Source organism: Apium graveolens, chromosome 9, assembly GCF_009905375.1.
Source record: "Apium graveolens cultivar Ventura chromosome 9, ASM990537v1, whole genome shotgun sequence".
In the NCBI taxonomy this organism is placed as follows: Eukaryota; Viridiplantae; Streptophyta; class Magnoliopsida; order Apiales; family Apiaceae; genus Apium; species Apium graveolens.
In genome coordinates this window covers 31,662,820-31,734,908 of record NC_133655.1, presented here as the reverse complement: position 1 = coordinate 31,734,908, position 72,089 = coordinate 31,662,820, and the positions used below count along the sequence as shown (strand labels likewise).

Here is a 72,089-nt window from a genome sequence, read left to right as displayed (position 1 = left end):
AACAGCGGCCCCAAAAACTTGTTAGTCGCTAAACACGCGCTGATAATACACGCAAGTATACGCGTTCGCAAGTAATATAGAATTTTTTCTAGTTCGTTCCCACAGAGACTGGCTTGGTTAACTATTAATTTATGCACTTAAGCAACAATGTATGGTTATTATTCAATGCTAAGACGATAACAAATTGAGGTTGTTTATAACTAAGAATTAAACTAATAATTATAACTAAGAGAGTAAAGATGATTGAATTAATATATATGACAAACATGAGATTCTAACTTCATTAAATACTTCATTCACTAGCATTATTGTTCTTAACCTTAGCATGTAATAGTGATGATAATAATCAGATAACACGAAACTGATAAACGCCAACTTTTGTTGCACGAGTACCATACTACCAAACATCCACACAAGAGATAGAAGCTGAATAAACACCAATCATATTGAGACCCTATATGTCTATAGAATTTGACAACATAACGGTTTAAGCACAAGTTATCTATCTTGATTACATAGGGCATGTAAGATGGATAAAATTACCTACGAATCATGCATAACAATACATGAACCTATGCTAGTATGGCAAGTTCTAAATCCTTAAATTCACTTTCACTTCATTAAAGATTAACACATTATCTTATAAGTTCGCGACGCTCATAAGACGAATACGTACAACCAATACTAGGTTATCATATAATCACCACACACTAAGGCATCGAAACAAATTAACTAAAGAAATCCATAAATAAATCCGTTAGAACCCCACGATAACGATTAGCCCATAATCGGACTCATCATCAACGTGGGTTCCGATGAAATCCTGGTATAACAAACATAGTCTTTATAACGAATAAACAAAACCAAGTTAACACAAGAGTATAGGTTCAACAAAACAAGAAACGAGCATCCAAGATTACAACTCAAAACAAAGATTCACAAGAATAAACTAGATCGTCATCGCCTTTGTTGAATTATGCTATAGGTCTCTTGTCATCTTCTCCTTGCGCTCTGATATGTCTCGGACTTGATTAAATATGAAAAATGACCTAAAGTTGTTTATATAGTAGCCCCATGCAATCCAGAAGTCCTCCAATTGTAATTATAATGGAATCAATATTCTCTTATTTCGCACCGGCGCGACGCACAATTATAACACGGGCGCGCTGCCTTTCTGACATCCTGGCGCGGCCGCGCGCTTGACCAGCGCGGGCGCGCCGTAATTCTGGAAAAACTTCAGATTTTCTTCTTTTCCTTGCTACTTCGAGTCGGCTTTCCACGAGTTTTTATTCCAACACCACCTTGACACCAAATTAGCACCAAAACAATGCTAATTCACCTGATTATCTAGATAATGCCTGAAATGCAAAAACACTACAAAACACGTCAAAACACTTAACAACTTGAGTACAAATGCATCAATTCAAAGTTTATTAGAGCATTATAAAATGTCATAAATGCCACTCAACAATGCATGTATGTATGCATGTATGTATGTATGTATGCATGTATTAATTTATATATATGTATATATATTCATAGTATGTATGTATGCATGTATGTATGTATTTATTAATGTATGTATGCACGTATTAATTATACAACAATTAATAATTTTTCATAAGTGAATGATTAATTGAAATAAATATTATATAGATATTAATGCAAAGGTATAATCATCATATCTCCTTCTATATATTAAAGGGCAACCAAGGGCAAATTGAGCCCTTTTAATGGCTGTAAAATTACCAGTTTACCCTTTTATTTTCAAAAATTACAAAAATGACACTCTTATAGAATTTAAGCTAAAATTAAGATACAAGGAGATTAGAACCCATCACCTTTTGTTGTCAAGGTACATGTCACTACCATTATGCTACATGTCTCATCGAGTCCTTTTTAAAAATCTTATTAGATAAACCACATCGTCTCTTTCAATTATAATCTTTTTTCATTATTTTAACTTAAGAGTAAATAAAATATTGCTTTACATTATTTATTTAATGCTGTTTTTTTTTAATTTTCGTAGTTTAACTTATATTATATCATCTTCTATATATTAAAAGAGGATTAGGGATAAATTAAGACATTTTAATGGCGGTAAAATTACAATATTACCCTTTATGTTGGAAAATTATAAAAATGTCATTCCTTACATAATTTTTGTTAAAAATAGGTATATTTTTGTCTCTACTAAACCCCAAATCTCCTACTCAAAGATTTTATGTCACTACCATTGTGATACATATATTCTTGAGTTTACATTAAGTTTTTTATTAGAAGAGCTACATCCTTTTTTAACAATTTTTTATTACTTTAATTTTCGATTAAATAAAATATTAGTTTATATTATTTACGTGTCTTCTTTTTATTTAGTTTTTGTAGTTTTATTATAAAATTTTAAAAATATCACCACTTCATATTTTTTTCACTCATTTCACATTTAAAAATTCTCTTATTCAACCCCGATAACTTTTTATATATATTTATATATATATATATATTATTAAATAGTTTTTTATAAAAGCAGTATTTAAAAAATTATAATAATTTTATAATAACCTATAATTTTATTGATCAACTCTTTTACATTATGATAATATATATTTTTAATTTGTCATTCATTTACATTACAAATAAATTTTAATATGATTTGATATTAAAAATATGAGATATAATCAATGTTTTTATATATAACGAATTAGTAGACTGCTATTATTTAAAAAAATAATAAAAAAATAAAATTGTTTTTTTAATTATTCCCTGCATCTCCTGCATCCTCGCATAATTCCCCGTTCCGGCGGGGATCGTCGATAAAAAAAAATTTGTTTAGGATTCAAAGAAAAGGAAGTAATACAATTCAATGAAAAGTTAAAATAATCATTTATCGTATTCAAAAATTATTTTTGTATACATACAAATTCATTTGAAATAATATTTTAATATATATATACAGGCCCGTGCCTCGTACGGGCTATTACGCTAGTTAATTAAATTACTCATCAAACCCCTTGTTGTTATATTATATATATAATAGATGATTATACATGTGAAAGCCTAATAAAGCAAATCATGAACTATAGCTCCTTTACATTAGCTAACGACTTTGACATATTTATTTACCAAATTACCACTCATGCATGTGAATTCCTGACATTAATATATGGGCATGGAGTAGAGCTGGCCAAATGTGCGGGTTTGAACCGCACATTCGGGACCGGTTCGTACGGAAACCGTAAAAAATTCGGACCGTACCGGGCCGGTTCAAACCCGCCCAACTCGCTAAATTACATGAACCGAATACGAATTGGAAAATCATGAACCCGGAACCGCACGAGCGCACGAGCCCGCACGAGCCAAGCCCGCACGAGCCGCACGAGCCACTCAACCCGCACAGCCCGCACGAGCCCGCACGGCCCGCACGCAACTGTGCTCACGCGCCAGCACTTCTCCTCCCTCCCTGCTGCTTCTTCCGTGCCTGACTCCCTGCTGCTTCTGCCGTGCCTGACTGTCTGTAACGTTAACCTGCAGTCTGCAGATTCCAGTTAACGTTAACCTGCAAGTTAACGGGTTCCACCTCCAACGGCAACTTTTATCTCCTTATAAATATATACATATAAACAGCAATTTATTCACAATTTCTTCGAACTCAATTTCTGGTTCTCTCTCTCAATCTCAATTTCTCCGACCTCCAACTTCTTTCTCCGACCTCCAACTTCTGTTTCTCCGACTTCTTTCTCCGACTTCTTATAATAAGCCATTCGCAATTTTCAATTCAACAACAAAGAGGGAGCATTTATAAATTATAAATTCTATTCACGTTTATAACATAAAATAGAACAGGGAAGAGGGAGCATTTCTTCTCAAGGTTCAACCCCGTCCGCTTCGATGCTCCCGCCTCGACCCGGATCAACGTTTAATACCGAAGAAGGTATGTTATTTTCCATGTTTTTGTGTGTTTTTGATGTTTGATTTTCCGAAAAACTATGAACTTGAGGATTTGAGGTTGAGGTTTGAGGATGAGGACGGAGTTGTTATTGTTGGTGTTTGAGGATGAGGACGGATTTGTGTGTTATATATATATAATATATTGTTTATTCGTTTTGTAAAATATTTTTTTTAATTGATGGTTGTAAATTGTAATTTCGTTTTCTATTCGTTTTTATTCGTTTAATTCATGATTGTAATTTTTTTAATTGGTTATTGTAATTTTATTAATAGATTATAATATTTTTATTCGTTTTTAATTTTATTCGTTTTTTAATTTCTGTAGGTGCTACGAGTTCGAGACAATCATCGCACGTGTGGACATATTTTTCGAAAGAAGCTATGCCGGATAATCCGAATAGATTTAAAGTACATTGTTTGATTTGTGTACAAAATGGTAGACCACAGCCACCATTTAGTTATGCTCGAGGGACCGGCACGGGAACACTAAGCCGACATTTGGAGAATATTCACTCTATTACGAAGGCGAGTCACGAAAGCGGAGAAGCACGAAGAGGTCCACAACAATCACAACTCGGTGGTTTTATGACATCAACGGGAGGTGGAGGTATGCCTTTTTTCTATAGTAGAGATAGAATGATAGAAAGTTTTGCTACTTATGTTACACTAGATGAGTTAATTGATTACAACTATAATATTTTGAATAAATTATGTGACATAATAGAAAATAATGTTACATTTTGTTATTTATTTTTTATTAATTGATTACTAATTTCGAGTTATTATTGCTCGAGTTTTCAGGAATTATTGTTGTCAGGATCTCAATTATGCAGCCCGCACACGGCTCGCCCAGCCCGCACACACGGCTCGCCCAACTCACGAATTCAACCCGCACAGCTCGCACACACGGCTCGCCCGCGAATTTGTTCGGTTCGTTCGGTTCGGTTACGAGTCCTGTTTTAACGGTTCAAACCCGGCCCGAGCCCGGTTCGTAATTCAGCGGTCCGGTTCAGTGTTTAATTACCGAGTGTTTAACCCGTGTGCGGCCCGGCCCGGCACGCACGGACCGCACACTTGTCCAGCACTAGCATGGAGTAAATATATCAATTGTTCTAGTTCAACGAAACAAAATACCATATATCTATTTCATATTAAAAACTTGAAACTTGGGTTCCTTATCGTGTCAATAAAGTATAGCATCGGTGTAAAATTATGGGACAAAGTAGATAACCATGAACAAAATTGTGTAGTGTATATTAATTAACTATTTGGACCGGAATAGTAGTATCAAACGGAGATAACAATTTGCTTTATTCATGTCTCTGTCTCTAGTGCGGTTCTCCTGCTCCTCGGAACTTATTATTATGTTAGGGTTATTGTATTAGGGTCCTTTGATTAGATGTTTTGTTTATATAGACTTAGAATTAATATTTAATAATACGACTATGATTACAATACTTATAAGTTTTACTCCTCTAATTAATAAATATATAATAATTATAAATTTATATCAAATTATTATTATTATTATTATTATTATTATTATTATTATTATTATATTATTACTATTAATGCTACTACTATAATTATTATATTTTTTAAAAATAATACGGATATTACAGCGTCCCTACTCTCGCCGAAAAAACCCACACTCAACTTCTCCCTCTCCCGTGTCATCTTCAAGCCATAATATATGGCCTAAAGCTTAGCCGTCTCGGGTTCAGCCAAGTCAATCATCCCCCCAATCTCTCGAACCCACCTCTCATGTTTCTTCAACACACCTCTGATGCTTGCTTTGAACTGACTCCTGTCAAAAACACCCGTCACACATAGTTTGTAAGACACTTTGAAACTGCTCTTGCTATTAGTTTTTTTTTGTTTATGCAAGATGAACAAAGTTACCTTGTTTAAATTGGCACTACAAGTGGTTGGGTGAATGTAATGTGGTCAAGAGATAGTAAAAGGTTTAGAGTTATAAGATTCAAAGTATTGACCTTTGAATGGAGTAGACAATGCATGCAACTGCAATCTTTGATCAATGCGAAGAACCAATGCATGCATCTGTTAGCTTAGGAAGAGGCACACAACCTATGATTGTGTAACACATTAAAAACAATTAATTCAAAAAAAATGTATACATTGCAAAATATCCTGTCATTCATAAATAATAGTGTCACATAGTAGTAAATGGTTTAGTACATCAAAAATTATAACTGGTTTAATCGAATGCTGAGGTTACAATTGAATAACTACTAATAAATACCAAAACTAATTCTATAATAACCTCTTAAGATAATTAATTCATGTAGTAACCAAAAAGTGTTAACCATCATATTTGGTAGTAATATAGAATTATTTTAGATCATATTTTCCATGGTGGCCTTGATGTAAGAGTTATTTTTCTTGCACTGGCCTATGCTTCCAACTGCTTCAAAGTAGTCACTTGATTACCCTCTCTCAAACCTCCAACTGGTTGAACCACAAGTGGTGTATTAGTCACCCTAGGTGGTTGGCTAGCAGAACTGAAGATGCCACCTTGGCTACCTTCATGAACATGTGGTAGGGTGATTGACTGCATAGGATCACAAGCCACATTGGAGCCTTTTTTGAAGAATATTTCTTCTTTGATGGTGCCTTCTGATTTGCTTGATATTTAGGATTAACAACCTTCCTTAGTGGTGCCTTATGTTCAGAAGTGTCGTTGGAAATGTCTGCTTTCTACAAGGCACAACAACAAATTATGAAATTCAACAAAAAATTAAACATGTATGCATACTACATTTAAGGCACAACAAATAAATTAAGGCACAACAACTTTCAAGTAGTTACCTTTCCTTAGCTTGGTTGGATCAACTGGCACATCATTCTTTGCATTCCTTTTTTTTGGGGGGGGGTCTACCAGGTTGCACTTTCATTAAAGGAGGCAATGGAGGTGGTAGTCCTATTAACTCCCAATATTGCTCACTATTAATTGGCTCAACTGTGTGCTCATAACAACTCAAATATATATTTTTTGTATATGTTCCATAAATGAAGTCAGGCATGTTCAAATTCCTCCATTGGATGCAAGCACAAGCGTGGTAACATGGAAGACCTGTTAGGTCATACTTCTTGCATGCACATGACTTTTCCTCTAGGTCAACCATAATCTCATGTCCATCATTAGTCATGGTAACTAGATATTTGGCTCCCCCCTGACCATCGTACCACACAACCATTGATAATACTCATAGCCCTACATTATAACATATGATTAAACAACTATAGATGAATTTAAACAGCTCTAACATGAAACAACAATGACCCACTTGTGGACTTTTCTCATTGCAGCTAGACAAATGTGATTAAGAGCATAACTTCTTGACATCTTATCTCTTCTGGATTGGATTCTCTTCATCACACTCTTATGTAACCCCTGCAACAATCCAACTATTGGTAGATCCCTGTACTCTCTGATACTATTGTTGAATACTTCGCAGTGATTATTGACAAACATGTCTGAAATGCATGTTGTTCTAAATGAACTTCTTGACCACTGTGTTGTTGGATTAGCACAACTGTGCTCTCAATCCAATGTCTTTGTGAGCCTTGTACATGTTTTTATACAAATGCATAACACAAAATCTATGTTCTTCATTTGGAACAACACTGAGTAGAGCATTTATTAATCCCTACAAATTTGGAACACAATTGGAGGAGTTATTACTAACAATGTGTAAAAATTATAATGATAAAAGTAGAATTCTTATCTTTTCTGTCTGTGTGAAATGAAGGTCCATCTCCCACTGTTGATAATGTTGATATCTACAGTTAGAAAAGTTAAGAATCAGTTCCAAGTCTCATTATTTTCAGCTTCAACTACAACTGAAGCAATAGGGTACATACCATTACTTGTATTACAACCAATAATAGTTAGTAGTTATCCAAGGGACCTTTTAAGTGATAGCCATTCAATCCAATTATAGGTCTACATCATGTCCTAATTACTTTCTTCACAGGCCCTAAACAAATATACATTCTCTTAAATCTTCTCCCCTCAACACATGCCTCCTGGTCATCCAGAACCAGCTCCACAGTAGATTCAGGCATTACCTTCTTCAAAGTAGCACCATAGTCCCATAATAAAGCATATTGTGCAACATGGTTCCATTTAATGACCTCTAAAGCCTTTAATTTTGCTCTCCCAATAGTGTGAACACTAACATCACATCCTCAATCATTCACAGCCTTCTCATGAAAACAAAAAATTGGCCAACTTGGATTCATTCTGATCTCATTTTCATAATGTTGAGCAATCCACGATGCATTTATCATTTTCTATGTGAAAGTTGATGGACATTTATGAGTTCTTATCAAAGTTTTCACTTGATATGTAGTTATGTTTGGCTTGGCTGATACATAAATTTTCCATGAACATCCCTCACTCTTGCAGCAAAACTGATTTTTTCTACCAAAATTTCTTTACTGCATTACAGCTTTCCTGTTTACTGTGGCATGTTGTCTTACTACTGCTCTAAAAATTCTTGCACTACCAAACATCAAACCTAGCTCAAATTGTGGATTAGCTATATCAATCCTCTCATTAAAAATGAGATAACAAGGATTGTCATCCTCACCAGTGCTATTCGGTGCCATTCTTTCCTCTTCACTATTGTATCATCATCACTTATGTTTGATTCCTCCCCTCCAGCAGTGTAGTCTTTTATTAAGGTGTCTTGCATGAACTGAGTGTAATTAAATGGAGTGAAGGATGCAGGGTTGTTGGCACTTTGTTGTGTTAGATTATGTTTCAACTTTGAGTTTAATTCCCTAAGAGTATTTAACTCATTATCTGTGTTGTCCACATTAGAACTATCCTAATGAAAACTAAAATTATCATTGTCAACATCTTCTATATCACTAACTACTACAACCTCTTCTACTACCATTTACTTCATTTTAACCCTTACCACCCTATGACCATAGTCACCAATTTCATCAACTTTATCAACATCACACTTATCGACATACCTAAACCCCCTACATATGATCCATTTTCACCATTATACTCACCTTTATAAAATAATTTAAATGAAAATAAATCAGCATCTATAACAAATACATGACATACCATTTGCATCAAGTACATGGCAAACAAAATTGGGATACAAACACCTAAATTTAAGAGAATATAAAACAGAGAAGTATAACAGAATGAAGCATAATGCAAAATCGAACAAATAAACCCTAAAACACCATGACAAAACACCACAAACAACATCAAACACTAGATGGGTAATCCAGATCGGATGGATGACATACCTGTGTACACGGGAGCTTGGGCTGGAAAGTAATCAAGATTGTCACAACCATCGCGCAGTAACCAAGGCATGAGCTCAGCTGTCTCACTTTCAAGAACAGGATCAATTATGTACAAATAAAGTCACCAAACTTGTTTAGTAGCCATGTATGTGTATGTGCTTTGTCTACTTTGCCCCTAGCCAAAATTAACGGTGTTAGAAGTTAACAGCACATCCCCCATTCTGCATCAAATCGAATAGTTTAACCACACAATTTATATTTTCAGTAATACAGGCACATAATCTGTAATTTTTTTATAGTTGAGGTACACATTCTCTACTTTAGTCTAAAATTTTTAGGATCTCTAAAATTACTAATGTATACCATAACGTGACATGTGAAATGATACGGGTCATGAAATATGAAATAAATATATTTAGATCTTATTATTATTTATAACTAAATAAATGTATACTTATCAATATATATATTAGATTCATTGAAGTCCCCTATTTTATTGGGGTCCTTGGAGTCCATATATGTTCTGCAAGTAAAATATAGTTTAAATTGTTGCAAAACATATTATTTTTCGAATGATATTATACAAATATCACAATTTTATCGAAAATCTTGTAGATTGCATAAATTTTACAAGTAGAACGTTGCAAAATATATTATTTTACAAAACATGCTTGGTCTGCAGAACATAAATGTTCATGTTGCAGAACACACATATTTTACTTGTAAATATATGAGATTTGCATGATTTCATTGAAGTAATATATTTGTGAAACATGTTTTGCAAGATAACACGTTTTAGAAGATATTTTATTTGCAGAACATGGATGGACTCCGAGGACTCCAATTAAAAGGTGTACTTCATAGAATTTTACTCTCTATCAGTGTTCCATAAATCGGCCGTTCCGCAGATAAATTGGCCGATATATCAGTCTGATCACTGCTGCTGATCTAGTTAGCATGAATCGGGGCAAAACACGGTTTTGCGATATTGGGTCAAAACCGGGTGAAAATCGGAAAAACTCAGCGAATCAAAAGTTAGAATCGAGTTTCAAAATCACACTATTATATGTTTGAAGAAGGAGATAACGATATATTGAAGAAGGAGATGAAGATATGAAGAAGGAGATGAAAAACGGGTAGAAGTTGAACGACGAGATAGGAGAAGTGAGGGATGAGAACGGTTAAAATCGGGTCAAGGTCGCAAAAATCGGGTCAAATAATATACTGTTGATGCTTTGCTGTTTCTAATGAAGACTAATATTACTTGTTAGATATATTTGATAATGTCATGTCTAATATGATTTATGTTTAGTTTTCAGATCTTACTTAAACAGGACAAATCAGTACTTAACTGAAATCAGCACTTATACTGAAGTCAGAACTTAAGTCATCAATACTTAAGGTTAAGGAGATATTTATCAGAAGATAATATCAGGACATAAAGGAAATGTTCAGATAAGGAAGGCGGCTGATTGAAAGGAAAAGAAGATCAAGACAAACGTAAGAAGAGATATGCATGAAGAAGGAATTCTATGAAGAATAGAATACTTGGAAGAAAAGATATCTGATTGATATATTTTAGGAAGCAGAATTATATTCCATATCAATTAGCGATTATCTTGTAACTATGTAGTATATAAACACAGACATAGGGTTTATACTATAAGTGTTATCATTATCGAGAAGATTATTCATTGTAACCCTAGCAGCTCTCGTGATATTTGTTCATCACTGAGAGAGGACAGTTCCATACTGTAACAGAATTTATTGCTTTGAATAAAGTCTGTTTTCTGTTACTTGTGTTATTAGAATTCGATTTGATTGTGCTATACACTATATTCACCCCCCTCTACAGTGTGTGTGACCTAACAAGTGGTATCAGAGCCTATATGTTAATATACAAACAGTTTAAGATCCAAAAATAATCATGTCTGAAGTAGAAACTCCAACTAAGCCCACCAAAACTGAAGAACCTCCAAAGATACAAATCCATAGCCGATATGAGGCTATTAGAGTTCCCATATTGAGACTATCTGAATATCCCATATAGAAGGTGAGGATGACTATGTTTCTGGAAGCTACAGATCCAGAATATCTTGATAGAATTAAGGAAGGGCCTCACAAACCAACCAAGCTCGCTGTTGCAGTTGCAGGTGAAGCAGCAAAGTCAGTGCCAAAGGAGAAGAGTGACTACACTGCTGAAGATATCGCATCAATTGCTAAGGATGCTAAGGTACGACACTTACTGCATAGTGCCATTGATAATGTAATGTCAAACAGGGTAATAAACTGTAAGACTGCAAAGGAGATATGGGATGCCTTAGAAACAAGATGTCAGGGAACTGATACGATTAAGAAGAACAGGAAGACAATACTCACTCAAGAGTATGAACACTTTGACTCAAAGGCTAATGAGTCATTGACTGATTTATATGATAGATTTTTCAAACTCTTGAATGATTTATCACTTGTTGATAAGGAGTATGATCTTGAAGATTCAAACCTTAAATTCATGTTGGCTCTTCCTGAAAGTTGTGATTTGAAGGCAACAACAATAAGAGACAGCTATAATCTTGATGAAACGACTCTTGATGAAATTTATGGGATGCTCAAGACTCATGAACTTGAGATGGAACAAAGAAGCAAGAGGAAAGGAGAAAAGTCAAGGACAGTTGCTCTTAAGGCTGAAGAAGAATCCCCCAAGGCAGCTACCTCAAGGAAAGGAAAGGGTAAAGCTCTCTTCACAAAGTCTGATACTGAGTCATCAAGTTCTGATAGTGATGATGACTCAGAATCTGAAAGCTTGCCTGAGATGGATGCTGATGAAGAGATGATGAAGCTGTGTGCCCTTATGGTGAAAGGAATCATAAAGATTGCATACAGGAAGTTCAGGAAGGGAAAGAAGTTTTCCAGGAAAGGTGTAAGTTCTGATAAGAAGAATTTCAGAAAATCTGAGGACAAAGGAGGAAAGTCTGACAGAGGAGATTATACAAATGTCAAATGCTATAACTGTGGTGAGAAAGGCCACATATCTCCTGATTGCAAGAAAGTGAAGAGTGACAAAGGCAAGGCTCTTGTCATAAAGAACAAAAGCTGGACAGACACCTCAGATTCTGAAAGTTAGGAGAATTATGCCTTGATGGCAAATGCTGATATGGCAAGTGCTGAAAGCAGTTCTGAAGCTGCTGAGTTAAAGGTACCTCAAACTACTTATGCCTTTCATACTGATGATATTAATGAGTTGAGAAGATATCTTAAAACCATGTTCATTAGCAATAGAGATCAAACTTTAACATGTGAAAGATTAACTTCTGAAAATTTTGCTTGCAAAAAGAGGAATGATTATTTAGAAAAAGAGTTAGTCATGTTCCATCAAACTCGGAAAGATAGAGATGATGCTTTCTATGTTAGGGATGAAGTGCTTAAAATGAATGAATCTCTAAAAGCTGAGTTAGAAAAGGAAAAAGAGATTATCAGGACTTGGACTAACTCCGGTAGAACAACTCAGAATTTGTTAAGTAGTGAAAACTGGAAAGAGGGCTTAGGTTATGGAGATGATAAGAATGATAAAGGAACTGTAGAAATTAAGCCTATAGTTGTTAATCAAAAATCTAAGTTAAAGCCTGTTAAGTTTGTAACTTTAAAGTCTGATAATGAGAAATCAGAAGTTAAAAAGGAATTAACTTCTGACAAACTAAAATAGGAAAAGACAACTGAAGTAAACGTAGGCTTAATGACAAAGAAGCAGCTTAAGCATAAGCTGAAAGATGTTAAGAATGCAAACAAGGTAAAATCACCTAGGAAAAATAGGAATGGAAAGGAAGGTGTGAATAAAAGCAATGATTATAAGCCTGTTCCTGATGCTCCTAGAAAAATGTGTCATAACTGTGGAAGTTCTAACCATCTGGATTCTTTTTGCAGGAAGAATAAGAACATAAACTCCTTACCTTCAAAGTCAGGAGTTAAGAGTCAGTCTGTTAGATATAAGCCATAAAATCCTTGTTTTCATTGTGGTAGTTTATGGCATTCCATTTATACTTGTAAGGAATATCATAGTCTGTACTATGATTATTATCAAATAAAACCTTCTTTAAAGAAAGTTAGCATTGTTCCTTCTAGTGTAAGTTCTGATTCAAAGTCTGATAGTGTAAATTTTGATAAGAAAAATGTTAACATAAACTCTAATGCTAAATCCGCTGTAAATGTTAACAAACTTAATAAGGCTAAAGGATCCAAGCAAGTCCGGGTCCTTAAAACTAATCATTAGTGGTCTTTGTGATTGCAGGGCAACAGGAAAAACATCCTAGTTCTGGATAGTGGATGTTCAGGACATATGACTGGAAATAAAGCTCTGCTATCAGACTTTGTGGAGAAGGCTGGCCCAAGTGTTTCTTATGGAGATGGCAACATTGGAAAAATGTTGGGATATGACAATATCAATCTTGGGAATGTCATCATTAAAGAAGTAGCTCTGGTCTCAGGACTTAAACACAATCTGCTGAGTGTTAGTCAAATCTGTGACAGAGGTTATCATGTGGATTTCTTTGAAGAACACTGTGAAGTTATTAGTAAATCTACAAGAAAAGCTGTTCTGAAAGGATACAGGCATGGTAACATCTATGAAGCCAAGCTTTCAACAAGTACTGATGGTTCTGCAATCTGTCTGATGAGTAGAGCATCAATTGAAGAAAGCTGTAATTGGCACAAGAAACTCTCTCATTTAAATTTCAACAATATAAATGAACTAGTCAAGAAAGATCTTGTGAGAGGACTGCCAAAGTCAGTATTTGCTCTTGATGGCCTTTGTGATTCTTGTCAGAAGGCTAAACAAAGGAAATCCTCATTCAAGAGCAAGACTGAATCATCAATTCTTGAGCCTTATCACCTACTACATGTTGATCTATTTGGTCCAGAAAATGTAATGTCTATTGCAAAGAAGAAATATGCTATGGTCATAGTGGATGAGTTCACCAGATACACATGGGTGTATTTCTTGCACATAAAAAGTGAAACTGCATCTATCTTGATTGATCATGTCAAGCAACTGGATAAATTGGTCAAAGATTCTGTGAAGATAATAAGAAGTGATAATGGTACTGAGTTCAAGAATTTGATAATGGAAGAGTTCTGCAAAAACCATGGAATCAAACAGGAATTTTCTGCTCCTGGAACTCCACAGCAAAATGGAGTTGTTGAAAGAAAGAATAGAACTCTCATTGAAGCTACACGTACAATGCTTAATGAAGCAAAGCTTCCAACCTATTTATGGGATGAAGCTGTGCAGACTGCTTGTTTTACTCAGAATACAACACTCATTAACAAGCAAGGAATTACACCATATGAGATGGTGAAGAAAAAGAAGCCAAATCTGAAGTATTTTCATGTATTTGGATGCAAATGTTTTGTTCTTAAGACTCACCCTGAACAGCTATCCAAATTTGATCTAAAAGCAGATGAAGTAATCTTTGTTGGATATCCACTTTCCACAAAAGCCTTCAGAGTCTATAACTTGAGAACAAGAGTGGTCATGGAATCTATCAATGTCTCTTTTGATGATAAGAAGATTACTGGACTTGAAGATTTCAATGATCATGATCAGCTGAGATTTGAAAATGAAGACTTAAATTCTGATACTGAAAATCCTGACAATCTAAATCCTAATACTGCAAACTTTGATGGATTAAACTCTGATGTTATTGAAACTGTGGTGACTACGCCAAAGGAAGATGCACATATGCAGGGGGAGCATACTCAAGATACAACCACATCTCAAGAAGCATCAGAACATACAACTGGCTCTTCAAGTTCTGATTCGTCAAGTTCTGATAAGCCAAGTTCTGATAGTTCTGAAAACTTAAATTCTGAAGGATCCAACTCAGAGAGCATAGTTTCAGGGGGAGCATCAGAAAATGTTGATGAAGATAGCATGGATCATGGGGGAGCATCCAGTTCTAGAGAAAACCTTCCATCTGCAGGGAAGTGGACTAAATCACATACACCTGACTTAATTATTGGAAATCCTGATGCAGGTGTCAGAACTAGAACAGCTACTTCGAGTGAATGTCTTTACAATTCTTTTCTTTCTCAGACTGAACCAAAGAAAGTGGAAGAAGCTCTTCAAGATGCTGATTGGGTGCAAGCAATGCAGGAAGAGTTAAATGAATTTGAAAGAAACAAAGTCTGGACCCTATTGCCAAGACCAAAGAACAGATCTGTTGTTGGTACAAAGTGGGTATTCAGAAACAAAACTAATAGTGATGGCATAATTACAAGGAATAAGGCAAGGTTGGTTGCAAAAGGATATTCTCAACATGAGGGAATTGATTATGATGAAACATTTGCACCAGTTGCTAGATTGGAAGCCATAAGGATATTTTTGGCTTATGCTGCTCACAAAAAGTTTACTGTCTTTTAAATGGATGTGAAAAGTGCTTTTCTCAATGGAGAATTGGAGGAGGAGGTATATGTTGAACAACCTCCAGGCTTTGTAGATCCCAAATATCCTAATCATGTCTACAGGCTTGATAAAGCACTTTATGGCCTTAAGCAAGCTCCAAGAGTATGGTATGAGACTTTAGCTCAGTTTCTTCTGGAAAGTGGATTTAACAGAGGAACTATAGACAAAACACTGTTCTACCTCAACCATGGAAAGGACTTACTTCTGGTTCAGATTTATGTTGATGATATCACCTTTGGTTCTACAAATGACAGACTTTGCAAGAAATTTGCCAAACTGATGCAGTCAAGATATCAAATGAGTATGATGGGGGAACTTAGCTATTTTCCGGGCCTTCAAGTCAAGCAGAATGAAGAAGGCACTTTTATTTGTCAAACCAAGTACACCAGAAATTTGCTGAAGAAATTTGGAATGCAAGATTGTTCAAGTGCATCCACTCCCATGGCCACTGCAACAAAACTGGATAAGGATACTGGTAAATCAGTAGATATTACTGATTACAGAGGTATGATTGGCTCTCTACTCTATCTAACTGCTAGTAGACCTGATATCATGTATGTTACCTGTCTATGTGCAAGATTTCAAGCAGACCCAAGAGAACCTCACTTAACAGCTGTGAAAAGAATTTTCAAGTATCTTAAGGGAACAGCTGATCTGGGATTGTGGTATCCCAGAGAATCAGATTTTAAACTAATAGGTTACTCAGATGCAGATTTTGCAGGTTGCAAAATTGACAGGAAAAGCACAAGTGTAAGCTGCCAATTTCTTGGAGGCAGATTGGTTTCTTGGTTTAGCAAGAAACAAAAGTCAATTTCCACATCAACTGCAGAAGCAGAATACATTGCTACAGGAAGTTGTTGTGCACAGATTCTTTGGATGAAGAATCAGTTACTGGATTATAGGTTAATATATTTTAAAATCCCTATTTACTGTGATAATCAAAGTGCTATTGCTATGACAGGTAATCCAGTTCAACACTCAATGACAAAGCACATCAGCATTAGGTACCACTTCATAAGGGAACATGTGGATGAAGGTACAGTGGAATTGCACTTTGTTCCAACAGATCAACAACTAGCAGATATCTTCACAAAACCACTGTGTGAAGCTACTTTTACAAGATTGGTAAATGAACTTGGAATGGTTTCAGGTTCTTTCTCTAAATCTGCTTAGCTTTTGTTCTGATGCATCAGACTTTATGATCAGTATTTACAGAAATTACTCTCTTTGTGTATTCTGTGCTTAATTGAAAATTGCTTAAGTACTGATTATTATTTGATGTGAATTTCTAAACTCTGATAGTGAACTGACTGTTTCTGTGACTATTCAATCCTATAAGGATAACTGTGCTAGATGCTGACCTAGTAGTCTTTAACATACTAGAGATCCCATGTTAGAAGTAATTATTTATGTGGAAATCTATTGACACAAGCAAATTCTAATATTGAGCTTAGTCACGTTTACTTTGTCTATCTTATTACTAAGTCAAAAACTAGAATAATGCTTCTCATCTGTTAAGTTCTGATGTTAGTAAATCTGATGGATGTACTAAGTGCTGATAAACCTCACTCATCAAAAGAAAAAGTAAAAGAAAAGGGAATAAAAATCAGGTACTCATTTGAGATCTAGAGTAAAAATGTGGAAGGGACGACCCAAGTGCATTGCTGGTATTAAGTAATATGCATCAGAAAAGCAAATAATTATTTTTCTTGGTAACTTTTCACACTCTATGATTACTGGAGAAATACTCTGATAATAGCATAAATTCTGATAAGCAGTCGTGACTCACTTGCACTGAGAAGCCACTCAAAAATGGAATTTCAAAAGATGCATAAAATAAGCACAAAATAGTTGAGGTGGACTCGTGCATGAACTCATTTAAAAGTAAACTTCAGAATAATGACAGATTTTTAGTAAAGTTCTTAGTTATGCCTTATTTCTAAGATGTACTGAAGTGAATCAGACTTTACTCTTTGTCTGATACTTTGCTTAATGCACACACTTACACTCCATATGAATGATGAAAATTACGGTGGCGTTCAATGTTGTTTTAGATGAACAGTTTATGTGTCAGATTGCATAAATTCTGAGGACAAGTTCTGATGGAAGTTCTGATAAATAAGTTCTGAAGAACCGAAATCAAAATTTGTGTGAAAAATCACAGATATAGGCATTCATTTTTCGAGTTAAGAAATCATGTTCTAATGACTGTTAAGTTCTGATATAAGTCTAAGTGCTGATATTAAATTCTGATCCTCTATTTGACTTATTTGTGGTTAAAATCTGAAACAGTCTTATTTTAAATCAGAATATATACGGGTGAGATATTAACAGTCCATACAATTAGGGTTAGTGGAACACGTACATGCACGATAATATTTACTTGTTTCTTATGCGCATTAAACCATGTTTTACACTTCCAATGACTGTTTTTCTTCTTCCCAGTCTAGGGAGACGAGGTAGAATTATTTCTACCTGTCAGCATTAAATTTCCTTGCGTCTCCTGGCATTCTATTGCTTATATAAACCAACACCTCAAATCAGCCTACACATCATTTCTTTTCTCACATACTCACTCTCTTTTCCTTCATACCAACACAATCATGGTCAACTATAATATGTTTTAAAACTATGAGACCTTCAACATGGAGTTGAGCTGTGAGGACTGGCAGCAAGAATGGCACGTAACTGTCATTCCTGATGAGATTTGGGACTCGGTTCCCCAGGAGGTTCTCTCACACCTCCTGTTCTTTTACATGGACTACCATCGCCATCTGGAGCGATTGGAAGAAGAAAGGCTGGAAGCTCTCCGCCAACAAGAGCGAATCATTCGACTCACTATTCTTTTTGTAGAGAGTCGGAAGAAGAAATAATTTATTTTCTTCTTCCTGTTTTTCTTCATCGTCAGCTTTGTCCGGCTTCTTAGCCAAGGACAAAAGCTGTTGATGTTGGAGTTTGTAGCTTAGGACAGTCTTGTAATGTTCTGATGTAAATTTCAATTTCATGAATGTATTCTCTTAATATATTAATGGAATTTTATATTTTTACAAGATTTTGTCTCTGAGATGTTTTAAATTCTGCTGCATTTTTAAATCCTGATATATCCATATTCTGATGACCATTTTAATTACTGATATAAATTAACTTCTGATTTTAAAATATCAGTACTTGTTTACTTGATTTATTTTTTTTGGTCATTCTCACACTTGAATATTTTTACAGAATATTGGTTTTGCAGTGAAAATGATTAAATAAGTGGGAACAGTTTAAATTTTGAATTAAAACTTACTTACCTCAATTAATGGGATTACTTGGTAAGTGGAACGGTTTTTCCTTGAAAAACTGCATGTGATAAGTAATGATTACTGTTTTCCCGTGCCCATTAACTATTCATTATTGCTACATGTCTGACAAGTGTCCAGCGGTTATTTTTTTACCATGTATAAGTAAGAGAGCGAGAAGATTATACAATCTTTTATTTACTTTTACACTTTATCTCTCTTTCTTTACTTTTACTCTCTCTCATCTCCTGACGTTGGTTTTCATACAGACATTTTGTCAAACACCTTACAGGCAAACTTATTTCGCAATTTTTCTCATGGCACCTAAGGATTTGATCATAGCTGGAGCCAAGTTCGTTCCCAACAACTATGCTGCCATCCTAAATCATGATGAAGCTCCATCTGAGTTACACTTTGTGCAAGATCTTCTGGCACACAGTGAAATTAGGTATGCATTGACCTAGCCTCAAGTCATTTCCAGCCAACAAGTTCTGGCATTTTGGCGGACTGGGCATTTTGATAATGGTGGTGCTACTGGTACTCCCAGCATTGTTTTTGAAGTCAATGATGTTGAACATGTGGTAACTCCTGGAACAGTTCGTAAAGCTCTACATTTACCAGAAGGCTGCATTTTCTCAACACCGGAGGAACCAGTTCTACAGCAGCTCATGGCCAATTTGGGGTATGAGAAGAGTTTGGCTAAGCTTGGACAGTTGAAACGAGCACATATCAGAAAGGAATGGAGCTTTTTCTTCGACTGCATCACTAAAGCCTTCGGGAATAAGTGTTCCAACTTTGATGCCATTCCAATAATGAGTCAGCACATCGGGTATGCTATTATTAACCAAACTCATTTTGATTTTGCAAGTGTTGTGCTAGGCTTTATTGGGGATAGGATGACAGAGGATAGAAATGTAGTTTACTTTGCTAGATTCTGTCAGCTTATATATACCTTTTGCTGTGCTGATGACCCTCAACTAGCCAGTTCTTTATTTCCACCTTTTAAACTTGCAAAACGGGCTTTTAATGACTTGGTAAATGTTGACCTTAAGAAAACGGTGGTTAGACCTTTATAGATTCCTCAGTCTGTAAAACAGATCCTGGTAAATGCTGATCCTCAAACCTATAGATCTGTTTATCCTGATGTACAACCTACCACCACATCCCGAACACCACAACAACCATCAGAACATACCACTCATACATCTATACCTCAATTCTCTATCAGAACACATCTCAAACCTTCACACATAGCTCAACCTTCATCATCAGCACATACTGTGAAGCCTTCATCTTCCAAGCCCAAGAGGACAAAGACTGTCCCTCAGATACCACAGAAGAGAATGAGGATTGTTCTGAGAAATGAGTCTGATAGTGAGGAACAGGTTTCTGCATCAGAACCTGTTGTTAAGGAAGCTGAGAAGGTCCCTTCTCAGAAGGATTCTGTAATTGGGGGATCTAAGCTTCTCAAAAGGCTTAAAAGAATGACTTATGTTGAACCTCCCAAGGAATCCCCACCTTCAAAGAGATACAAGAAACAGAGAGTTAAAAGGCCAGCTTCAGATGATGAGGAAGTAGCAGCTAAGGAAGGAGATTAGGAATCTCTGATCTCAAAAGACCCAGAATTTGTTGAAGCTACTGCATCTCCCTCTCCATTGTCCTCAACTCAGGAAGCTGCTACAGACAAAGCAAACACACCATCTGTGTCTCCTGTACATGAAACTGTATCTCCTGTAGACCCAGGCACAAGTACTGAAATTGATATTCACAACCTGGTTGTGCCTGAGGTTCTCTACTTAGTGTTGGATATTTAATCGCAGCGGGGCATAGCAAAACACTTTTACACATATAAAATCCAAATAAAAGCATATAAATCGTGGTAAAAACGAGGAGATCGAATCTAACCTTTAAAATAATTCGGAGACAATGATCAGAAATCCTTAGCAGTTGCTCCTCAAGTGTGAAGCACTCCACCGGTATCTACCAAGAAAACGATGTTAAGGAGGAGGAAGGAGGTGGAGAGAATTGGGTTTTCCAAACTTTTTGGGTTTTGGGGTTCTAATAAAAATAGGGTCTATAATAGTATATTTATAGGCAAAATTTTCAGCTGAAATTTTCCCATAAATATTATTATTATTATCCCATTTATTATTCTCATTAATAATTAAAACACCTTTTAATTATTAATCCTTTTTCTAAACACTTTAGAAATAATTCTCTCTCTTGATTTAATTTCCAAAAATTAAATCCTTAATTAATAATATTAAGAACTTTTCTTAATTAATTTATAATCAATTAAATCTCATTTAATCAATTATTAAATTTGCCAATTAATTATTTATTTCACAAATAAATAATTATTAGCCATTATTAATTAATTCCTCCACCATTAAATCATTCTCTTTTTATGGTGTGACCCTGTAGGTTCAATATTAAGCCGGTAGTAGAAATAAATAATAATAAAACTATTTTATCATTATTTATATAAATTCTCTAATTTATTAAATATGATTAATTAATTAATCACATTTATTCTACATCGTGAGGGATACTTCTCAGCATATCGCGACTATCCGGATAATATGAATTCACTGCTTAGAATACAAAGAACCTATTCAGTGAATAGTTACCGTACAATAAACTCTTTCTACCCTACAATGTCCAGATTAAATACAAGGTATGGATCTCGTGTCAAGCCTATCTAATTCAATCACTTGCTTACCATTTACTATGCGTAGTTCTATGCAAATTAGAAACTCCTTTCTAATTTCATTTACTTTGGCCAGAGATTCCTGAACTAGCATAAGTGGATCAGCCTTGAACATTCGCTTCCTTCACTGGAAGGGGTAGATCCTTTATTGATCATACACTATCTTCGTGTACAAATTCCTATACTCAGTAGCCCTAATAATTGTCCCTGGAGACTAAGAACTAAACCAAAGCATAGTTCGGTGTACACAAGATGACTATGATGACCTCAAGTCTAAGGATACTTGTACAACTATCACTATGTGAACAACTGCTGACACGTGAGTGAACTCCATCAGTTGTTCAGCTGTGCGAGTCATGTTCAGTGAACTTATTCTATAATAAACACCTACATACTAGCTATAGTGTCACCACACAAATATCTATGAGAACAGACATCCTTCATAATGAAGCAAGCATAGTATGTACCGATCTCTGCGGATTATTAATTACCAGTTAGTAATCCTATGACCAGGAACTATTTAAGTTTAGAGTTATCATCTTTTAGGTCTCACTATTATGATCTCATCATAATTCATAAAAAGCTTTACTCTAAACTATGGTATATCTTATTTAAACACTTAAATAGATAAAGCCCATAATAAAAACAAAACAAGTCTTTTATTAATATCAATGAAATCAAAACAGATTACACAGGAAGTTATTCCTAAATCCTAATACATGATTGGACTTAGGACATATTCTTTTCAATCTCCCACTTGTACTAAAGCCAATCACTCTGGTATCTAATACCCATCTTGTCTTTATGACGATCAAAGTGACTTTCATAAAGTAGCTTTGTGAGTGGGTCTGCTATGTTGTTATATGTGTCAACTCTAATTCAATACAATACAAGCAATGTTACCGCGCTCCCACTAACCCTTTTGTAGACGTATGGTTCATCTTCGTTTTTGATAAAATCAAACTCTTTGATTGTCTCATCAAAACGAATGTTCCATTTTTCGAGAAGCTTGCTTTAAACCACATATGGTTCGCAGCAGCTTACACACTAGGTTTTCATTTCTCTTGGAAAGAAAACCATCTGGCTATATGCCAGATCTCATAGTCGTAGTAAGCAGCAATCGCAAGCAAAATCTGAACTGATTTTAACAGGGCTATAGGTAAAAAGTTTCATCAAAGTCAATCCATTGCCTTTGTTTGAATCCTTTTGCCAAAAGCCTGGCCTTAAAGGTCTCCACCTGGCCATCTGCTATAATCTATCTTTTGTATACCGTATACATAGATTCCATTCCGGATTTCATGGCACTATGCCATTTCTCTGAGTCAACACTACTTATAGCCTCATTATAGGTTACAGGGTCGTCATCATCAATGATCGACAACTCATTGTCATTCTCAATGACTAGGCCATATTACCTCTCAGGTTGGCGAGACACTCTCCCTGATCTATGAATGGGCTGTTCCACAAAAGGTTGTTCAGTCAGAACAGGTATTTCCACTTGAACCGTAGTAGTTTGTGCTTCTTGAACTTCATCAAGTTCAATTTTGCTCCCACTGTTTCCTTCAAGGATAAACTCCTTTTCCAAGAAGGTAGCATGTCTGGAGACAAACACCCGATGATCGGTGTAAGAGTAATACCCTAAAGTCTCTTTAGGATATCCCACAAAACTACATTTTACGGATCGATATTCCAGCGTATCTGGGTCAACTTACTTGACATAAGCTGGACATCCCCAAATCTTAACGTGTTTAAGACTCGGTTTCCTTTCTTTTCATATCTCATACGAAGTTTGAGGAACAGATTTTGGAAGGCACCATATTCAGTAAATATGCTGAGGTTTCCAATGCATAACCCCATAGGAATACTGGAAGATTTGCATAGTTCATCGTGGACCGAACTATGTCTAACAAAGTTCGATTTCTCCTTTCAGATACCAATTTGGAGGAGTCCACTGGGAGACTATACCATTTACTTTGAGATAATCTAGAAACACTCCATTAAAGTATTCACCACCTCGATCTAATCGAAGAATTATAATACTATGTTTGGTTTGTTTCTCCACTTCATACTTATACTCTTTGAACTTTTCAAAGGCCTCAGACTTGTGTTTCATTAAACACATATCCGAATCCAGATCTATCATCTATGAAAGTAATGAAGTATGAAAATTCACCCATGGCTTGCGTAGACATTGGTCCACATACATCTGTGTGTACCATTCCTAGCAAATTTGCAGTCCTCTTTCATGTCTACTAAATGGAGACTGCAGTGCCACTATAAAGTGAGATTTTCATCATCCCTTTTCTTTTATTAGTTTGTTCAATCTGAAGCAAATTATGTCACATTCATACAGACCATTATTTAAAGTACCATGTCCATAAAGAATATTATCTCTAAGAGTAGAACATTCATTATTCTCAATAATGAAAATCCAGCCAAGTCTAACATGGGAATAGAAATAATATTCCTCACAATCGAGGGAACAAAATAACAATTATTTCAAACAATAGTCTTGCCCGTAGGCATATGTAAATGAAATGATTCTAAATCTTCAGTAGCAACTCTGGCTCCATTTCCCATCAGTAGAATCACCTCCTCTTCCTCAAGAGTCCTACTTCTCCTTGGTCCCTGCAACAAATTGCAGATATGAGAACCACAGGCGGTATCTAATACCCAAGTAGAAATTTGATTTAATGACATATTCACTTCTATCATGAACATACCTTAATCAGAAGCGGTAGTCTCACTACCCTTCTTCTTCTTCAATTCTGCAAGGTAAACCTTGCAGTTCCTCTTCCAATGCCCCACCTTGTTACAGTAAAAGCAAACAACTTTGCTTTTGGGGTCTTCAGCTTTTGGTGGAACCGGCGTTTTCTCACCTACTTTCTTCTTCTTGGAAGAGTTCCTCTTCCTTTTCTTAGGATTGGAACCTTCACCAATTAGAAGAACAGAACTCTTCTTAGGGGAAAATTCGATTCCGCAGTCTTCAACGTGTTGTGGAGTTCAGGCAGGCTAACATCCAACTTATTCATGTGAAAGTTCACAACAAACTGCGAGAACGAACTCGAAAGCGATTGCAAAACCAAGTCTTGGCTCAGCTCCCCATCCATGGCAAAACCAAGTTATCCAAGACGTTCAATCAAATTGATCATCTTAAGTACATGGTCATTCACAGATGATCCCTCAGACATCCTACAACCGAACAGCTCCTTCGATATCTCATATCGAGCTGTCCTCCCCGCCACATCATACAACTCTTGTAGATGCATTAGGATAGTGTGAGCATCCATATGCTCATGTTACTTCTGTAGCTCAATGTTATTCCCTAATCAAACTTTAGCCTCTTGAATAATTGAGTCACGGTCGTGGCACGACAAACTCAATATTCTAAGTCAAGTCTAACCCAACATTCCGTACAATTGAATCAGTCCCCAAAGGCCCACGGCTGTGGCACGTAACGACCTTTAGATTCTTATTCAATGTACACATCTCTATGTAATAGACAAGTATTTCTTACTTCGAAATCAAAGCCCTCGGCTGTGACACGAAACGACAATGATTTAAAAATAAGAACTACTTTTCTATCATGTTGGAAGGATATGACCGACACAAGCCCGTTGTGTCATTGGCCAATTACTACTTGATATTATTTAATTTTAGAGGGATTATATTACATTACAATCATAATCATATTATAAAGATATTCTTCCTTTTAAATTAAATATTTCAAATCAATAATCAATAATCAGATGATTCCCAGATCGGGTGGAGCATTGTCAAGAGGCGTCACTTAATAACCCTTTCTTACAGATAGAAATCTGTTGTTGACAGAATCATCCTTTCTCTCATATCGAAAATTCATATTCAATTACGTGTTTCACAAACACAAGAATCTCATGATTGTATTCATAATATTGTTCTTAAGGTTATGAAACAATTTCACTATACTAGGTTGTCTAACAAACGCCTTATGTTCATTTAAGTTTACCTAAATCTATCATCGCATGATAAACTAAGCATATATCACATATATCAACATGAATAAGCATCAAGGTAGGCATGTTATATCATCTAGCACATTAGTCTAAGCATTATACATCTCTATGTATCACATGAAGCATTTAAAAGCAATTAAAAAACAGTCAAAAACAGCTTTAAAACACTTCATGAAAATATAAATAGTTCAAAACTTTTATATAAACTAAAATTGATCACTCCATTAGATCCGTCTCGGAAAAACGAATCCAACGGTATATTGCACGCCCAAAACGGAGTTACGAAACTCCCAGAAAATCAATTTTAATATGGACAGTCGGGCTGTAACGCATTACAGGAACGCGTTACAAGCCCTGTAACGCATTCCGGTGATGCGTTACAAGCCTTTTAAGCCATTAAAAGGTGTAACGCATTCCGTGAATGCGCCACAGGGTGTAATGCATTCTTGGAATGCGTGACACCCTTCATTTTATTTATTTTTTTTTCTTCTGCAGCAGCCGACAGCTTTCCTCGATCTCCGTGCCGCCGTACATCTGACTGTTTCTTTGTCTCCGTGCAGAACAGACAGCAAACAACACAGACATATGCAGATGCATAATACAAACATATATACATACTATATATACATATATTTATACTAATTTAATTACGAATTCAATTACAAGAACTTGTAGAACTCAGATCAACATTCAAAATTATTCTGAGAAATGATTTCTCATCAGACAAAATTAATCCATGATATAACTTGTAAAAATCATAATTAATTCATACAATCACATAAAATTCTGAAATTTTTACCACAGATCTATATGCATACAACCTATGCTCTGATACCATTGTTGGATTTTTAATCGCAGCGGGGCATGGCAAAATAGTTTTACACATATAAAATCCAAATAAAAGCATATAAATCGTGGTAAAAACGAGGGGATCGAATCTAACCTTTAAAATAATTCGAAGACAACGATCAGAGATCCTTAGCAATTGCTCCTCAAGTGTGAAGCACTCCACCGGTATCCACCAAGAAAACGATGTTAAGGAGGAGGAAGGAGGTGGAGAGAATTGGGTTTTCCAAACTTTTTGGGTTTTGGGGTTCTAATAAAAATAGGGTATATAATAGTATATTTATAGGCAAAATTTTCAGCTGAAATTTTCCCATAAATATTATTATTATTATCCCATTTATTATTCTCATTAATAATTAAAACACCTTTTAATTATTAATCCTTTTTCTAAACACTTTAGAAATAATTCTCTCTCTTGATTTAATTTCCAAAAATTAAATCCTTAATTAATAATATTAAGAACTTTTCTTAATTAATTTATAATCAATTAAATCTCATTTAATCAATTATTAAATTTGCCAATTAATTATTTATTTCATAAATAAATAATTATTAGCCATTATTAATTAATTCCTCCACCATTAAATCATTCTCTTTTTATGGTGTGACCCTGTAGGTTCAATATTAAGCCGGTAGTAGAAATAAATAATAATAAAACTATTTTATCATTATTTATATAAATTCTCTAATTTATTAAATATGATTAATTAATTAATCACATTTATTCTACATCGTGAGGGATACTTCTCAGCATATCGCGACTATCCGGATAATATGAATTCACTGCTTAGAATACAAAGAACCTATTCAGTGAATAGTTACCGTACAATAAACTCCTTCTACCCTACAATGTCCCGATTAAATACAAGGCATGGATCTCGTGTCAAGCCTATCTAATTCAATCACTTGCTTACCATTTACTATGCGTAGTTCTATGCAAATTAGAAACTCCTTTCTAATTTCATTTACTCTGGCCAGAGATTCCTGAACTAGCATAAGTGGATCAACCTTGAACATTCGCTTCCTTCACTGGAAGGGGTAGATCCTTTATTGATCATACACTATCTTCGTGTACAAATTCCTATACCCAGTAGCCCTAATAATTGTCCCTGGAGACTAAGAACTAAACCAAAGCATAGTTCAGTGTACACAAGATGACTATGATGACCTCAAGTCTAAGGATACTTGTACAACTATCACTATGTGAACAACTGCTGACACGTGAATGAACTTCATCAGTTGTTCAGCTGTGCGAGTCATGTTGTTAGGGCGAAAACATGCGCTAATATTCACGCAAGTATACGCGTTCGCAAGTAATATAGAATACTTTCTAGTTCGTTCCCTCAGAGACTCAGACTAAATTATTGTCTAATTAAACTTACTCACCAATGTATGATTACTTCTCAATGTTAAGATAATAACACTTAAAATTGTTGATTAAATATTAACTATAACTAACTACTTAATTAACCACTTAACTAACACTTCAATTTATCAATAATAAAACACTCATGAGATCACAACTTCATTATTACTTCCTTCTATAGTCATTGTTATTACCTTTAGCATATGACAGTGATGATATTAATCGAATAACACGAAACTGATAAAAGCCAACTTTCATTGTACTAATACCATTCTACCAAGCATCCACAATTAAGATAGAAGTTGAATAGTCATCAATTATGTTGAGTTCCTATATGTCTACAGAAATTGACAACACAACGATTTAAGCACAAGTTATTTTTTTTGATTACATAGGGCAAATAAAACTGTTAGAGTTACCCACTAATCATGCACAACGTACATGAACCTATGCTAGCATGGCAAGTTCTAAATCTCAAGATCCACCGTCGCTTCACAAGAGATTAACACCCTATCTTATATGTTCGCGACGCACATAAGACGAATACGCACAACCAATACTAGATATAATGCAATCATCACACACTAAAGTATTAAACAATTAACTAAAGAATTCCATAATAAATCCGTTGCAACCCCATAATCACGATTAGCCCATAATAGAACTTATCACCATCATGGGTTCATATGAAATCATGATAAACAAACACAAGATAATAATAACTAAACTAATTATATTAAAACAGAGTACGTCACAAGAGTAAATAAGTCAAAGCAAAAAAACTAGCATCCAACGTTACAACGAAACAAGAATCACAAGAATATATGCTTCATCTTCGTTGCGGTGTGCTAAATCGATCCTCTTCCTTATCTCCTTCGCTTCTTGCGTAAAACACAATCTAAAACATAATCTCCTTAATACTCTCTGTGAAAACGTCTCAAATCTACCTATATAATAGTCCCATAAAACTCAGATTACATAGAAGTTGGAAGCCAAACAGAAGTAGAAGTCTAAAATAATTTATCTTTTTCCCCGACCCTGCGCGGCCGCTCAGCATAGCTGCGCGGGCGCGCAGGTTGCTGCGCGGCCGCTCAGCATTGCTGCGCGGGCGCGCAGGCCTCTACTGGAAAAAATCCAGGTTTGCTCCGTTTCTTCGCCGTAATCTGCCCATTCCTTTCCTCTCGCAATGGTGAACACATGCCAAGGCTTATTCTTGATGATTCCTCCCCCGAAATGCAACTAATACCCTGAAATGCATAAACACTAGAAAAACGCATCAAATACACAAAATACTTGATTTCAAGACACCAATTTAAGTCATTTTAAGACGTTCTAAGTGGTATAAAATGCCACTTATCACACCCCCAAACTTAAATCGATGCTTGTCCTCAAGCGTCACAGACTCAAAAACAAATAAAAATATGCATGAATGCAATCTATATGAAAATGCAACGATCCCCCTTACTACAATTAACCAACCAAATTGTCACATCTCAACGAATGCAGTTAGACAACTAAAGATCAATAAACTCATGCAAACGGACATACAGCCAGAAACGTGGTGTGTGCAAATGCTTAACAGACATGCTTCGGAACTAGACCAATTACTATGACTAGACTATCCTCAAGGCAATCCTACGATTATACAAAGAATAAAAATTCCAGGCACAAAGTGATATACAACACTACAAGAACTCTGGAGCTTACTACGGAATCGTGCTTTTTATTTACAACTCAAATGCTTATTTGACCATGCAATGAGTGAGGTCCACAAAAGACTTATACAATGGTATCCATGTACCGAGCGTTAGGTTAGCGGATCCCAGACTCTAAAAGCCTTAGGTCACTAGGCACAAAGTCCCCTAAGAACTTAATAACTCGAATACCAAAGAGCCCACTCTTGATCAATTATGCAAATTTTTTTTTTTTTTTTTTTTAAAAAAAAACTTCTGAGCAAGTGCGTTTCGCTCCATCTTGCTCAACCCTAGACTACTCGCAACATATGCGAGTCGGCTACTAGCCATTTGACGCCTAGCCACAACTAGCAACAACTTCCATATTTTTTTTCCAAAATTTTTCTTTTTCATGTCTTTATCACTAAGAACCTATAATCGAATTCTAAGCATAATAAGTAGATTGACCTTGAAAACAACCAAATCATAACAACAATCTAGCCCTTACGCATTCTTTAAGACTTAGTGGACTTACAATTGTTTCTAGCATGCATATCAACCTACACAACTTAATATCACTTTAATGCTATCACTACACTCGCATCAATATCACAATTCAGTCGACAAATCATTGCAAAAGGGATCATGGTAAATGCATGAGCTACATGATATTCATAAAAAAACTAAATGGCATAAATTATGCAACTATATGAACTAAACTATCATGAATATGCAACTAAATGACACACACACAATATTCCTTAACTACCACCCCCAAACTAAAAATCTTCACTATCCTCAGTGAAAGTAGTAGAAAGGAACACAGGGTATACCTACTCGGAGTCATCATCATCATCACCCTCAGTGGGTGGAGTATCAGGCGGCGGGTATGCAGAGTCCTCACCAAAAACTGGCCACTGGATATCAGCTCCAAGGCCTCGAAAAGCAGTCCCTAACGCAAGGGTGAGGTCCTGAGCAAACCTGCTCTGCGTCTCATACATGGCATCCATCCGTCGTGAAAGCCTCCTATACTGTGCATCACCCATCCCAGCACCCTCCTGAGCTCTCGAAGAACCAGCCTCACCACGCCCTGGCCTAGCCATAGTAGCACCTCATGCTGGACGCCCTCCTGGAAGACGATAACCCAGCCCATGCTCCTCAGGCTAACCACCGGTCCACTCCTGCATCCCATTCAGAGTGCCAGAATCAATCGGAGCTGCTGGCAACTGCAACTGCTCATGAGCCGACCAGTTCACTCCCACTGCTCGGCATAGTTTCGTAACCGTGGATGCATAAGGGATGTTCATATGCTTTGCTCCCCTCAAAAACTTCAGAATTCCTTGGTAGATAAACTCACCAAGGTCCACATAGTACTCATCATGCAGAATTCCCCACAACAGCTGTGCTCTCTCAATTGTGACCTCGTGTGCATGCGAAGAAGGAAAAATATTAGAACAAATAAATGCATTCCATGCACGGGCATACCTGTTCATGGTGATCGCCGGAAAGTGACGATACTCATTATTGCCTGGACTGCGGGTCCAAACTGTGCCCGGTCGACAGAGAGTCACACAAATCAAATCCAAGTCAAAATCCTCAGCAGTCTTTTCATTCCAATTCTCATCCCCGGGCTTCCTCTCTCGCTGTCCAATCACACGGCGAATCACCGCAGGATGATAATCAACCGTCAGCCCACGGACTACAGAAAACCCATTCTTTTCAGCCTTCGCGTTCGCGTAGAACTCACGAACAACGCTCATCGGTACTGCTTCGGGTGACTCACAAAAAGCTATCCACCCCTTCTCTGCAATCATGGGCAACAACTCACCATCCCTCCCTGATGGTAAAAACCCCCTCTCCTTCAGAATCGGCTTCCCCAACATCCTAGTGTACTCCTCCTCCGCAGCTCTGTCAGTTAACCGAGGCCTTGCAGCAGTACCCCTCGATGAATCAGCAGTAGGAACTGTGTTGCTGCTGTCAATAGTGCGTGCTCTCTTGGGTGCCATTGATTCGTGAATAAAAGTGTGTAAGAACTGATTTTTGATGTTTGTGAGAGGGTTTAAGTGTAGGAAGTTTTGTGGGAGATATGTAGGATATGTGTATGTATATATAGGGTGTGGATTAGATTAGGGTTTGGGAATTAAGGGATAAAATGATGGGGTAGTGGGAACAATTCGTGGGTTTATGGGCTAAAACTGTTTTTGTGTTTTTGTTTGTTTTTTTTTTCTGAACTGTAAAAAATTTTCTGGAACTCGACCCATGCGCGGCCGCTCAGCATAGCTGCGCGGGCGCGCAGAGGGTCTCAGGAAAAAAAATTTCCAGCCCCTGTTTTCTGATTTTTTTTGTGTTTTTGGATAGGTTATTAACTTCTAAGGGTTCCTGTAACAACAATTCATGGGTTACCTCCCACGCAGCGCTTCTTTTTCGTCATTAGCTTGACGTTCCGTACCTTTCTCAAGTAGTCAACAAAATGGCACTAACCACCTCTCAGTTTGCCATGTCCCCATTGTAGTGCTTCAACCGCTGACCGTTAACCTTGAATGCTTGGTCTGAATCATTCTCAAAAATTTCCACCGCTCCATGTGGAAACACAGTTTTGACAATAAAAAGTCCATACCACCTTGATTTCAACTTCCCAGGAAAAAGTCGGAGCCGAGAGTTGAATAAAAGAACTTGTTGCCCTGGCACAAATAACTTAGGATGTAGCTTCCTATCGTGCCACCTCTTCACCTTTTCCTTATACATTTTGTTATTCTCGTACGCTTGAAGTCGAAATTCATCAAGTTCATTAAGCTGAAGCATTCTTTTCTTACCAGCTGCATCTAAATCCAGGTTCAATTTCTTCAATGCCCAGTAGGCCTTATGCTCAAGCTCCGCCGGTAGATGACATCCCTTACCGTACACCAACTGAAACGGTGACATCCCAAGTGGAGTTTTATATGCTGTTCTGTAAGCCCAAACAGCTTCATCGAGCTTTAAAGACCAATCCTTCCTTGACGGACAAACAACCTTCTCTAGAATACGCTTTATCTCTCTGTTAGATACTTCCGCTTGACCATTTGTTTGCGGATGATAGGCAGTAGCTACTCGATGATTCACATTATAACGCTGCATCATAGAAGTGAACTTACGGTTACAAAAATGCGATCCTTCATCACTTATGATTACCCGAGGTGTTCCAAACCTTGTGAAAATTTGGTTATGAAGAAAATTTAGCACTGCCTTTGCATCATTTGTCGGTAAAGCTTTAACTTCGACCCATTTTGAGACATAATCGACTGCCAGCAAGATGTACTGATTATTGCAAGACGAGATAAAAGGCCCCATGAAATTGATTCCCCATACATCAAAGACCTCGACTTCAAGCATCACATTTAATGGCATTTCATCCTTCCTTGACAAATTTCCCACTCTTTGGCAACGATCACACCTTAAAACAAACTGATGAGCATCCTTGAACAAAGTAGGCCAGAAAAAAACCTGCTTGCAGAATACGAGCTGCCGTCTTCTCACCTCCATAGTGTCCACCATAAATCGTGGAATGGCAGTCTCGTAATATCCCCTCCGTCTCACAGAACGGGATACATCTCCTGATGATCTGGTCAGCTCCCTGTCTAAATAAATATGGTTCATCCCACATATACCACTTCACCTCATGCAGAAACTTCTTCTTTTGAGCGGATGTCAAATTAAGAGGCATTATATTGCTGACGAGATAGTTTACAATATCTGCAAACCATGGTTCTTCCTCCTGAATTGCAAACAACTGCTCATCCGGAAAAGATTCATTGATTAACGTCCTATCTTGTGAAGTAGAATCGGGATTCTCCAACCTAGAGAGATGGTCAGCTACTTGATTCTCAGTACCTTTTCTATCTTTGATCTCTAACTCAAATTCCTGAAGTAAAAGCACCCAACGAATGAGTCTCGGCTTCGAATCCTTCTTAGAAACCAGATAGCGAATAGCTGCATGATCAGTGAATACTGTTACTTTCGTACCAAGCAGATAAGATCGAAATTTCTCAAAGCCAAAGACTATAGCCAAAAGCTCCTTCTCAGTAGTGGTGTAGTTCAATTGGGCACCATTTAAAGTCTTACTCGCATAGTAGACCACATGGAAGAGATTTTTCTTGCGCTGTTCCAGAACTACACCTACCGCATAATCACTCGCATCACACATCATCTCAAATGGTTCTGTCCAATCTGGTGCTGTAATGACCGGTGCCGTGATCAAACTCTCCTTGAGAGTCTCGAATGCTGCCAAACATTCATCATCAAATTTGAAAGGCACATCTTTCTCAAGCAAATTGCACAACGGCTTAGATATCTTTAAAAAGTCCTTGATGAATCGCCGATAAAAACCCGCATGACCAAGAAAACTACGGATTCCTTTCACAGAATTAGGTGGGGGAAGATTTTCAATGACTCCCACCTTGGCCTTGTCCACCTCCAGACCCTTGCTAGAGACCTTATGCCTAAGGATAATGCCTTCACGCACCATAAAGTGACATTTCTCCCAATTAAGCACCAAATTAGTTTCCACGCATCTTTTGAGTACGGCGCGCAGATTATTCAAACATTCATCATATGAGTGTCCAAAGACGGAGAAGTCATCCATGAACACTTCGACGTTATGTCCAATCATGTCAAAGAATATAGCCATCATACATCTCTGAAAAGTGGCTGGTGCGCCATATAACCCAAACGAAACTCTGCGAAAAGCAAATGTGCCAAATGGACAAGTGAAGGTAGTCTTTTCCTGATCCTCTGGTGCAATACAAATCTGATTATACCCGGAATAACCATCCAGAAGACAAAAATACTCATGTCCCGCCAATCTGTCAAGCATCTGATCAATAAATGAAAGAGGGAAGTGATCCTTCCTTGTGGCTTTGTTTAATTTTCTATAATCCATGCATACTCTCCATCCTGTAACTGTTCGAGTAGGGATGAGCTCATTCTTTTCATTTGCGACCACAGTGATACCTCCCTTCTTAGGTACATATTGTACGGGGCTCACCCACGAGCTGTCAGAAATAGGATAAATGATGCCTGCATCTAGCCATTTCAGAATTTCTTTCTTCACCACCTCCTTCATGATGGGATTCAGTCTTCGCTGCTGTTCCACAGTTGGCTTACTACCTTCCTCTAGCAGAATTTTATGCATACAATATGAAGGCCTTATCCCCTTGATGTCTGCTATGGTCCATCCTATAGCCGATTTGAATTCTCTCAAAATCCTTAAGAGCTTGTCTTCCTCACTACCTGAAAGGTCAGATGAAATAATAACAGGTAACGTAGATGAATCACCTAAAAAAGCATACCTCAAGTGTTCAGGTAATGGCTTGAGCTCCAAGGTAGGTGCTTCCTCTATTGATGGTTTGAGCTTCCCTTCAGCATTCTTAAGGTCAGAAGTACCAAGAGATTCAAATGGTATGTCCAGCTTTCGCTTCCATGGAGAAGCGTTCAGATATTGTAATTGCTCGTTGCTATCTTCATCATCGCTGTCAAAATCCCCCACTAAGGCCTTTTCCAATACATCAGACATTAGCATGTGATCGAGTTCCGAAGTAACCGCAGAATCAATCACATCCACTTTTAAGCACTCCTCATCTTCTGTAGGGAATTTCATTGCCTTGAATACGTTGAAGGTCACATCCTGATCTTGGACCCGCATAGTAAGTTCCCCTTTTTGCACATCTATCAAGGTACGGCCAGTAGCCAAGAAAGGCCTCCCCAAGATTATGGGAATCTTCTTATCTTCCTCAAAATCCAGAATAACAAAATCTGCTGGAAAGAAGAGCTTATCCACCTTGACGAGCACATCCTCAACTATGCCCCTTGGGTAAGTAATGGAACGGTCAGCCAATTGTAGTGACATGTACGTGGGTTTTGGATCAGGCAGATCCAGCTTTTTAAAGATCGACAACGGCATCAGATTAATGCTTGCTCCCAAATCACCAAGGCACTTGTCAAAAGTTAGATTGCCAATGGTGCAAGGAATGGTGAAGCTTCCTGGATCTTTCAGTTTTGGTGGTAACTTTTGCTGCAGAACAGCGCTGCATTCTTCCGTGAGAGCAACGGTTTCAAGGTCATCCAGTTTCACCTTCCTTGAAAGAATAGTCTTCATAAACTTCGCATAACTAGGCATTTGTTCAAGAGCTTCAGCGAAAGGTATATTGATGTGAAGTTTCTTGAACACCTCCAGAAACTTCCCGAACTGTCTATCCAGCTTTTGTTGCTGCAATCTCTTTGGAAAAGGTGGTGGAGGATAGAGCTGTTTCTCCCCTGTATTAGCCTCAGGCAAAGTGTGTTCAACAGTAGTCTTCCTTGGTTCCGCCGCTTTCTCTTTTTGCTTAGATTCTTCACCTCTAATTTCAGCTTCTACTTCTTTTGCCTTTTCAGCATCAGCTACTTTTCCAGACCTTAAGGTAATAGCCTTGACTTGCTCTTTAGCTTCCTTTCTGCCTGGTACTTCCGTGTCACTGGGAAGAGTGCCAGGTTGACGATTGAGCACTGCATTGGCTAATTGACCGATTTGATTTTCCAAGGTCTTGATAGAAACCGCCTGACTCTTGCACAACAGCTTAAGTTCCTCAAAATCAGCACTAGTGGGTGCAGCTGCACTTCCCTGTTGAGGATATGATTTCCTTGTAGCATACTGCTGTGTTTGCTGGAATCCAGGTGGGTTAAACTGTTTACTCACTCCTTGCTGATATGGTGGCTGAATAGCATTCTGATTATTCCCCCAGCTGAAATTTGGATGATTTCTGTTGTTAGGATGATAGGTCGCTGGCACAGGCTGCTGTTATCGCTGATAATTATTCACATACTGAACAGATTCGTTTACAAGAGAACACTGATCCGTAGCATGAGAACCTGCATAAAGCTCACAAACCATAGCTATTTGATTAACTCCATACGTAGCCAAAGAATCAACCTTCATTGATAGCGCTTGGAGCTGGGCTGCAATAGCGGTGGCTGCATCAACTTCCAGAATACCTGCTACCTTGCCTGACGTCATCCTCTGAGTTGGATTTTGATGCTCATTTGCAGCCATCGTCTCGATAAGATTATACGCCTCAGTATAGCTTTTAGCCCATAAGGCGCCTCCAGCTGCTGCATCGAGCATGGGCCGAGATTGGTCCCCTAAACCATTATAGAAACCAGTGATCACCATCCAATCCGGCATTCCATGATGTGGACATTTTCTCAACATTTCCTTGTAGCGTTCCCAAGCCTCGCACATAGATTCTGTAGGTTGCTGCGCAAACTGAGTAAGAGCACTCCTCATAGCAGCAGTCTTTGCCATTGGATAAAACTTCACCAGAAACTTTTACGCAAGATCTTGCCACGTAGTGATGGACCCAGCTGGTTCAGAATGTAACCAGTCTTTAGCCTTATCCCTCAGTGAGAATGGGAAAAGCCTCAACTTGATAGCCTCATCAGTCACGCCATTATACTTAAAAGTGCTGCAGATCTCGACAAAATTCCTTATGTGCATGTTGGGGTCTTCAGTTGCCGCTCCTCCAAAAGAAACAGAATTTTGCACCATCTGAATAGTGTCCGGCTTGATTTCAAAGGTGTTAGCTTGAATAGCCGGATGAAGGATGCTTGACTGAATGTCATCAATTTTTGGCCAAGAAAAATCCATAAGAGCTGGATCAGCTTGAACAATACGATCTCCCATGTTTACTGGTTCTTTCTGCTCAGTTCCTGAATCCGAATCCTCCAAATCTAACTTCTCCGGAATATCAAGAACTTCGTCTGTCTCCTCAGTTGTATCTAAAGTCCTCTTGCGAGCACGAGAACGAGTTTGCATAAACGCTTGCTAAAGTACCTGAAACACAACCGAAAAGAGTAAGTAACTACTACGTCCTAATCACTGAGTCCTAATGACCAATGATGGTAAGTACATAAACTAAACAAATACGCCGAATCCCCGGCAGCGGCGCCAAAAACTTGTTAGGGCGAAAACACGCGCTAATATTCATGCAAGTATACGCGTTCGCAAGTAATATAGAATACTTTCTAGTTCGTTCCCTCAGAGACTCAGACTAAATTATTATCTAAGTAAACTTACTCACCAATGTATGATTACTTCTCAATGTTAAGATAATAACACTTAAAATTGTTGATTAAATATTAACTATAACTAACTACTTAATTAACCACTTAACTAACACTTCAATTTATCAATAATAAAACACTCATGAGATCACAACTTCATTATTACTTCCTTCTATAGCCATTGTTATTACCTTTAGCATGTGACAGTGATGATATTAATCGAATAACACGAAACTGATAAAAGCCAACTTTCATTGTACTAATACCATTCTACCAAGCATCCACAATTAAGATAGAAGTTGAATAGTCATCAATTATGTTGAGTTCCTATATGTCTACAGAAATTGACAACACAACGATTTAAGCACAAGTTATTCTTTTTGATTACATAGGGCAAATAAAACTGTTAGAGTTACCCACTAATCATGCACAACGTACATGAACCTATGCTAGCATGGCAAGTTCTAAATCTCAAGATCCACCGTCGCTTCACAAGAGATTAACACCCTATCTTATATGTTCGCGACGCACATAAGACGAATACGCACAACCAATACTAGATATCATGCAATCATCACACACTAAAGTATTAAATAATTAACTAAAGAATTCCATAATAAATCCGTTGCAACGCCATGATCACGATTAGCCCATAATAGAACTTATCGCCATCATGGGTTCATATGAAATCATGATAAACAAACACAAGAAAATAATAACTAAACTAATTATATTAAAACAGAGTACGTCACAAGAGTAAATAAGTCAAAGCAAGAAAACTAGCATCCAACGTTACAACGAAACAAGAATCACAAGAATATATGCTTCCTCTTCGTTGCGGTGTGCTAAATCGGTCTTCTTCCTTATCTCCTTCGCTTCTTGCGTAAAACACAATCTAAAACATAATCTCCTTAATACTCTCTGTGAAAACGTCTCAAATCTACCTATATAATAGTCCCATAAAACTCAGATTACATAGAAGTTGGAAGCCAAACAGAAGTAGAAGTCTAAAATAATTTATTTTTTTCCCCGACCCTGCGCGGCCGCTCAGCATAGCTGCGCGGCCGCTCAGCATTGCTGCGCGGGCGCGCAGGCCTCTACTGGAAAAAATCCAGGTTTGCTCCGTTTCTTCGCCGTAATCTGCCCATTCCTTTCCTCTCGCAATGGTGAACACATGTCAAGGCTTATTCTTGATGATTCCTCCCCCGAAATGCAACTAATACCCTGAAATGCATAAACACTAGAAAAATGCATCAAATACACAAAATACTTGATTTCAAGACACCAATTTAAGCCATTTTAAGACGTTCTAAGTGGTATAAAATGCCACTTATCACATGTTCAGTGAACTTATTCTATAATAAGCACCTACATACTAGCTATAGTGTCACCACATAAATGTCTATGAGAACAGACATCCTTCATAATGAAGCAAGCATAGTATGTACCGATCTCTGCGGATTATTAATTACCAGTTAGTAATCCTACGACCAGGAACTATTTAAGTTTAGAGTTATCATCTTTTAGGTCTCACTATTATGATCTCATCATAATCCATAAAAAGCTTTACTCTAAACTATGGTATATCTTATTTAAACACTTAAATAGATAAAGCCCGTAATAAAAACAAAATAAGTCTTTTATTAATATCAATGAAATCAAAACAGATTACACAGGAAGTTATTCCTAAATCCTAATACATGATTGGACTTAGGACATATTCCTTTCACTTAGAAGCTCCAACATCAATTAATCCATCAACAACACCTTTTACTGATGCTACTCAAACTCCAGAATTGTCTACAACACCTTCTCTGCATCTAGATGTTGATGATCAGAATATAGGTGAGCATCAGGATATGGCTATTGATCAGAACTTGGAAACAGATCAGCACTTAGAGGATGATTCTGAAGCCTCAATTGCTTCTCATACTGTTGTTTTATCAGAAGATGCTGATTCTGTTAGTTCTGATGCTTCAAATGCTGATACTACTGGTGATGCTGCTATTAATGCAGATGATGATGAAGCTGGTCCTTCAGGACATGCACCTCAACAAACTGTTCATAAATCTGAACTAGTTAAGAAGTTTGTTACAAGAGCAGCACCAGTACCTTGGAGTGAAACTCCTAGAGGACAGGAGTGGAATAAGGAATGGAACTCAGTTACCTTTGTTCCATCTGAAAAGATTCTTGCTGAGCACTTGGCAAAAGCTGATGAAATGTTAATTAATGATAATTTAAAGACACAGCTTCGAGTCACTGTATTGAGTACTAGACATCTTCAAGGTCTCCATTCAACAACTCATGCAGAGTTACATAAAGTTCAGGAAGAATTGCTCAAGCAAGAAACGACTCAGAAAATTGATAAGAAAAAATTCTTCCAAACTACCTTTGACAGAGTTGCTTACATGGAGAAGACCCAAGAGAAGCAACAGTCTCAGATTGATGATATTTTGAAAAATCAAGCTTCTCAACAATCTCAACTCGATGAAATCCAAGCCTCAGTGGAATTGCTTGTCTCTCTTCTCTTACCTGCTGATGCCAAAAAGGGGGAGAAAGTAATTAAGTCCAAATACAAAACTGTTAAGACACTGAAGGGGAAGGATGATGAAAAAGATGACCAGGGAAACTCTGGAATGGGTGGAGGTCATGGTCAAGGTAGAAGTTTTTCATCAAGAAGAGCTGAAATTACAAGTCACAGGATAAGTTCTGATGCTGGAAAAAGAATTACTTCTGCTACTGGTAAAAGGATAAGTTCTGATGAACTTTTGGATCTTGATGAAGAAATATCAAGACAACTATTTCTGAAAGAAAATCCAGGAATGGACTTTGAGAGTCTGATGGAAGAAGAAGCTAGACTTAAGTTAGAAAAAGTCAAATCTAAATCTGAAGCTTCTGTTGGTAAAAAGAAACTTTCAAAGGCCAAAGGCATTGTGATAAAAGAAAGAACAAATCCTGAAGCAGCCAAGGCTAAATCACAATTGCAGATAGATACAAGGTCCAAGGGCAAATAGAAAGTTAGTGAACCTATCAAGGTTTATGTGCCTCCTGTGGATGAAGAAATTACTGTTGAAGATGCTGACCTTGCTCTGACTTCAAGAAAAATTTCTAAGACAACCTCTGACATGGCTCAAGTTGTTCAGAGTCAAGATATAGTTAGTTCTGATATCTCAAAGAAGCAAGTAACCTCTGACATAGCTCAAGTTAACTTGATATCAGAAGATAAATCAAAGGAAACCTTTGACATTGCTCATGTTAAACCTTCAAAATTACTCCTACCAGGATTCACCAAAGCCAAATAGACTCAACCTTTGAAGACTGTTGTAAGTGGTTTTGAAGCAAGAGTGGTTACTGAAAAGGAAGTAAGAGATAAATCTGGATTGGGTAGTGCTGATGAAAGAAGAATACATAACACAACCAATGATCCAACTTCCTTAAGTGAACCAGGTATTGGAGCAACTCCTGAAAGATTGAATCAACTAGAATCTGTACAGATGGTTTACCATACCTACTTGAGAGAACACATCTTGTTGTACTTCATGACAGATGGTAGGGTTTATCATATAAGGGAAAATGCCATTCCACTGAAGTATTTTGAAGAATTGGAACATGTATTATTCTTACTTTAAGTGAATGACAAAATAACAGAAAGTGCTGCAAACTATTTGAAGAGTCAAATTCAGAGACAGAAAAGGCTTTATTCTGTAAAGTCTGACAGCACATATCTTCCAAAGTACAGAGATCACAAGGGTGATATTGTTGAGATGAAGCCTAACTCTTCTAAGATTATAACTACCTTTCTGGGTTACAAGGCTGTGGAATTCAATCTTGAGTCTGACAAGGCGTATTTGATCAGACTAGATCAGGACATAAGGAAAGCTAAAATTAATGATCTCAGGGCTGCAATCTTTCAAAATGGTGAAGATTCTGCAGAACTTAAAGATGCTAAAAGGAGGATGATTGATGAACTCAGATATGCTGAGAGATGTTTATTAAAGAACTATCTTAGAACAACTCCTGACATCAGAGAGATCAGAAAGTGAAGCCAAGTCAAGATCTACAACTGCTCAAATTCTGATATGAATACAGACTGAAGTTGTTATCAAAAGTTAAAGTTGGTAATGCTTTAAGGACTGTAAGTTGTAGTTATCTAGTCAAATTCTCATGCATTTGTACTTAATGTTTTTGACATCATCAAATATCTGTTAACTTGTATATTATGCTAATTTACAAGTTGGGGGAGATTCTTAGATATATTTGATAATGTCATGTCTAATATGATTTATGTTTAGTTTTCGGATCTTACTTAAACAGGACAAATCAGTACTTAACTGAAATCAGCACTTATACTGAAGTCAGAACTTAAGTCATCAGTACTTAAGGTTCAGGAGATATTTATCAGAAGATAATATCAGGACTTAAAGGAAACGTTCAGATAAGGAAGGCGGCTGATTGAAAGGAAAAGAAGATCAAGACAAACGTAAGAAGAGATATGCATGAAGAAGGAATTCTATGAAGAATAGAATACTTGGAAGAAAAGATATCTGATTGATATATTTTAGGAAGCAGAATTATATTCCATATCAATTAGCGATTATCTTGTAATTGTGTAGTATATAAATACTGACATAGAGTTTATACTATAAGTGTTATCATTATCGAGAAGATTATTCATTGTAACCCTAGCAGCTCTCGTGATATTTGTTCATCACTGAGAGAGGACAGTTCCATAATGTAACAAAATTTATTGCTTTGAATAAAATCTGTTTTCTGTTACTTGTGTTATTAGAATTCAATTTGATTGTGTTATACACTGTATTCACCCCCTCTACAGTGTGTGTGACCTAACATTACTGATTTCAGAAGATGAGCTCGAATGATGAATTGGCCGCAATGGTTGGAAGGAGAAAGGTTGATATTGTGGACGAAGGCGGATGAAACCAACATGGGGATCGAGAGTTTAGTAGAAAAGCAGATGGAATGGAGCATTAAAAATGAGATGAAACATGCGTCTCATTAGTCTACTAGGCACTAGCTTTTGCTTTGTTGGTTGTTTAAGAATTATTAAAGGGTCATGAGTAATATGACTGATTCAAAGACATGGTGTACGAATTTAGAGACATGTCCAATATATTTAGTAATATGACTGATTTTATGTGTATAAATAATTTTTATATTAAAGTTAATAAAGTATATTCAATTTTTACTGCGATTAATTATTCCGATTAATCCCCGATCCTTCTGATTAATTCCTGATAATCCTTATAAGATCATGTGACCGATCTTCCCCGATTACCGATTTCTGTAACACTCCTCTCTCTATATATATATATTACATGATTTTAAAATATTTTTTATTAAAAACTATTATATTTAGATATGATTGAAATGCATACATTTAGTTAATTTTGTAAAAGAAAATACCTAAAAAAAATTATTTTTCATTTACTTTGAATCTATATTTATTTAAATTTAAATTCGATTTTAGGCAAGTTTAGGTGAGTACACAAACGTCCACTGCACCTAGACCTGGCCACTTGTGCGGTCCGTGCGTGCCGGGCCGGGCCGCACACGGGTTCGACTTACGAAAACATAACACTGAACCGGCTCATTAGCAAACGAACCGGGCTCGGGCCGGGCTCGAATCGAAAAAACAGAACTCGTGACCGCTCAGGCGAATAACTCGTGAACTCGTGACCGCGGGCTCGTGCGGTTAACCAGGCTCCGGGTTGTGCGGTTTGTACGTGTGCCCCTCTCGTTATTCTGCAAATTACTTATATATTATAAATATTATTATATTTTTAGTCAGGAGACAGGAGTGTAGTGTACTAGTGTAAGCTGTGCTACTAATTATTATATTTTATATTTTTATATGTACATGTAGGCATTGCCTTTAATTAGCCTAGTACATTGCAATTTGTATTTGGTGAAACGAATCACGGGCCGTGCGGTCCATGCGGGCTGTGCGGTCCTGCGGTCCGTGCGGGCTCGGTCCCGGGTTTTTGATACAGAACTCGTAATCGGTTCGTTACATCACACGAATTGTGCGGGTTTTTAGCGAGCCGAATCGGGCCGAATAAATACCGGTTTTAAAACGAGTCGGTCCCGGTTGTGCGGGTTCAAACCCGCACAACTGGCCACCTCTAACTGCACCCAACGATCGTTGAAGGGTGAAACCCTTACGATCGTTGAAGGGTGAAACCCTTATTGACTACATTTGTGTTGCACCACCTTATATAAGACTAGGACTGCTTCATATTCGTATTGAGTCTTCATTGCTGTTGCAATACAATACCATACAATGGATGCTCATCTCCAAGACCAACCCCAATTCTCTGACGATTCGTGAGCCTCCTCTTCTTCACTCTTCTATTCATTCCACTCTTTTTTTATTAATTTCTGTACAATTTTACAGCATTTCCTAATATTCACTTTCTTGATTGTAAGATCGCGTAAGTAAAATGAAATTTGTGATCATGTACAGAATTGAATCAGAAATAACATATCAAGAACAGGACTCTAGACCAATTGAAGCACTGCAGTATGTGCTATCTGTTAAAAATACTTTTGGAGAGAATTCTGAGGATTACTTGCACTTTCTTGCTCTGCTTAAGGCTTTTCGAGCCGCCAGGTCTTTTTTCCCTCCTCATTGTCTTTCAATTCTTTTCTTGCGGCCTTCTGTTGTTGGGGTTTTCTTTGATTTCGTAAGAATTTTATTTTATGTAATGATTTCTTGAAGGGTTTTTTTTATGTATCTTCTGTTTAAAATGGAAAACAACAAGGACCATTGTTGCATTGGTTAAATGAAGGTTCAACATGCTGAATTTTGTAGAATTGTAGGGGGTGAATTGGTTCGTGGTTAATGAGTCCGGTTAATGTGTGTCGGAACCTCAATTTTTATGTGTTAGTGTTTGGTTTAGTAATTTGGTGGCTGGGAATTGGAACTCCGTTCCACTAGATGGGTAAATCATTCCCTCCTTAGTCCTTACCCCTTTGATAAAATTTCATTCGCGTTCCTGTTAACCCCCATTGTCACACTTTTCGTTCTCAAATCAGATTCCCGTCAACAATCCCAAACACCCCCTTAATGGTTCATTAATTTTTTATTTTATTTAATTATAAGATCCTGAATAAAAGCTTGGGCTCTGCAGAGTTTTTCCAACCATTGGTACACATAAGTCTTACTTACATTTCCGCAGTAAGTACCCCTTATGTTCTTAGCAAAATTGTTTTACGAGTACTGTTTGCATCATTCTGTATCAACTGTGTATGTTAGGGTTACTGTGAACCTATTTCTGACAAGCCTTTATTTTTTGACGGTAGAGGAAAGTAATTTGATGTGGACAGTTTATAATCTTGGTTATGTCGTGCAATGTTTTATGTGTCTGATGTACTGGATTTTTCCTCCTCATGCTGCCATTGAACAGAATAATTTATTTCAGTTTTTAAGCTTAAATTTAAATGTTTTAAGCTCTGACCCGGACTGAGCATCTTCAATTCACGATTTCTTCTAAATTCTAGCTTAATATTCTCAAGTCTTGTTTGCTGTCCAGGATTCGTAAAGATACCTAGCTGATGAAGAGATGATGTCACCACCATAATTTGAACCTTCTAGTTCCTTGTAGCCATAGGAATTTACTCCCCAATTTCTGGAATTCATGAGCCCTTATATTTTTTTAGACGAGAATTCTATCTTCTCTTGCAACCTAAAGATTTGAAATCTGATCATCAGTCCTATCAAAGTGTTTGTATTATTCTGAGTGTAACTTGCTGTTAACTTTCAGGCATTGCCGATTGAGTGTTAAGAAGACTGAATCAATAAATTTTAAGAGTTCAACAATTATTCTTGTCAAGTGTCAACTCCTAAAAATAGGTGTAAACGAGAGCAGGGGTTCTCAGACTTTAATTTTGAGAAATGGCTAATAATTATAATCAGTAGAAAAGTAGAGATAGTGAGAGAGATTAAAGCTGAAATTACAATAGGCTGGTGGCAAAATGAGAATAGCTTTCAGAAAGAGCATTCAAATTCAACATTCTGAAATTACGAATGAACTCTGATATGTTTTTTTAAGCATAGTCAACTAACTTTCACTAACTAACCTCTTCTAATATTCATTGACTTATTAGATTACTGCGGACTCTTTATACTATTATTAGTTACGCATTTATTTCTGATAGCAAGCAGAACTAATAGGCAGAATCCTGACATAACACATTTCAGTACATATTGCTTTTGAACATGTTATGCATGCCATTGTTACACAAAAAGTATACATGTTATTATTGCATGTAAAGTTGATTGCTGTAGGATGTAAAAATTAAAATTGCAATTACCTTTTCCTAGTCCTAAATTGCCACTTGTAGTTAATGCTTAATCCCATGTTTAGAGTTTGACCTCTATGACATCTCCATAAGTTTGTACTGATATACATCATCTCCTTATTCTGCAATTTTGATTTGTATGAGATTTCATCCGGATATCATATTTTATCTTGCAGGATTAGCGTACCAGTAGTTATATCCAGGATTAAGCTATTATTTTCCGAGCACCAGGAACTAATTGAAGGGTTCAACCAGTTCTTGCCAGAAGAATTTAGAATCACCCTCCCACTCACAAGGAGGTCTGATACAAATTGGGAAAAGCCTATCAGTTTTGTTAACAAAGTCAAGGTGAATTTTACTACTAATACTAATAAAGACTTGGGTAGTAAATTTCTAATCTTTTCACATAGTTCATTAATGTGATGACTGCAGGCCGCATTCTCTCAAGAGAGTGAGCGCTACGTCTCCTTTCTGCAACTTTTAACTGGATATCAGGAAGCTGGAATGAGTTTACAGGGGTTGAGTGAACAGGTTTTTGATGCTATATATCACTCTCTACTTCCTGTGTATTTATCAGAAACATATATAAAATAAACTCTGAAATTTTAAAATTACAATAAAAGTTAAACGGTTAAGGAACATGAAGAATTTGGTACAAGTTAGAAATATGGAGCAACTATCCCTATTTCCTTTTCGGCCTCAATATCTTGGTATTTAAAATCAAAATATTGTGATTGTGTTGCATAGGGATCTGGATATTCATATAATCATGTCCAAACTATAAGTCCTCGCCTCCTGCATTATTGATATGTTTTGTCCATTTCGTGTTCTGTAGATGTCTGAGCTTCTTTCAGACAGGCAGGACTTACTTGAAGAATTTTTCGAGTTCCTGCCTTCACGTAGAGAAACTTCCCAAAGTGCAGCGTCTAACAGTGCGGCTTCCAAACGTGCAGCAGCTAACAGTGCTACTATTAAAGGAAGCTTCACAACATTGAAAATGAAACCTGCTTTTCTCCTTGGAGTTGCTCTGTCAGTTCTTGTGGCTTTGGCAGTGGGATATGCTGTTAGAATCGGCGTTTAAATCTTTGTTAGTATTCTGCCTGAATTTTATAGCTATATGTGTTGGCAGTTTAGCTATATGTGTTAGTAGATTGTGTCATTGTGCATACTATGGTCACTGAAAGTTAGAGCAACAGGGAGTCATCATAAGTCATAACTGTGAAAGTTTTGGTTGCAAATTTCTTAAATCATTCCTGGTACTAATAATCTTTTAATATACAAAGCAGAAGTTAGACCGGACATGATTGTAAGGCCTGTTTGTTTTCTATCAAAAGTTACTTAAAGCTCGTGGTCAGTTTTTAGCAGGGAACTGTAAGTTTTATTATTTATTTTTTGTCTAACAAACTATATATGATTATTTCTATTTTGCATTTTGATTTATCAAAATGAATATTTTCCCGTTAAAAAATAATTTCTAGTATTTTTCTCTTATTGTTTTTAAATGATCTCAACAAATAAAATGAAAAAGAATGATCAAGCGGGTGTCTCATTAAAAAACTTTCCTCAAAGACACAGTTTATGCATTTGCATTTACATAATAATAATATCATTCGATAAGTTTCCTTAAGGAAGATCATAAAAATTTCCATATAATTTACAGAGTAGTTATTAATAAATATTATCTAAATTAAATATTATCAAAGTTTAATAAAAAAAATCAAATTAAATGTATTAAATTTTTAGAATCCTAAAAAAATCTTTAAAAATCCTTTTTCTTCCTCTTGAAATCTTATAAAAGAAATTCAAATAAGTGACGAATGTTTTGCTAATCTTTGTATCATATTGTTAAAACTAAAATGTTGAAAGTCTTTTTATTAAGAGTTGCACATTGGATATTAAAATTTATTACCAACGTGTAATTTTAGAATTTAAAATAATGTTATTGATGAAATTTATTTAAATACGGACTTAGTTATTTTTAATTATATAAAAGACTTTAGGTTTTAGGTCAGGCAGAAACAAAATGACCAAACAATTGATATATTAATTATCTTAAACCGCATAACCAAATTATGAACCAAATTGAATCAAACTAATGTAATTGGGTTCGGTTCAGTTTTACCAAACAAATAAAAAATATATTTTTTTATTAAAAAGGATAAAAAAAATGTAGATTTAAAACATCATCAAGCTAAAGTGATATAGATTTCTTCAAAAAAAAGAAGGTAATATGATATAGATAATTCTAAAAGTGTAAAATACAATTACAAACTAAAAAATTATGAATATAATCTTTAAATATATGTAAAATGTATACACTACAAAAAATTAAGTATTTATTCATACTATATCTACGGAATCGAAATATTTTTTTAAAGAATTGAATCAATTTTATTTCTGTCTCTTTAATTCAGATTAATTTGATACATATTCTTCTTTTTTCGAATTGAACCGATATGAATGAATTTTTAAAAATCAAAATAAAAACGGACTAATTAAATGTCAAGACTAAACCGAATAAGACCATGGAATAGGGAATTGATTCGATTCTCGATTCTGAATTATGGGTTGGACTTAATTATTTACTTTTATATGATTTTTATTAAATTTACGACGAAATGGAAAATGAACACCGTGGAATAAATATTTGAAAAATGAAAAAAAAAATGAATATTAACAGGGAGTAAAAATAGTGTGGGGGTGAAGAAAGGGTGTGATAAAAATCTATTTATTTTGTTGTATCTATTTATCATCATCAATCTTGTGGAGTTGTCTTAAAATCAAATTAGGGGCGGGCGAAGCTACACCGTTTCACTTCTATCTAATCTTCCCCATTTCATCTATCCGCTACATATTTCGTTGGGGTTCAATTCAATTGAATTAGGGTTTTGTTTGGGTCGGATCTTTGACATTTCAATGGCTTTTGATTCAATCACCAACTCCAAGAACTTGGCCAAGAAAAAGAAGGTCTGTTCTTTACTAACATTTTTTAGTTTTGATTCTTAATACAATCAATCAATAGGTGTATTGATTGATTCAATTCGATTTGAATTGCAGGCGAATAAGTCTGCTAAATTGAAGCAGTGCAAACTTGATGCTCGTCGTCACCAGTGGCTTTCACAAGGTCTCTCTCTCTCTCTCTCTCTCCCCCCTCTCTCTCTTTGTGTGTTTGTGGGGAGAGAGAGATGAATGATTTGTACGTATGTATTTGTATGTATGTTTGCTAGTGATGTAGTTTTGTACAATTAAGTTGTTAGAGACAATCAATATCTTGTTTATAAGGGTAAAGTTTTGTGCTTTTACGGATGTAAGATTGTAAAAGTCTGTGCTTTTTGAGTTTTGAGGGTGATTTTGATTAGAATGTATTTGATGTTTATATGTCAGAAATTAACAAGAATTAGGTTGTACTGGATTGTGAGTTGATCATCTGTTTATTGGGATTTGTGTAGTGAATAACCAGGAAAGAAAGGATCAAGTTGATGCGGGTGGAGGGGTCAGTAGATCCCCAACTCGTGGACATAATGAGAGGGATCCTGCAATTAAGATATTGGAGATGAATGATGGTGAGAATGATGGATCGGTGCAGCATTACAGTGACTCGGATTCGTCATTGCACAGTCTTGTTAGTCACAGTCGCAGTGTTGTGGGGAGTAATTGTTCGGGGACTAGTTTCACTGGGAGTGGTGGTAGCAGCCGGAGCAGCAGTAGCAGTGGTAGGTCAATTTCAGGGAATATGAGTGAAGAAGATGATGATGGATGTGTAGATGATTGGGAAGATCTTGCTGATGCAATGGCTGCTACTGATGCTAAGCAACAGCAGGAGCAGAATAAACCTTGTCAAGAATCGCCTCTGGAGCATGAAAACGTAGAGAAATTGATTTGTCCAACTGAATTACCGAATTCTCATCCGTTGGGTGTTGATATTTCCATGCCCAAGGAAGAAAACAGAAAGGCGTGGAGACCTGATGATGCATTTCGTCCTCAGTGCCTTCCTACTTTATTCAAACAGCATAGTTTCCCTATCAAGCTGGATAGGCATGGTGGTTCTGGAAGCTTGGCATGGGCTTGTGGCAATGGTATATCTACCCAGTCATCATGTCCTATATGCTGTGAGGATCTTGATTTCACTGATTCAAGTTTTCTCCCTTGTTACTGTGGGTTTCGACTTTGCCTTTTCTGTCACAAGAGGATTCTTGAAGAAGATGGTCGATGCCCAGGATGCAGGAAGCAGTATGAACATGATGGTGTCACAAGTCAAGGAAATGGAAATTTTGTTGAAGGCAGTTCCCCATTTCGCCTGGCTCGTTCTTTTAGCATGATTACAAGGCCCTAGGAAATTGTTGTCTCCATTGAATATGCATGTTGAGTTTTCGTTTAATGCTAGGAACTGTTTTAAGCAGTATATGTGTTTATAAGGGTGTAATTGGTAAAATTTGGAAACTGAGTTGGCCCCTTTCTGGGTATAATACATATATCATAAGTTTACATGTTAATGTTGAGAACCTGTTATTATATGAATAGACAAGGTGGTATAGAATTGAATACAATGAGGCATACATATGATTTTTTTTCATCTGTCGGATTGACACGTGTTCGGTATTTAAATATTTTTTCTGATCTTTGTTGTGTAGAAAAAATAGTTTTGTTTGCGAAAGTTTCGCACTGAAAATTCTTTACTAGATGCATATGATCTTTCAAAAGTTTGTATCTGATTTCTGAATATCGTGGCTCGTGGCAGCTACTGCAGAGTCTTGTATATAAAAGCGTACTTGTATTTTTACTAAATTTAGTGTCAAAATCTGTCTTCTGTGTGGTTTTCTATTAACCTTCCGATTATGACAATTGCTCGGGTAGTTATAACTGACTCTGTTTTCCACCTCTTCAATATACTTCTCCTAATCCCCAAATCTGCCATGCTCACATCACTTTGTTACGAGAGGGGAGGGGAGTTCTTTACATATGTGGATTGAGTTTTTTCTTTATGATCTTGTCAGTTATGCTGAAGTACAGATAGCAGTTAAAACTTCTTAATGGTTTTGCCAGATTGGTTGAATGCCTGAGAATTAGTAATTGGCTTTGCCTGTTTGCCAGTTGAGCCAGTTTTACTTTCCTTTATAAAACCTTGATGTCAGCATGTGATTTTATTATAATGTTCTTACAGATTTGTATGCTAGCTGAATCAGGTTTGTGATAACTGATAAGACTTGGTAAGTTATGTGTTTTAAGCAAATACGATTGAATATGATAAATAATAATAATGCACTTTCATGAATGCTTTGAAGAGAACTTGAGTTCCTCTTTACAGACTGCAGACATGTATAGATATATTGAAAAATCTAGAAATGTTGTATAGATTTTCATATTCAGATTTTAATAGACAGGGAAGCATATATTTCAGAAATCATCCTCCGAGTTGCTAAACGAATTCAAGTCTAACTTATCTGTTGTAGGATATGATTGCAATTTCTGGAACATTACTGGAGCCGTTATTGAAGGTGAAGGCATTCCGGGAGATGATTGTACAGTCTTCACACTCTTATGTTTTCTTGCAATGTCAGTGCAAGCCTGGTCAACCATGTCTAGAAAGTCCCTCACAAATATAAATATTTGAAGTGGGTTACCCTCTTTGTCATTACAAGCTCCTGTCTGGTAAAATTCAGTAGTTCTCTTCACAAGTTGCATAACCCTTGTTTGCTCCTCTCTTACTATCCGAAGCTCGTCTTCGCATCCCTCTATAAAGCCCTTCATTTCCTTCACATAATCGCTTCTTTCATCATTGCCACATTGGTTCATAAGCTGCTTAGTCTCACTAACACAAAATGTAAGATTTGAGCACTGATTCCCAAGGGAGTCATAGTGTATAGTTGCAGCTTTCTTGACATTAGAATACTCTGTCCTTAAGCTACCTAAAATTGATAGTCCCAGCTTAAGGATTTCTTTCTCACTGTGCTCGGTGTCAGTGTGGCTGCCTGGATCCTGACCATAGTGTCTTATATACTGTGTGTTGCTGCTTTCACTATCATGGTTTCTGTTGTCAGCACAACGTTTACCCTCAGCTAGAGCAATTTGTTCCACTACAAATTCAAGTAGAGTAATCTTCCCATCAGTACTTTTTACATAGGAAATCTTTTGTAAAGCAGTAAGGTTGAAGCCTTTTGCATTCCCTCTAACGGTGCCAGCATTCATGTGATTACCAGCTCTGAGAATGGCTTCAAGAAGTTTCAAAAAAATGCCTCGAGCTCTTAGTTCCTTGCATCCATATTCTAGGGTTTGTAATGCCTCCTTGAGATGCAAGATTTCCAGATCATAGTTTGATCTGAAGAGCATTGCATTGATGCGTGTAAAAGCCGAAGGAATACATTTCAACAACTGGTAGAGGAATGATTCTGCATAGGAAAGGCTACTATGATTTCCATTGAACTGGAGGATTTTTTCTGTTTCATCTTCTGTTGGAGAAATTTTTGTTAGCTTCTCTAAGGTATCATTATCTAGTCCTTGGCCCTCTAAGATGGCATCTTGGATTTCTTTGCAAGAACTTGCAAGAGATTTCAGTATAATTGCGGTGTTCTGAGACCTCCGAGGATCAAGAATAAAAATTTGAGCAGGTCTGGTCGAGCCGCATGTGGCCGAAGCTGATGACATGTTTTTAGTTTCTGAAGGTTTTGGCGTAGACGCATTGTATCCAAACAAGGCTTCAATAAGTTTGTCATCAAATCTGAGAAGCACATAATATAGTATAACATCATCATTGAATCGATGTGAAGAAAAAGGCAAGAGATGACAAATTTATTGATCAAAAACAAAAAAACCACTTGTTACCTTAATGATCCTGCATTGATCTCATTCCAAACAACTGAATGATCAACATTAGCAGTGACCTTATCCCAGTGTAGTGGCTTCATCTTCATCTGGACTTCAACGTTTCCTTTCGAACTTTTCCCTTTTAAACCTTCTGTTCTAGTGCTGTTCGTTTTTCCCACTTGGTCTGTAAGAAGTCTCAGTGATGAACGATCTTGACGTAGCCGTGGAAGCGGTGGCGCTGGAGGCTTTTTTCTTGACGGTAGCTTTGGTATCGGTGGCACTGGAAATTTCTTTGGAAGAACAGGCGGTGGTGGTGGCGGTGGAGGTGGAGGGGGTGCGGATTGCTTTACCAAGATCACATTGCAAGGCATAGGTTGAGAGGGAAAACTCGGGGATTGTTTAGAGTTCTTAAAGTTTGATGTTTTATGAACAGATTGAGTTTCCTTGGTTTGTCGAAATAGTTTTGTTCCATGTCTACTATTAGACCTTTTAATCTCTTCTGATAATGATGGGTTGAAGGAAATTGAAGAAAAAGAGTCTAGTTGTCCACCTTCAAGTTTCTGCAAGAAAAGTACACCATTGCCATCATCACTGCTGTCCAAACTTTTTAGAGCTCTGCTTTTCTGAGAGACCTTGTAATCTACTGAGACTCCCTTAAGAAAACTTGACCCGTTTATACTCTTCCGGCGTTCTCGTGCCATGGCGTATCTGTAAACAAAATAGAAGATGACACTTGCAACAAGTAGAGTACTAGCAATTGTGAGTGCTATGACCTTCAATATTAGATCTTGTGATGGAGGTGCTGACGACAAAGCCCTTCTTCCAGACATTCTAGCGCTGAGTTCCTACAATTCCTGAACCTAGATATCTAGGTACAATTGATTTAAAAAGTTGGTTTCTAAAGAACTTGCAGTAAAACATAAGAATGAGAAGAAGACTATATCCTTGCCTGAACCGATTCTTGTAAAGATCTTCAGTAAGAGTTGCGACAAAGTTAATAGTACATGTAAGTGATCAGGAGGACAATCATGGATCTGTTTGGATTTTTGTAGCTGATAAACTGATCAATTAAGATATTGGATGATGTTCTTGTTTCTTCAGGCTAATGGTAAGTGTCATCGATGCCATTTACTTTCGAAAACTCCGAAGAAGACAGCAACTAGTAGCTGTAATACTTGGTATCTACAATTACAATACCTTCTCTGTTATGTTGGCATCCATTTATCGTGTAGTATTTGTCTTCTGAAGATGTAATATATTAAATAAAACATTCGGTCTCGGTGTGAAACTTAGAATCGCTTCTTTTAATTTTTCAGTTGGATATATATGATTAACCTTATAATCTAACTGGTGAATCAGATTGCATTACAGATATTGTATACACTTGATGTACAAGAACAAACTCTACTTGGAAGTTCACGCATTTTACCTCTAAAATTGATGATTTTCTCCACCTCGTATATATAAGACAATTAGCAACTTATGTTCACTTTTTCGATTAAAGATACACATTTTTTGCTAAAGGACTAAAGTTACATTATAACTGTTCGGGTCTTCTTCTACCAGCTTAAGGTTTAAAGCGATTGGTTAATTAACATTAACAACGCTTATCTAAATAACATTTATTATGACTGAGAGTGGTTTTGAAGCAATTACTCGAATGCAAATCAAACCCTTCATCTTTTATGCCTCATTAGGAGAAGTTTTTCGCGAAGCTGAACAATGGATATCCAAGGCATGCTTGTAGGTATTCAAGGCATACATTTGTCATCCTTGTGTAACTGTTAAAATTGTGCCTGTTTGTGTTATCGAAAATGATAGCGACCCCAAAGTATAGTAGTCATGACTTGTTTCAAGAATCATACATTAAAAACAATATGGTTCCAAAGTGAGTTTGTGGTGGACCTGTAATTTAGGTGTATTGCAGCATAGAACCTCTAATTCGAAACAAAATCTATGTTACTTACCAGAAAAACAAAATCTATGTTCAATCTAGGTTCTTAAACTTTTTATTATCCTACCTAGATTCTGAAAATATTTTGCATTACAAAAGAACAGATAATTTACATAGATATAGAAAGAGTGATCATATAGGTAGATCATGTTCTTGGGGGCTCGCATGATCTGACTTATTATCTGATCACCCTTTTTGTATCTGTTGTAATAAAAGTATTTATTGTTCGTCTGGTTTTCGAGTTTTGCTTAGCATTTGCGTGCTTGCCCTTCTATATACATAATGTCGTCACCACGAGAAGAGCAGATTTTAAGAAAAATCTCAGACTTCTTGATTTACTCCTTCCTGGAATGTGTGCTTATTTTGTGGTTGTACATTATAGGTTTATTTGCATTTCTATGTAGCGAATTTGCCAGGTTTTTTAACCTAAGCCCCCCGTGCTGGCTATGTACCAGGATTGATCATATTTTTGTACATAGAAATCATGATTTTTACTACAATAAATCTGTATGTGAAGCTCACAAGAGGGATATTTCATCCCTTGCTTATTGTCAAGTGCACGGCAAACTTACAGACATCAAAACCATGTGCGACAGTTGCCTTCTTTCTTTTGCGACAGAAAGAGATTCTGATATAGATACTCACAATTTTATATTGCACAAGGATATTGATGCCTTTGTTGAGGAAGATCATAAGATCTTGAAAGGTAGTGATTACATGACACCTAAAAAGGGTAGTGTTAATAATTGTTGTTCTTGTTGCGGGGAGCCTTTGACGAGAAACTTAAAGAAATCTGATAAGCATCCATCGAGGGCCACTGCTCTTGCAAATGCTTCTATTTCTTTTCCCCGTGCACCAACTTCTGAGTTGACAGACGAGGAAGTAAGCAGTGATGAATTGCCTCGTATTCGTAACATTAGACTCCAGTCTGAGTCTGATCTTCAACAAGATGAATACAAAATTGGTGCAAATAAAGAAAGTAAGCCCTCAACACTATGATTTAGATATACATGATTTTGAGATAGCCTGTGATGGCAAAGGTCTATCGCCCCCCCCCCCTCCCCAAGACAGGGTCATGTTTTGCGTGGTATATTTTTCAGTTGCTGCATTTTAAGAAATATTTTCCCTTGTTTTCTTGATGTGTAGAAGCTAACGAAGATGTGAAAGATACAGTGATGCCATTACTACCAGACTCTGAGGATCCAAGTGAGCAAACCTCTAGTTTCATCAAAGAAAACAGGTTCTTTAAGATTTCACTATCAGAGTCAGGTCCAACATCAAGCAGTCCTAGATTTGCAAACTTATCCAGTCCCAGATTCGCGAACAGACAAGCCAGAAAATTACAACTAGAAAAAGAACTCCTTGCAGAGACTAATGACAAGAATGCTGCAAATGGAGCCGAGGGAAAATCCCTTGTTGATTTGTACATGGAACTGGAAGAAGAAAGGAGTGCATCTGCAGAGGCAGCAAACAATGCAATGGCCATGATCACGAGGCTGCAGGCAGAGAAGGCTGCTATGCAAATGGAGGCTTTGCACTATCAAAGAATGATAAATGAGCAAGCGGAGTATGACCAAGAAGCCTTGAAAGTTATGCAGGATCAGGTTAAGGTTCTAGAGGTTGATCTTGAGACATATAGAGAAAAATATGGTCCTTTGGAGAAGGAAGACCTTGAAGAGTATGAAGTTGAAGGGGGCGAAGGTTACCATGAATTTGAATCCGAATTTGATACTGATGAAAATTTCTACAGGCCTACACTATATTAGAATGTAAAGTTTCAGGTTCGAATGCACTGGACTATCAGTTAATTCCACTATATCCATTTAGTAGTCTTTAATCTTTGTTACAATTTTCTATATCAGATGGATATAAACTATTGCAGATAACTCGAATAATTGGATTACCGTTTAGCTTATAATCTAGTATATACCCCATATATCATATTTTTAGCAGATTTCGAAAACCTTTATACTAATTTATTAAAATTAATTGAGATAAGAAAATGATTTCGTTTAATCAACAAAAGTTATGGACTTTTCAGCTAAAATTTATTTCTGCTGTACCTTTTATTTTCGAATGTGATCTACAGCTAATGTTCCCAGACCTCTCCTCCTTTCCGTGAATGCATTTTCAGTGTTGTTGATTTTATTTGGATGAGTAATGGTTCATTGCTTTTCCAGATGAAAATGTTCAAGAGTTGCGGATAGGGGTAGACACGTGACAATGCTTAAGATCTCAAGTGTCAACGATTTAACTGCAAACACGATGAACATTTTAGAACCAAATCCAGTAGTGCTGATGGGAATGCACGCAGAGATGGTAAGAATTTTCAGTGTAATTCAAACTTCTTACTACAGTCCGGTTTTAGAAAGAAAAAAAAAACCTCGCCTTGGTGTTGTAATATAAAATTGTCTTTGCTAAACTTTTATCCCACCAATTTGTGAGTTATTGTTACTTTGTTTTCAAAATAATCTACTGTTGTTTATTCTGAAGAAATTGTTTGATTATCAGTCGTTTTACTGTGTGATTAATTTCTAATTTCGACTTGAACACAGCGCAACATCCACTCATATATCTCAAAACTTAGTTGCTTATATAGGCACAAAAATTGCAGCTAGCCCTTGTAAATAATGTTGTAAAAGTTTGTGTGTACATTTCTGCATTGTGCAGTTTAGGATTTGTTGGTTACATGACATTCCTCATCAGAACAATTTCTACAAATTGTTTTATTACTATTAAAGTATATGGATTCTAATATGTTTTTTCTTGATGGGCAATCCAGGTATATCCGTCTGTTCTTGCAGTTGTAATGGCAACTGACCCTGTTGAAGGTTCATATTGCCTGGTATACTGCCTTTGCACTTAGTTCACAGTTGATCAACTTAAAAGTTAAACTGTTTTTGTTTGCAATTTTTTTTCTTTCCCTTTGCAGGACTGGCATTTGACAGATCTGGATGGAGTTGGGACAACAGATCTGGATTCTGGAAGGATGGAGATTGTGACATGGTGGTGGAGGGTCAGTTTACGCATCTTACCCTTAACAATGCCCAAGTTCAGTAGGGCTATACCTTACCATGTTGTATATATGGTCACAGTTCACGCTATAGAATCTACCATGACTTTCTGTCATGTTTGGAATCCTCTCATGGTCTCACTCGTTTATTTTTCTGATAAGACATTCATGCAAAGCCTCTGTTCACTAGTTCCGGTTGTATTGCTTTCATGTGTTTGTAATCCATTAGTTAGTGGAGCTTGTGAAGGAGCGAAAGTAGAAGCAAACTCTTATATGTATGTACTGTTCTTGCATTAGAAAGTTTTTGTTCTTACCCCTCACTTGGATAGTTGGATGGTAGATAATACATACTAATACTATGAAAGGGTTATACTTAAAAACAGTGAAATATGCAGCAGAGTATATCTCATAGCAACATTTTTAATACACGTACAATACTCAGTTCACTGCATTCCAGTACTCTGAAGCACTACGAGTTTACAAGCTTAACGAGAGATGTGCCAACTTAACTGCAGTTTCTTACAGTACATTTCATATTCTGATTACACATATGACGTTTATTAATATATTTGCAAGAGTATCTAAGAAATACATTTTTGCATTAAACAAGTAAACTAATGATACATGATATGGACAATATAACAATTCATCAGGGCAAAGGGTATCATGCCACTCTATTGAAGCTGTTGCCAACCTGCATATGTAGCCAGTCAGATTCCGATCCTTGAGCATATTCTCTTTGTGGTTGTGACTCGAACATTATCCCAGTAGCATCATATGTAGGCAATCCAAGCTGAAATATCATCTTATCAGAAACTACATTAGGAAAACTGCAGAAATACTTGACACAATGCTTCATTGTTATCAATTAACACTGGGACACTTAAAAGATAAAAATAGGGTGACAGAGTATTAAAGTCCAATTCAAAGATCAGATGTATTCTCAGTTTACAGAAGCTGTGATCCATTAATACAATCGTATGCACGGAAAACATCTGTAGCCATGTTGAATATTTCCTGGAAGGCAGGAAATAATTGGAATACTGGGAATCAAAATATCCAATTTGAAACAATTGGAATACTGGGAATCAAAATATCGGTGCTTTTAGAACTTAATTTAAAGTGCAGTTTTTTATTGCTTCAAATTATTTTACGACAGAACTTGAGAGACTAACACAATAATCCATGATGATCTTTCCTACTCCCAGGTTTGACATCAGTAAACAGGGTGCAAACAACACTATAATACACTCATTGTCTTGCAAAGCGAAACTACTTAATTAATTGACTTATTAAGCAACTTCCAATTGTTTAAATACATCAACAACAAATGAAAAAGAGCCACAGTCCATGAATGAAGTGAGGCCGAAGATTATAGTAAACTAACAATATGATGAGGAGTATAGTCACATTATGGATCACAACTATTCTACAACAGTTATCATTGATGTCAATGAAACTAATCAAAGTAAAGCTCATACCAGGCAAAGTGTACCAAAAGGCAAGACCAGAAAGAGTAAAATTTGAAAGGACTAGAGGGCAGTACATGTCAGCAGATGCCCAAAACTATAGAAAAGCAGAAAGGGTGCCATGTGATAAAAGTGTGGACCATTACTTTAGCAGTTTCTGCTTGTCTCATCCTCAGGATGCACCACAAATTTTTTCATAGTACTTTTTTCAAAAGAAATCACTGATCACAGTTAAACTTTTGACATTTTTTTGTAGAAACCTCAGTTCACAGCTGACATATGGTTCTACTCCAAGAACTTAAAATTCTGGAACTAGACTTGACTACTACTATAAATTTTTCTACATGTATAATAACATATTTAAAAAACATTAAAAACCTCTTAACCATAATTGTTTAAAGTTTACAGGGAAAACAGATGTAAAATTTAATTATCATAATGCTCCCACCAAGCAATGTATGTTTAATCATCTCACTGTCAGAGATGCTACATAAAAAGGCAGACAAACAGGCTTCGTTTTCTATCTTTTTCTGTTTTGTCCTACAAGCACTATAACCTGCATTAACTAGCCTGGATGCTCACAGGGTTTTGTGGTGGTCTAGTCCTCGAACTTGTTCTTCAAGTTTAACCAGCTATTAAGTATGAAAAAATTTCACTTTTTTTTTGTGTAACTTTGAGTTTGGTAGTAATTATACTCCTACTTTTACCTTTTTCTTGATTTTTCTTTCTCCAAGTTGAATACTGATTTTTGCCTAATATCTTCCACCCCTGATATCATGGTTAATTTCCTATAAGTTCGACGTTAACAAAAAAAGAAGATCTTCTGTAATTGAAAATTACTACCACATACAAGCATTTTTTTCTTCAAAATATCTATGGAAATGCGTTCACCTAGTTTATTCCGTCCTAAGTTTTTGTCAACCTTTTTTTTGCTAATTCGATTATTGTTGACTTGGTAAGGAATTAAACAAGTTACATAACAAAAACTCATATATCAAAAATCCAATACAAATCAGAAACAACATAAAATTAAGACAAAAATAAAATTAACTTATCAATATAAAACTTACATTTTTTGAAGAAATTCCTTCCATAGTTGGTTCCATCCTTGAAGTGACTGCTTCAAGCTTCATCGACAAGAACTAGAAAATCCATTTTGAAAAGAAACACATTCAGATATTATGGAGCCTATAAATTGACAATAGCATTGGGGATAGGCACGAAGAATTCCAGAATAAGCTATTACCTCAACCTGACGTTGAAGCGACTGAATGTAATTGATAATCTCATCAAGAACAAGTGCCTTTCCAATAACCTTCTCAAATGACAGTATATATATTAAGTACAATGAATGGTAAATTGATTTTAAAGCAAGCTTATAGAAGCAGGGAGCAGTAGAGAGTCAAGGCACAAACCTTGTTACATCCGGGCACTATATCTTGTAGAATCTTCATCCTCTCACTTATCTTCTCCCTCCTTGCCTAACAATTAAACAGGCTTAATCAGCAACTAGAAACAGAAAAAGAAAAATGCCAAACCTGATAACAACCAATGAACAAGCGGATAGTTACTCTCTCAGCTAAACTATGGCTATCAGTAGCTTGGCCCCTTCTTGCTCTCACATGGATGTAGTCCTTGACCTGCTCAGTAGACTTGTTACCAGAACCCGAACTTGCTTCAACTTCAACCTTGGAGACCTGCTCCTCATTAGATCCCAACACTTTTTGCCGCTTACCATTCGAAACATTCTGGCAATAAATCATTTACATAACAAGAAACTTTCGCAAAACTATGATGAATATAATGGCTAAAGAGTCTGAACCTGATAATAAGGAGCTTAAAAACAAAACGAGTTTAAATAGCATAAAATTACTGGGATATACTTGTAATTGAAGTATGCAATTTAAGTTCCAATTTTGTAAATTTATACTAGAAATCGTTGTAACAGTTACTTAGTGGAGCCGGAGGTTGACCTTACATAATTTTAAAGAGTTAACAACGTTTTCTAGTATAAAATTACGGGCCTACTTAACCTTGTTCAACCTCAAGCAAGCTTAATATCTACTTAATCCTAATTTTTAAAAATTGACATACACAGCAAAAGATAAATTAAAAACTGTTAATTTTTTCTGATAAATTAAAAAAAAAAAACTGGTAAATTTGTTGACGAAGAAACGAAATGTTTTAGAAGATTAACTCACCTCATAATTATCATCAGTTAGGTTGTTACTACGAGGGCCGCGAGTAGCGCTGTGATCCGTAACAGTAGACTCTTCAAGATCATGATTAGTGGAATCACCGAAGCCACTGATTCGAAGGCCTAAGCCTCCAACAGTGCTCCCAGCTTCATTGACATTGATAGGAAAAGACCAAATCTCAGCTAAGCTGTAAGAAGAAGGATTTGCAGCAGAGAAACAAGTTTCATTAATTATAGGAGGATCCATTTCAGACTTTAACAACATTCACATTATACTACTAGTGTTTTCTTCACTTGACAATGCACTGTTTGTGTGCATATAAACAAACAGTAGCAGAGGAGGAAAAAGATGAATGGGGAGTTTAGTAAAATGTGTGTTTGGGAGAGGAGAGATATTTATGGAGTGTTGAGAGAGAGAGAGAGAACAATGAGTATGGTAGTGAAAGCTATATGTACATTATGAAGTTAATAGAGATAGAAATGTGTATGTATATTTGTGATGCAGATGCAGAGGAGAACCGAGAATCTTGGCTCTTGGGTTTACGGACAAGGAAAGACTCACTAACTGTGTTCTAGAGTTGTATGTTGGACCGTAACAAAAGAAAATAAAGGAGAATAAACATCTTTGTTATGGCTTTTTAAAAATATTTCGTGTACAAAAATTATAGCTCTGCAGAACAAATATTTTAAGGGGCAGGAGAAAATTTATTAAATTTATTTATAATAGTTGAATTAACATAATCTATTTTATTTGTTATATAGGGGGATTTTTTTATGAACAGTTTTAAGCTAAGAAATAAATTCTGGAAAAAGATCAAGTCATGATCATGTCTCATAGAAAAGATGCAAAAGATTGGAATTGAATAATGTTGTTCTATGAAAAATGTTCTAAGTCAAGATATCGACAAACAAAAAGTCAGTCAAGAAGTCCAAAATGACTTGTAAAGAAGTCCCAAGAGATATCGACAAGTCATTTCTGCATGTAGAGATCTCAGATATCGACAAGTCAAATGAAATGTAGAGAACTGGAGATGTGGGCAAGTCAATACCTTATATAGAGATCTCAGAGATATCGACAAGGCAAAATGTGTATGTGGAGATCTCAAAGATATCGACAAGTCGTTTCTGCATGTAAAGAACTCAAAAATGTCGACAAGTCAAAAGCTTATATCGAGAAATAGAGATGTCGACAAGTTGTTCAACATGTCGAGAACTAGAGACCTCGGTAAGTTATTTACACATATCGAGAACTCGAGATATCGATAAGTCATTATACTTATCGATATGTCACTTTTCTACAGAACAAAAGTGGATCTCGATATACTATCTCAAATTTAGAATACAGACAAATTCAAGATTATCAGTGAACAAACAATTTATTCATTGAATTGAAAAGTCTACAAAAGTAGTTTGAAGAATACAAGATCAATGACCAAGATTCACTGGACAAAGAATAGTCACAGATATGCAAGATTCTGCACATATATGCTAGTAGCAGAAAAGGAAATAGACAAGGTTGCTTTAGAAATTGGTTTAGTACATTTTAGTGTAAGTTTTGTAAACTCGTGTCGCTAATCTATAAAGCATGCACAGGTCCTTAGTTTATATGTAACAAACAGAGTTAGAAAACCTTGTATTCTCTCAAGATAGAAGTTGAGTCCTTATTTTCCTAAGAACACAGTTTTGTAGCAAGACAAACTTAATTAATGCAATTAAGTGAGTTTTTAAAATATTGTGTTTTGTGTGATTCTGTTAAACATAATATCTCTACATATCTTAGATGCTTTGTCCACCAATAATCCAAATTGTTCTAAAAGCTAAGTAAAATTTAAAAAACACATTCACCCTCATGTGTTACATTTCTTTGCATTCAATATCTAAAAAGTGGTATCAGAGCAAAATATGAAAAAAAACATATAAAGATCTTGGAAGAATGAGTGCTCAGAAATTAAGCAATATCAAGATACCTATCTTTGACAAGATCAACTACACACTTTGGAAAAATAAAATTATGTTGTTTATAAAGATGGCCAACCCCATCTACATTCAGATTCTCAAAAATGGACCTTTCATTCCTATGAAAAGGGTTTCATAAGCCACAGATGGAGACATGGTCATACCAGCACATTATGCACCCAAAGATCCCTTAACCTACACAGAGCCTGAAAAGGAAAATGTTGCACTAGATAGCAGTTTTCAACTCATATTAATTGAATCTCTTGACAATATAATGTACAACAACATTATCAACTGTGATCCTGCTAAACAGATTTGGGAGAAAATTGAAATACTATTTGAGGAAATAGAAGAAGTTAGATCTAACCAAAGAAGGATTTTGGTGTCAAAATATGAGGGTTTTATGGCTAAACCTAAGAAAAGTATAACTGATGTTTTTGAGATGTTTAATAAGCTGATAAATGACTTGCAGCTTCATGACAAATACTATGAAGCTGAAGAGGTCAATCTGAAATTCTTGTTCACTCTTCTTGACCATTTGGAACAGAAAATTTCTACTATTAGAGAAGAAAGAGATTTAAGCAGAATGACACTGGAAGTCTTGTATGGAATCTTGTAGATTTATGAGCTGGAAATGTTACAATGAGAGTTGGTCAATGACATGTTGTTGATGGAACCAGTGCCTTAGTTTCCAAAGACTTTAAGTCATATGATGATGAACTAGAAGCTCAACCTCCAGTTGTTCAAACTGTTGAGCCAAAGAATAAGGAGCCACAGAAGCAAGTCATACTGGAAATAAAAGAGGATGAATTCTACACCCTTGATGAACTGGATGAGATGGACCAGTCAATGGCTTATATTGCAAGAAAAATCTCCAACATAAGGGTTAAGAAGCCAAAGTTTTTCAAGAGCAAGGGTCAGACATCCTACAACAACAACAATTGGAAAGGAAAAACACAGTTCAACTCAGCTAGCAAAGTTGGCTACAGAACAGGAACTGTTGACATATCAAAGGTAAGGTGTTATAATTATGATGAGTTAGGTCACCTTGCTACTTATTGTAGAAAGCCAAAGAAGGTGAAGAAAGATAAAGCTTACTTGGAATTGGAAGCAAAGTATGAAGCTCTTTGAGAAAGCAACAGGGAAAGGCTTACATTGTAGAAGGCAAGAGTTGGGATGATACATATGAAGATGATGAAAATGAAGAATTTGGGAATTATGCTCTCATGACTCTAGAGAAATAAGAATCATTTGTATCTAAATCAGAGGGACCAACTCTAACTATAATTGATTTAAATGCAAGTCAATATAAAGAAACGGTTGAAAAGATGAGTGTAGAGATGTTTCATATCCACACAAGAATGATGGCAACTACTGAGGAAGTGAGTAGGCTATCAAAAATTAATGAGAAGCTTAAGATAGAAAAACAGGAATTGGAACTGCAGCTTGTTGGTCTTGAGACAGTCAAGCAAGAAAATAAATATCTTAAGAACAAACTTAAGTGTGCTAGTGAAGTGGAGCCAGTGTTGAGAGAAAAATTGGAGAAGAATGATTTGAAGCTGAAGTCGTATAAGAATATATCTCAGTTGGTTGGACAATATCATGAGAAAAATAAATCATGTGCTAACATAGCTATTGGTTTGGACTATGAGGCATTGAATTCTCACAAGAAAGGTGAAGCTATAAAGGGAAAGAAGTAGTGAACCATGATGTTCCTGTGATGCTAAAGAAAGTTAATGCACCTATGTTTAAAGCTTGTGAGGTTGATTTCAGTGAAGTTAAGTTGGTCATCAAGCAAGAAATTGCAGATAAAGATAATGAGAAGAACAATGCAGAAACCACTCCTACTGGCTGAAAATGAAAAGAAGCTCATAGTAAACCAAACTGCAAAGATACCAACCAAGGAAGTCAAAACTGAGAATGCTGGGAAAAAGAAAAAGAACAGAATTGGAAAATTAGGTGTAAACAAGAGCAACAACTATGCCTATATTGCAGATGCTCCAAGTAAGCAATGTCAAAAGTGTGGCTCAACAAATTACCTAACTCACCTTTGTATAAAGGCTATTAGTGAGCCAAAAGTAGGAGCATGCAAATACAATGAGGCATTGGCTGAAGATCCCTATTCATTCTGTAAAAAGATTGATTGCATTCCTTACAATATGAAGGTTATGACAAACTGTCATATATTGAGAAAAGATCTTAAGGAAGTAAATCTTGGATCTATAGTCAAAAAGGATAATGCTAATCAAATAATGAATGATGTTCTTTTTGAAATCTCAACTCTACTTCTGCAACTTCTGTGAAAAAGAAGAAAGTACCCAACACTGCTTGGGTAGCTAAACACACTTAATTCTCATTGTGTGCAAGAAAAGAAGAGTAAGGTCATATGGATCATTGACAATGGATGTTCCGGGCATATGACAGGTGATAAAGCCCCGTTATCACAATTTGAGGAGATGGTTGGCCTATTGGTGACTTTTGGAGACAACAATAAAGGATTCAAAAATGGATATGACAATTTGATTTCTGGGAATATTGTCATTGAAGATTTAGCACTAGTTGCTGGTCTTGAAGTAAATCTTCTAAATGTCAGCCAATTTACAGACAAAGGGTTCAAGGTGATATTTGACAAAGAAGACTGCTCAATCACTAGCAAAAAAACTGGTGAAGTTGCTCTAAAAGGAGCAAGGAAAGGAAGCCTATTTGTTGCAGATCTAAATTCAGCAAACAAGGATGGAATTTATCATTTCTACACCAAGGAATCCATTGAGAAAAGCAAGTTGCGGCACAAGAAACTTTCTCACATAAATTATAAAGCAATTAATACCTTGGTGAAAAAGGAATTAGTGAGAGACATGCCAAATTTAAAATTTGCTCAAGATGAAGTTTGTGAGGCTTGTCATATAAGAAAAATGAAGAGGTCTAGTCACAAGAGCAAGACTTTAAATTCAATAAGTGCACCATTGCATCTTATCCACATGGACATGTTTGGACCAGTTAATGTCTTATCTATCTCAAGAAAGAAATATGCACCGGTGATGGTGGATGACTACTCAAGATACACTTGGGTGGAATTTATGCATTCAACAGATGAAACTCCACACATCATTATTGAACACATAAAGAAAGTTGAGAAGTAGGTTGAGGATCAAAATTATGTTAAAAGATTGAGAAGTGATAATGACACAGAATTCAGGAATGCAGCTTTAAGTGAATTCTGCGAAGACAAAGGCATTGTTCAAGAGTTCTCAGCTGCAAGAACACCTCAGCAAAATGGTGTGGTTGAAAGGAAAAATAGAACTCTAGTTGAAGCTGCAAGAATAATGCTGCAATATGCTAATTTGCCAGCTAGTTTTTGGGAAGAAGCTGTCAACACTGCATGCGATACTCAAAATAGATATCTAATTAACAAAAATATTGGCAAATCACCATACTCAATTTTATCAAAAAGAAAGCCTAATGTGAAACATCTGAATGTGTTTGGAAGCAAATGCTTTGTGCTCAAAGACAACTCTGAATATGTTGGAAAATTTGACTCTAAAGTTTTTGAAGCTATTTTTCTGGGATATTCATTGGAAAGAACTACCTACAGAGTTTATGTGCTTGAGAAAAAGAGAATTATGAAAAGCACTGATATGACCTTGATGATGACAAGTGTCTAGGCTTGGCATGCCTTGATGAAAATGAAGCTGAAGCCTTAAAATTTGAAAATCTGAACATTGACAGTGATTTTGAAGATGACGATGAGATCAGCATGGTCAACAGAATGGAGGAGGAAATAAATGAACAAGTGAACCATGGAAATGAGGATTCTTCTCAAAGTAGAAGCTCACCTGAATTTGATGGCACAAACTCATTGGGAAAAAGAGATTACAGGTCTGCAAGTTATGCCAATAATAAAGAAAATACAGGCAACTCTAGTCAACAAGATCATACCAGAAAATAGGATAGGAGTCACACAAGTGATTCCATAATTGGTGATCCAAATGCTTAAGTGAGGACTAGGAGTGCAACTGCAAATGAATGTTTGCATGCATGCTTTCTTTCATAAATTGAGCCTAAAAAAACTGAGAAAGCTCTACTTGATCCTGATTGGATAAGTGCCATGCAAGAAGAGCTAAATCAATTTGAGAGGAATAAAGTTTGGGAATTAGTTCATGCACCAAAGAACAAAAGCATCATTGGAATAAAGTGAGTACAAAATGGATGAAAATGGAATTATGACGAGAAACAAAGCAAGACTAGTTGCCAAAGGCTATTCACAAGAAGAATGAATTGATTATGATAAAAATTTTGCTCCAGTTTGCAAGACTTGAAGTAATAAGAATCTTTCTTACATTTGCTGCACATTCAAATTTCAAGGTGTATCAAATGGATGTGAAGAGTGCATTCTTTAATGGTGAATTGAAAGAAGATGTCTATGTGCAACATCCATCTGGCTTTGAAGATCCAAAATTTCCTGACTTTGTTTACAAATTGTTAAAGGCCCTTTATGGATTGAAGAAAGCACCTAGAGCATAGTATGCCACATTGTCAGAATTCTTACTCAAACATGGATTCAAAAGAGGCACAATTGACAAAACTCTATTTTACAAACAGCATGGTGGTGATATTATCCTAGTTTAAATTTATTTGGATGATATCATTTTTGGTTCTACAAATGAAAAGTTGTGTCAAAGATTTTCAAGATTCATGCAGAGTGAGTATGAGATGAGCATGATGGTAGAATTAAATTACTTCCTTGGCCTTCAAGTTAGCCAAAGAAGTGCTGGAATTTTCATCACTCAAACCAAGTATGTCAAAGATTTATTGAAAAAAATTGGAATGGTTGACTGCTCACCTGTATCAACACATATGTCTACAGCTACTAAGTTGGATGAAGATAAGAAATAAAAAAGTATAGACATTTCAGGTATAGAGGAATGATTGGATCTGTGTTGTACTTAACTACTAGTAGACCAGATATCATATTTACAACATGTCTCGGTGCTAAATTTCAAGCAAATTCCAAAGAATCACATTTGATGGCTGTAAAGAGGATTTTCAGATACTTGAAGGGAACACCAAAATTGGGATTGTGCTATCCTAAGGGAACTGGATTTGAAGCTGTTGGATACTCAGATGCAGAATTTTGCTAGATTCAGGATAGACAGGAAGAGTACAAGTGGAAACTGTCAATTTCTTGGTCAAAGACTTGTATCCTGGTATAGTAAAAAATAACAATATGTGTCAACTTCCACAACTGAAGCTGAATACATTGGTGCTGGAAGTTGTTGTGCTCAAGTGCTTTGGATTAGAAGTCAATTAATGGACTATGGCCTAGTGTTACATAAAATTCTAATTATGTGTGACAATACTTGTGCCATATCTATTGTTACTAATCCACTTAATCATTCTAGAACTAAGCACATTGATGTAAGGTACCATTTTATTAGAGAACATGCTGCAAATGATACCATTGAGCTTATTTTTGTTCCAACAGAAAAATAATTAGCTGACATTTTTACTAAACCTTTGGATGGAGAAACTTTCACTAGACTTGTAGATGAAATTGGTATGTTAAATTCTTCATCCTAAAGGCAAGAACTCAGCTAATATGTTGTCGCAGATCAAATTTTGATAATCAAAATTAATTTGATTTAATTAGAAATTAACTGAAATATGATTTATAAATATTTCAGAAATCTCTGTATACTTATTTCTAAATATTTAAAATTTAACTTGGAATTTTTAAATTCTGATAAAAACTGTCTAATTGTTAATCCACATTTTTAATATGTGAAATTAATATAAGACATAAATGAAAAGATCAAAAGTATGTAGAGAACTGAGTTCTCAATAAATCCAAATGACTTCTCGACAAGTCACTTTGAGACTTCTCGACAGAGTTCTCGATAAGTCTTTTTCATGACTTCTCGATGAACTTCTCAACAAGCCTCATTATGACTTTATGATAAGTATTGTAGAAATTTCGACATGTATATTTATGGAGTTCTCTACAAGTATAAATAACTCAGAACTGAGATAATTTAATTCAATAAATTATTTTAGTTAAATACTTTTGACATAAAATTAATTCTAATATTATGTTGATTTATTCAACATAAATTAGAATAATTCAGTCAAATTAGGATAAACTGGGTATTTAACTTACATCTCGATAAGCCACTATCTAGTTCTCGATAAGAGTCAGGATAGTAACATCTCGACATGAGTTTTCTAATTCATATGACTTCTCGATAAGAAAATATCAACCGTTTATTCCTACTTCTCGAAAAATCACATCTCTAGCCTATAAATATCCAAACATCTCAACATAATCCCTCTTTATGCTTTCGAGATCTCAATTGACCTAGCTTTTGCAAATCTTCACCGTTCTCTCTCATTTTAAACAATTTCTTTCTCAAATATCTTACCCATTCAAACTCAAACACTTATAATGTCTGCAAACAATGTTAAGACTGTTATCCCAAAGGATGGTACCAACTACTTGGCTTTTATAGATGCAAATCAAGCTCCTGACAGTTTCAAATGCTTTGTCAAGTTTCTGTCTGAATCTTATCTTGCAGGGGCTTTAATTGTAACCATGTTCTCTATCTGGACGTGCTCAATGAATTCTGAAACTCAGCTGTGGTGAATACAATTGTGCATGAAAACCAAGCAGTTTCCTTGGTTGTAAATTGCTCAATTAAAGGAACACAGGTGGAGTTTGATGCCAATTATGTCAACAAAACTTTGGGCATTCCTACTGATGGCATGATGGAGGTACCTACAGCACACGAGCTGGATGAGTTTATGGATTTCATAAATTACAGTGAGAAGATCAACCTTGCCAGTCTTAACAAGAAGCATCTAAGGAGGGAATGGTCCTTTCTATTTGATTCCATTATGAGAGCCTTCACATGTAGAAAGACTGGGTAAGACAACATTGTTAGCTCCCAAATTATCGTAGAAGGGGGGGTTGAATACGATAATTACTAAATTAAAAATTCTTTTGAATCTTTAGCGGATATTGATTTAGTGCTCGGTTAGTGGTTCCGTGTTCTCGAGAGGAATAATGTTTGGAACGATAAAAACAAGGAACACAAGATATTCGGGGAAATATATATTCGTATATAAATCATCGAGGGTGTTGCTACACTCCGGTAAATAAATTAACCGGCTACAATCTAAGAACAACAAAGTTCCTAGCTACTACAAAGATTTACAAATCAAATCCTATACAATAATCTAGCTTTTGTTTGTCTAAGGATTTAATTACCGGATAACGATTATAATGCCCCTAAGAATATACAAGAGTTAAATCGGGCATTATAACGTTACTCCGGTGAGAAGTTAAATGGATATTCAAGAAGCTTGAACTTCTCTGTAAATCATTGCTGCCACTTTCACTTCTCTTTTGAGAGAGAAGATGAACATAAATGAATCCCCAAAAAATGAATGGCTGAATCTTCTGCTACAAAGTGTAGTCTTTTTATCTAATAAAATTGTGTGGCTGAGGAGAGGCACTTCTGTGGCGACCAAGTATATTGTTCTATGGAGACCAAGAGTACAGGAGATTTAATCTACACTCTATGGCGACCAAGGCAATTTATTTTACCTTAGTTACTTTTGTAGCTTTTCTGTGGCGACAGGGGGAGGGGGAAACTTTGGTGGCGACTGTTTATTAACCTATACATGTATATGTACTTGGTTAATCAAAAACCACCAGTACATGTTTTTGTTTATTTAGATTTTCTCTTTTTATTTTTTTATTTTTCCTTTTTGTTTTCTTTTTTGTTTTTCCTTTTTGTTTTCTTTTTCCTTTTTCTATTTTCTTTTTTTTTCTTCCTTTTTCTTTTTAAGTTTAAATTGTAACTAAATTAATTTATAAAATTAACTTAAATATAACTTATATAAATAAACTAATTTCGATTTATAAAATAAACTTATTTAAAGTTTATAAGATAAATCATGTTAAGTTTATTAACTAAATTATATTAAAGTCTACTAAATAAATTTATTTAATTTACCAAATAAACTTTGAGCTTCGCCAGTCCCCTGAGCTGTTTAGCTGTATACCCCGCACACCTCTTCTCGTACTTTAACAGATAAATGTTCAATCCAAGTACGTTCCTCAACTTAACAATTCTTCTAAAAATAATACCCAGATTCCTTTCACGAGCTGTTGACGCCTAGTGCAACTGGTCTGATTCACAGACGACTAACCCAAATTCAGGTCGTGTTATGGCCTTGATTAAATTTTTAAGCTTGCCTCAACTTTATTGCTTCGTACACTGACTGTCAATAAACAACTGTACTTTCACTGGAATCCTTTTTGGTACTTTAGACAACGTCTTCATTAACCTCTGTCTATATCCTGTCTTCAATTCTCCAGATTCCTATGCTTCAAACACTGTCTATCTTCAATCAATGCCAATACACTACAATCTTCCGGTAGCACTTGTATACTGAATCTTCAAACATTTTTGAAAGCCTGAAAGTCTTTAACCTTTGTTCTTCACTGAGGTATGATCATATTAATGAACTTCTTTCAGTGACCTGTAAACAGACTTCAGGCCTTCTTCTAATATTCTGATTCTTTGTATTTGTATTGCCTTCATTCTTCCTGATTTCTTGTGTAGACGTAGTATTATTAACCTGTCATGTTCTAGTGTTGTTATCGTGTTGAGTTATCACGTAACTGTTTATACAACTATGCAGTCTCACCAAAAATCTCCCCTATTTGAT

General features: G+C 36.1%; 5 protein-coding genes and 1 non-coding gene across 10 annotated transcripts; 4 read left to right on the top strand and 2 right to left on the bottom strand.

The window, feature by feature from the left end:
• Positions 1-36,767: 36,767 nt before the first annotated feature.
• LOC141687803 (small nucleolar RNA R71) lies at positions 36,768-36,874 on the top strand. Its single transcript, XR_012561285.1, has one exon. It is a non-coding gene; the product is annotated as a small nucleolar RNA R71 (small nucleolar RNA).
• Positions 36,875-43,777: 6,903 nt separating this feature from the next.
• On the top strand, positions 43,778-47,343 carry LOC141686720 (paired amphipathic helix protein Sin3-like 4). The gene is made up of 5 exons (XM_074491768.1): positions 43,778-43,992; positions 44,132-44,278; positions 46,146-46,317; positions 46,402-46,500; positions 46,805-47,343. The coding sequence occupies exons 1-5, from the start codon at positions 43,949-43,951 to the stop codon at positions 47,048-47,050; spliced, it is 708 nt and encodes a 235-aa protein (XP_074347869.1). The 5' UTR covers positions 43,778-43,948; the 3' UTR covers positions 47,051-47,343.
• Positions 47,344-48,709: 1,366 nt separating this feature from the next.
• Positions 48,710-50,483, top strand: LOC141684673 (uncharacterized). The gene is made up of 3 exons (XM_074489753.1): positions 48,710-48,936; positions 49,027-49,093; positions 49,419-50,483. The coding sequence occupies exons 1-3, from the start codon at positions 48,886-48,888 to the stop codon at positions 50,300-50,302; spliced, it is 1,002 nt and encodes a 333-aa protein (XP_074345854.1). The 5' UTR covers positions 48,710-48,885; the 3' UTR covers positions 50,303-50,483.
• Positions 50,484-51,284: 801 nt separating this feature from the next.
• Positions 51,285-53,600, bottom strand: LOC141685186 (formin-like protein 8). The gene is made up of 2 exons (XM_074490303.1): positions 52,789-53,600; positions 51,285-52,684 (listed from the first exon to the last, which is right to left on the bottom strand). The coding sequence occupies exons 1-2, from the start codon at positions 53,598-53,600 to the stop codon at positions 51,364-51,366; spliced, it is 2,133 nt and encodes a 710-aa protein (XP_074346404.1). The 3' UTR covers positions 51,285-51,363.
• A 1,161-nt stretch (positions 53,601-54,761) lies between these two features.
• LOC141686834 (putative myosin-binding protein 5) lies at positions 54,762-58,050 on the top strand. 3 transcript variants are annotated; one of them, XM_074491918.1, is made up of 5 exons: positions 54,762-55,703; positions 55,871-56,505; positions 56,905-57,043; positions 57,507-57,555; positions 57,657-58,050. In XM_074491918.1, the coding sequence occupies exons 1-2, from the start codon at positions 55,007-55,009 to the stop codon at positions 56,488-56,490; spliced, it is 1,317 nt and encodes a 438-aa protein (XP_074348019.1). In that variant the 5' UTR covers positions 54,762-55,006; the 3' UTR covers positions 56,491-56,505; positions 56,905-57,043; positions 57,507-57,555; positions 57,657-58,050. The 3 variants fall into 3 exon arrangements, with proteins under 3 accessions (XP_074348019.1, XP_074348018.1, XP_074348020.1); XM_074491917.1 differs by having other exon boundaries at positions 57,507-57,569; XM_074491919.1 differs by lacking the exon at positions 57,507-57,555.
• A 60-nt stretch (positions 58,051-58,110) lies between these two features.
• On the bottom strand, positions 58,111-61,976 carry LOC141686835 (transcription factor bHLH79-like). 3 transcript variants are annotated; one of them, XM_074491922.1, is made up of 7 exons: positions 61,408-61,976; positions 60,778-60,954; positions 60,622-60,687; positions 60,453-60,521; positions 60,277-60,348; positions 59,914-59,974; positions 58,111-58,530 (listed from the first exon to the last, which is right to left on the bottom strand). In XM_074491922.1, the coding sequence occupies exons 1-7, from the start codon at positions 61,666-61,668 to the stop codon at positions 58,511-58,513; spliced, it is 726 nt and encodes a 241-aa protein (XP_074348023.1). In that variant the 5' UTR covers positions 61,669-61,976; the 3' UTR covers positions 58,111-58,510. The 3 variants fall into 3 exon arrangements, with proteins under 3 accessions (XP_074348023.1, XP_074348021.1, XP_074348022.1); XM_074491920.1 differs by lacking the exon at positions 59,914-59,974 and having other exon boundaries at positions 58,111-58,542; XM_074491921.1 differs by lacking the exon at positions 59,914-59,974 and having other exon boundaries at positions 61,408-61,970.
• Positions 61,977-72,089: the final 10,113 nt, after the last annotated feature.

What these genes read in the sequence shown, in the direction of transcription:
- LOC141686720 (XM_074491768.1), top strand. Translation starts at nt 43,949, where the DNA reads ATGGATGCTCATCTCCAAGACCAACCCCAATTCTCTGACGATTC. An exon ending in CCCCAATTCTCTGACGATTC is followed by an intron (nt 43,993 to 44,131) that starts GTGAGCCTCCTC and finishes GATCATGTACAG; the next exon opens with AATTGAATCAGAAATAACAT. An exon ending in GTTTTGTTAACAAAGTCAAG is followed by an intron (nt 46,318 to 46,401) that starts GTGAATTTTACT and finishes TGATGACTGCAG; the next exon opens with GCCGCATTCTCTCAAGAGAG.
- LOC141684673 (XM_074489753.1), top strand. Translation starts at nt 48,886, where the DNA reads ATGGCTTTTGATTCAATCACCAACTCCAAGAACTTGGCCAAGAAAAAG. An exon ending in ACTTGGCCAAGAAAAAGAAG is followed by an intron (nt 48,937 to 49,026) that starts GTCTGTTCTTTA and finishes TTTGAATTGCAG; the next exon opens with GCGAATAAGTCTGCTAAATT. An exon ending in TCACCAGTGGCTTTCACAAG is followed by an intron (nt 49,094 to 49,418) that starts GTCTCTCTCTCT and finishes GGATTTGTGTAG; the next exon opens with TGAATAACCAGGAAAGAAAG.
- LOC141685186 (XM_074490303.1), bottom strand. Translation starts at nt 53,600, where the DNA reads ATGTCTGGAAGAAGGGCTTTGTCGTCAGCACCTCCATCACAAGATCTA. An exon ending in ATCAATGCAGGATCATTAAG is followed by an intron (nt 52,685 to 52,788) that starts GTAACAAGTGGT and finishes TGTGCTTCTCAG; the next exon opens with ATTTGATGACAAACTTATTG.
- LOC141686834 (XM_074491919.1), top strand. Translation starts at nt 55,007, where the DNA reads ATGTCGTCACCACGAGAAGAGCAGATTTTAAGAAAAATCTCAGACTTC. An exon ending in AATTGGTGCAAATAAAGAAA is followed by an intron (nt 55,704 to 55,870) that starts GTAAGCCCTCAA and finishes CTTGATGTGTAG; the next exon opens with AAGCTAACGAAGATGTGAAA.
- LOC141686835 (XM_074491920.1), bottom strand. Translation starts at nt 61,668, where the DNA reads ATGTTGTTAAAGTCTGAAATGGATCCTCCTATAATTAATGAAACTTGT. An exon ending in TAACTGATGATAATTATGAG is followed by an intron (nt 60,955 to 61,407) that starts GTGAGTTAATCT and finishes ATTTATTGCCAG; the next exon opens with AATGTTTCGAATGGTAAGCG. An exon ending in GCCATAGTTTAGCTGAGAGA is followed by an intron (nt 60,688 to 60,777) that starts GTAACTATCCGC and finishes TTTAATTGTTAG; the next exon opens with GCAAGGAGGGAGAAGATAAG.